Here is a 72089-nt window from a genome sequence, read left to right as displayed (position 1 = left end):
AGGAGCAAAAATCTACATAGAAGTTAGAAAAGTCATGACTTACATAGTAACAAGTAACAATATTGATCTGATGTTTTGATATTGTTTGTTTGGAAGATCTCTTTTGCTGCAATCTTGAAATTTTCATCAATTAGACTCACGCTGATTGAGATTGTCATTGTATGAGTAAATTAGTTATTTCTAAAGTTAGCAGTAATTCCCTGTTTGATTACAGAGATGCCATTCAGATGTACTGAAGAGCATAAAACAATTTATTTGTTCATTTTGCGGGGACAAACTACTATATCAGAGTTTTATTGTATTCAATTGACATCAAGTTTAAGACAAAAAGTACACCTTTGTGACATCACGTTGGGTAACTTTTTCGTCTTTGAATGATTTTTATAACCCTAATTTTTGTAATCATTCGTAATTATCCCGGTTGTGACTTCTCTGTGTGGTTCCATAAAAAAATGTTATTATTGACTTTGTATCTGCTTATTTTAACACTTGAGGTTGCATTATCAAGTCTTTGTATTGGCCAACCTTTTAGGACTAGTACTTATAAAAAGAGTAATTATTGTGTCTGAGAAACACAAATTGGTCGCTTTTCAAAACATACAAAAACACATTACAAAGCCGAGTTTAGAAATCTCTTCAACCTTGATTACAACAAAAAATACATGCATACTAAAAAGTCATGCCATACTGATACAGAATATTAAATAGATAGAGAAGTGAAACTTGTTATTATTGTTACACCAGTCAACTGTTAAACTGTTGCTGAGCTGTAATTTAAATGCCTAGTTCCTCCAGACATAATCAGTAAAAGGAGTGACTGTCTGCTGCCTAATATTGTAAAATATTGGAGAAATAAAGTATTTAAACTCACTTCTTTAGTCACCATGTTGCTTTTAGTGTTTTTATATTATAAACAAAGTTTTAATAGATTAAGCCTGCAAACAACTATTGCCAACATTAATTAAACATTCAAATGACAAGACACAATAGATCTGTTCTAAACTTTCAAAGCTTACACTTTTTTTAAGATATCTGTTTGCTATATGAGCTTTTTGCAAACTATCCATGGTGATCATTATATATAAATCTTTAAAACTATTAAGTTTCTGAGCTGATCATTCCTTACATTCTTTTTCACTACAAATTTTAGTCAATGTTTGGTTTTTCACCTTACCGATGAAAACAAACTAAACTAAAATATAGAATAGAATGGAGAATATAGAATAAAATATAGAATATAGAATATAAACTGGCACTAGAAAAGCAGCCTTAATCTAAAGAAAGTTATAACGTTTTGCATATAAACTGACACTATAAATCATATTGTGTTGCACAAACCTAATAAAACAAATGCTGCCAAAATATTGCGACTTTTACAGGCTCAGTAAAAAGTGTTTCTTCTTAGTAAGTTGTTATATAAATAGCAAGTCGATTTTCTTTTAATCAAAAGTCACAGTCACTTGTTTGTGTTGAGCCATTAAAAAACATGTTTACATATCACGCTGATGTTAGTTTGTAAGTGCTAGATGTGCTAGAAGTGTAAGATGTTAGTAAATGCTCGAGTCGTAGATGATGAATTTAAGTTAGCATAATGTTATTATGTTTGCTTTCATTTAGAGTAGAAGTGTGTTTAAGCGAGATCCCTTAAAGTGATAAACAATTTTGCATTATTGAATCGGCATAAATGCAGGAATATACAGTACACATAGTTTTCTTACTTTTAAATTTTAATGCATTTGATAGGCTGAGATAAACATAATCTAAGCTTTTGAACAAGTCAGAAGCAGTTTTAAAGCCAATGCAATGCTAAAATACAAGTTGTGCTTGGTACTGAGTGTTAAATTTTGTGGACGTGGCTTACCAAGGAACCTATATTAATGATTCCCAATGACTGGTATCTTCATTCTGAGCCAAGCTTCACAAAATGGGCTTCCTTTTGAGTCTTGTACTATCCGTTCTCTTAGTTACTGCTTCAAACGCTCGTCTCGTCGGGCTGAATGAAAAAGGTCAAGAATTGTTCCAATTGCGACAAAGTATCTACGCAGCTCGTAAACTTTTGCAAAATGAGTGTCCAACAATTTTAACACTAAATCATGGAATTTTTGACGACAGTGCATTTCCGTTCCATCTTGAAGTCACTACCATGTTTCATCGCCAACTGCTTGACAGCCTGGCTGAGTGTCTGGCGAGTCGAACGACAGCTGAAAACCTGACAGCCTCGACTCCATCAAACCAAAGTTCAGCAGCAGACGAAGAGTCTTCAACACCACCATCAAGTCAACAGCTGTTGACAGAGCTGCCTACAACTGAACGATCTGTGACTAGTGAGATGCCGCTACCCCAAGGTAAAAATGTGGTATAACCATAATCAAGTGTGTATAGCAATGGTTTCTTTGTACTGAGAGGCTGTTGTACACTTGTACATATCTTAACATCAACTGTAATTCAACTATTTTATATTATTTTGTGGTTGAAAGTTTTTTAAATTTTGAAACTTGTAAAAAACTAAATGAGTTCTTATGCAAGGTTTGTCATAAAAAAGTAGACATTGTAAACCATTTATAATTGATTAAAGAGCAATATTTAAAGTAAATTTAAGAAACTTTGATGATTTTATCTATATAATCCTATTAATCAACCTATTAGTTTTTATTTATTTAATTTAAAAAACTAATACAAAAAAATGAATCATTGACTTTAGACAAATTAAATGGTTTTCTTTTCTGATCTTTAGAAAGCTATTTGTTGGGTTAATTTTAACCATTGCGCTACCATGAGCCCCATAGTTTGGCTGGGCAAAGAGTTTGCATGTGGTCAAGAGCCATCATGTGTGGTTTAGTAAGCATCCTACAACATTTTTCAGGTTGGTTAGTAGCTAACTAACTAGCCTATCATACGTGTACTCGAGAAGAAAAAACAAATAAATGCATGTGGTGAGCCGAGAGAATAAATGTTTGGGCCTACAGGTTATCCAAAGCCGCGTATTGATTTTCAAAACATTTTGTTGTTCATTGCACTTTCTTCTTGGCAATGACCGGTTGTGTCAAGCGCATACAAGTGCAAGGGTTCCATTAGATACAGATCTATAAATTTTGCAATATTTTTACGGAAAAACAGTACGAATGAGAAAGATTTTTGTTGCTATAATAATAATAATTTCGTGAGCTCCAATAATATTGATAAGTCATCTGACTTGTCAGCTCACAGTTGTAGCTAAACAAGTCAAAAAGTGTTTGAGCTATTTTTGAATAAATTTGTTGCTTTTTTGAAAGGTCAGCTGATTTATAATTTTCTCTTGGTTATTTTGACATTAAATCTTTTTTTTACTAAGTAGTTCAAAGGTTATGACAATTTGTACCCGCCCTTGACAAATGTGAGGTTTCACCACATTCGCTTTTATGTGCCGGTAAATATATTAATTTTTTAGCAAAATATTTAAATAAAATATCATAAGCTTTTTATTAATACAGATTGTCAAGAGCTGTATGACCAAGGAAATAGATGTTCCGGTGTTTATCAAGTCAACCCACCACATAGCGATGGTGAACCATTTCCTGTCTGGTTTGACTTTTTTGATGGCCGAGGGTGGACTGTGTTTCAAAGGAGAGGAAATGGATCAGTCAGTTTTAATAAAAATTGGACAGATTACCAAGCAGGATTTGGCGAGATAACTGGAGAATATTGGTTGGGTGAGTTGAAAAATATGTTTTGTGGAAAATATAAATTAGTGTGAAAAATATGTTTTTAAAAACCTTTTAACACATTGCATTTTATTTCACATTCGAAAATCTCTTAGACAAGTTTACTGTGGATGTATCTACATGTTCTAACTTCTATGATACTGTAAGTATGTTAAACTGCTATTTTTTATCTTACCAAAAATACCAACAGAAACCAAAACAACTTTCATACCTATATGCTAGATGTTTATTAGACAAACACAAAAACATATTATCATAATTAATTTTGTGTTGTTGCAGTAATAAATGCCCAAACTGGTCCTATGATATGATCTGGGAATTGTTTAAATCTGCTTTCACAATACAGCAGTTTTGCCTATACGGCATATGAATTACTTGTATCAGAATTACACATAAAAATAATTTATCTCTGAAAAAATTTGTCACGTATGAAGTAGTTTAGAGCTGACAATACAGCATGTTTCAATTTCTGAAGTACTACCTTGCTATATTTACTTGTTTGTTCACATAGACAAGTTGTTAAAAGTATTCTACTATTGCCTTGTAGCTTCAAAAAATTATTATTTATCATCTATTTACCTCCCTTGTTAAGGTTGTGATAGATATACTGTAAAATTTAAATAATCTGAGCTGTCTGCAAGTGGCAACAAAAGCATTATTAGATATTAGAAATACTATTAACTATCTTTTATTTCCTTTTGTATATATCTTATGGAACCTTTTCAGGTTTAGATAAAATCCATGCTTTGACAAGATCAAGCACCAAACTGTCAATTTTTCTCAGAGCAGCCAATGGAACTACTGAGTCTGGAGTCTGGCCGGGTTTTTATATAAATGGTTTGGCAGATGGTTACAAATTAACAGTAAGTATTTACATTGCATTAGATTATATCAATTTTACTTTTTCAGCTAAATATTTAAACAGTTCTGATAGTATAAAATATAAATTATTTTCTGTGTATTTACCTCCCTTGTTAAGGTGGTGATGGCGATATTGTAAAATTTGAATAGATTTAGCTGACTACACCTGGCAACAAAAGCATTAGATATTAGAAAACTACTTAACTCTATTTTATTTCCTTTTTTATATATCTTTTGAAAATTTTTCAGGTTTAAATAAAATCCATGCTTTGACCAGATCAAACACCAAACTGCCCATTTTCCTCAGAGCAGCCACTTGAACTACTGAGTCTGGAGTCTGGTCGGGTTTTTATATAAATGGTTTGGCAGATGGTTACAAATTAATAGTAAGTATTTACATTGCATTAGAAAATATCAACTTTACTGATTCAGCCAAAATTTTAAACTTTCAATTTATGTTAATATTGAAAATATTTTTTAAGAAGCTACAAAAGTTGATCCGAATCACAATTTTACCAAAAAATGTTAATTACTTTATTTATTTGACGAAGTGGTTTTTTTATTAAAATCCTTTTTTCAGTTCATTTTTCCTCAAAGTTCTACAATCTACTAATAATACTAATCATATATGTAAATACTATGATTTTCCCATAAAAAATTGTGTCACATTAAATTTAGTTTTAAAAAGAAATTAAATTTAATGTGATACGTTATATCATTTCATAAAAAACTAGTCAATGAGGAGTTGTCTTCTTGTGACTAATTCGCCTTAACAGTTATTTTTTAAGAAATTTGCCAATCAAGTTTTTAAAAAAAATTCAAAAACATGAAATGGCAAGAGCTCGCTTTAAAAGTTTAGACTTTTGAAGTAAAAAATAAAATGTTTCACAGATTTGTGGCTTCAAGACATTAATACCAAAAACAACAGAAAAACTTTAAAAGAAAACTTTAGGTTTATTGTGAGTGATTCAGATTTCCACAAAATTTACTGGATAATCTGCTGATGTCTTTAGATGTGGCTATTATTGCATAATGGTAAATGACTGAGCAGTTTGTTAAAATTTTACGCAGAAACTTTCACAGTTTTTTTTTATAAATTAGAAGAAATAAAGATCATATGTATTAATTTGTTTTTGTCTCTACAGCATATAGCCCAGACATTTATTAACCACTTTCCCTGTCCTGAATATTGACCCTAGTCGAAACGATGATAGTAGCATGTCTTTAGATTACTACATGAATTAGAGTTTAGCGATACTTGAATGTGGCCATTTTAACAAAAATCATGAAAACAGAAACAGACACAGGTACTTATTATTTAAAAGACAGTTTTTACTTATCTTCACTAACAGATAAGTGATGATGGATATTGTGGGAGTTTAGATAGCTCTAGACTGGTCCACCATAATGGTATGAGATTTAGCACTCCTGACCGAGATCAAGACACCGAATCAAGCAACTGCGCTCAAAGCAATAAAGGTTAGTCAGTTTTCGCAAAAGATAAATATATATATATACTACTATAAATATGCACGTGGAAGCTTTTGGTTTTGCAACATACTAAAATTTTGCACCAAAGTTTTTATGTTTCCCTAGTAAAGTCAGGTTCAGTAATAATAGCCAACTACATGATCAAGTTATTTTAGACTATGTCACATAATGGTTATTCAACCTTTGGAGTTGTCATTTCAATCAGCTTTTCTGAGGTAATTGTTTGGTTGCGCGAATGAGTTCGTTGTCATGTCCAAAGCTAGAAGCATTGCCAGAAATAGGCTACATACAGTGTTAGGATCACTAGATTCTGCATTTGCTATTCAGTGATTCCAACCAGCAACTGATCAGCTCAAACTTAAAGGTTGACTTGCAACAAAATTCACATTACAGTTATTTGGTATCAAAAGATTCACCATGTCTTACTCTGTTGTGTGGTAGGTGCCAAATATGTGGAAATGTGATTAAAAGCTCTTAAAAGCTCAAAAACAAAAAGCCGCCGTAGATTGGAATCTCTTGATTTCGATGACGTATCCGCGCTGTATGGTTATTGTCTTGTCACGTGATGTTCTCGCGTGAATTGAAAGGCCAATAAAAAACTCAATATCAAACTTATCGTAGCAATAGTTTATGATAAACACTTCGGGTTTTACCTAAGACCCCGTATCAAATATAGATGCTCGCTACTTTACAGTTTCGGCTTGGCCATTCCGTTCGACTATTCATGTCCGAGTTGCGATCATAAAAAATGTCAAATTCTGAAAAGTTAAGACCCTGGCGTTTCGAGCCTGACGCTCTATCTGAAGAAGATCCTCAACAGAATCAACTCTCCCAGCAAGTAAGCATCGCCACTAGCCAGCTCTTATGTGCCAAGCTAGCTAGTAGTAAGTTTTAGCTTGAGAGTGATAGAACGAATATTATTATATATGATTTTAAAGATGATAATTATCGCTTCAATATTGCGAAAAAATAATTACAGATTTTTCTCGAATGACAACATTAACAATTTTAATATTTAAATCTAGCGCTGCACTGATATACTGTTGGATAACATCGACCTGATGTATTAGCTATGGTTGCATAGACATATCTGTTCATTTCTTTAGGAGCTAATACCAACGGATACAGAGTGGTGTGCCTGCAAGCGTTGTCAAGACATGCCATCTCTTCCTGAATGTTTGTGCTGCCATTATGCTGAGTTTGCGCATTGTCTCCTTGACCGAGGGGAGCATGAATGCCTGTGTATGCATCGGGGTGTAAACGAATTTGTGGCGTCGGCACCCCTTGAGTTGAGGTGGAATAATTACCTACGATATCATAGTGAGTTGGGTATTCATTTAATGCCAACAACACCAAGGCTATGCTAATGTGTCAAGCATTATCTAAAATTCTTGTGTTACACATTTAATGCATCAGTTGAACACACACATATTCTGAACTCGTGGAACACAAGGAGAACTGGTATATTTGGCTTGTACACTTACTACAGTAGAGAGTGTATTAGTTTCATGATTTTATTATATAAAGATTGAGATTATTTTGATGATCAGCAATTATTGTTTTTCAATAATTGTTTTGGTAGATAATCTATTCCCATTTGGAGAGCCATAGCCAAATGCTCGGAAAAGGTTGTGTGCATACCACAATCTTGTGTTTTGGTTTATGCCGCAAATCTTGTTTGCAAGTCTGCAAACTCTTCTTCATCATCCGTTGGTGGGAAAAGAGCCCGAATCTTAGACACCAAGCAGGCAGGTAGAGGCCGTCGCTCACGGCGACAAATTTGCGGCATAAGCCAAAACACAAGCTTGCGGTATGCACACAACCTTTGTAACAACATCCGTTGTAATGGACCTCTCTCAGGCCGTGGGAAATTAGATCGGACTGGCATCGCTTGAAGCCTTCCAGCTCCATGGTGTTAGAGCTGGTGGTCTCTGTTGACTGCAAAGTAAAGAAAGTTACGACCAACAATTACTTTCACATTATTTGAATGAACTATTTAGCTAGATGAGCAACTTCATGTTTATGTATTGATAACTACTAAAAAATTTGGGTTTTTGTCAGGCTGTGAAGTAAAAACTGTCAAAGTTTTACCTTGACAAGATGGCTGCTGACTATTAAACCGCAGCTCTGATCCATCATAGTGTAGGCTCTGTATAGTGCGCAATGCCCCAGACTATCGCATCTACCATCACCTGCCAAATCAAGCTCCCAATCGATTGCTGCCATCAATCCCTCGTTATGCAGGGTGTACTGCTCAGCAATACACTGTAAAATATTGTAAAACTTCATTATACAAGATTAATTTGTATCATTATCATTAGTCTAAGAATGTAGAATCCTCTTCCCCCTTTTTGTGCTATATTATGATGAGGAATCAGAATTTTGAATTATAATATATTTTGCTTGAAGGATGACATATTTTCATTTCAAGAAAAAAATTGTTTCTAAATGTCGTTATTCAATTAGTGTGCCAAGCTTTTACTCACATTTTCCAAGTTTATGAGTAAATATTAACACTCACACCATGTAAGTATTCTCTTTGTTGGTAGAGGCAAACGCTGTGGCTTGGTATTGCGATGTTCAGGAGCGACAGAAAACGGAGGTTCTGCGTAAGGCATCCGCCAGAAAAGAGTGATGTAGCTGCCAGCAGGGGGTTGATGACGTGAGCTCTGTTCACCCTGGCAGTTGTTTCCCAAGTGTACGATCGGTGACAGGAGGCACATGTAACCTTGAACTCTACCCATCCGCCTTCTCGCACCATCGTGAATGAGCAGGGGAGGGCGCAGGTGTGACAGTGAAATAGTCGCTAGAGTGCTGTCACACTTACTATTATTTTCTCCTCTTTGAAGGAGGATTCGGGTCTGAAATCACAACACAATAGTTGACTTGTAATAAGATTTGTACAACATCATTTCCTGTTATTATATCATATTTGCTTGATCAGAAAAAGAATAAATATATAGCCATGCAATCATGACACAGATTTTACAAAACCCTATCAGAATCCATGATATTGTAAACATAAAATGTGAGTAATAACTCTATGGATATTTTTTATATTTTGTCAAGTTTGGTTTAGTTCAGCTCTATCTTACATGTAATTGGAGAGCGTTTGACGCTGGCCAACATAGCGCTCAAACTCTTCCCAGTCTTCAGTGGTTGGCACAAATTCTTCATCTAATACTAATAATAATCAACTAATAATATTAATATGCTATTAACGATGATACCAGAAAATGACAATAACTATTTTATATAACATATCTATAAGTGAGTGGGGTTAAGAAATTTGGCAAAATTAATCGTGAAACAACATTATTTTATCAATTATATATTAATATATTACGTTTTACAGATAGATATGCAGTATGAATTAGTTTTGTTATTATAATAAGAATAATACACGTAATTAAAAAGATAAAATACTAATAATATAATATTACAATTAAATGACATTAATATTGTTATATTAAATATAGATTAATACAGTACTATTAGGAGAATACTAGAAAATAACCCGAGTTACAACTACTAATACAAGTAGTTCATAAATTAAATTACTCACGTGCTTTGGTGACATGTGGAGTAAGCAAACAGGTTAGAAAACATGTCGTCTTTGAACTGGCGAAAACAAAGGTAAGAGTAAGCAGGCGAATAAATAAAGTTTGTCACATCCAGCTTCACCCAGTTGCTCCACGCCCGGTGGAGGTCTGGTCTTTTCTCAGCTCTTGGCCAAAAAAAAGGTGCTTCTCAGCTTGGCAGCTGCACAAACACTATGTGGCGCGTTAGACATTATGACGAATTGAAATAAACAAGTTGAATATGAGAAGCGTGTTTGCTATTTGCGATAGATCAAACTTGAACTGAAACTAACATTATCTAGTCACGTGACTTACAATTCCCGCTATATGGCGCGAAAAGTTTCTACAGCATTTTTCAACCACCATAGCGGACCAAAAGGCTCATCATTTTTATCAGAGGATGATATGCAATCGTTCACACTAAGCTTAAAAAATTAAACATATTTTTATGCTATGTTTTGAGATATCAGTGCTCAAAGTTGCAGCATTACGATGCCGATAAAATAGACGCGTAAGAACAATAGACATGGTTTTTATCGCAAGCGTGAAGTATATTTGTGAAAATAGTTCGACGAATAAGGATGCATGAAAGTGTAAACATAAACTATCGCGCACACATTTTAGCCGTTTTAGCACACATACGTCACATTTTAGCCGTTTTGGAAAACGAATCCAAACTAGGGCGGTCTCGTGTGGCTGCGATTTTTTGTTCGTTTTTTAGCTTTTACGAGCTTTTAATCACATTCCCACATATTTGGCACCTACAACACAATAGAGTAAAACATGGCGAATCTTTTGATACCAAATAACTGTAATGTGAATTTTGTTGCAAGTCAACCTTTAAGGTTCAGAACAAATGCAATCACTGGCTTGAACACCTCATTCACTGTGATTCTGCACGGCCAATCAAAGTCCAAACTCATTTGTAAGTTTTTTAATTATTTTTTAATGTTTATATGTATATATATATATATATATACATATACATATATACATATTATAATATACCTATATATATATATGTACATATATACATAAATACATATATACATATATATATATATATATACATACATATTAACTAAAAGCAAGTGCAAAAGCATATAAAAAGAGAACTCTACACTAAAAACCTAAAAGATTATTAGTGGAGTATGAAATATTTGAAAAAATTATTGCGAAAAAAGTAAACTTTTAGTATTTGCGTTACAAATTTGTTTCGTGCGAAGCACTCCTCAGACGCAATTGTACTAAAATGAAAAGCTTTACCGAATGTGCCAAAATATCAGAAATGGGCTCGCTGTGTTAATCATGTAATTTAGTGCTAAGTGTAACCGAGAAGATAACTCCTAGCATGTCTGCAATTAGAAGTCAATTCATTTCTTTTATTTAATGTGCCTAAGTGTGGTTTGCATATTATGAAGTATTTTTCAAGTAAACATAATTTGCATCGTTTTGTTTTGTTTGTATATGGTTGTGCTTGAGGTAATATTTTCCATGTTATGCTGTATGTTGAGTTGTTTTCTTTCAACTTCCAAATGTGTTTGCTCAATTCTGTGTGGTGTTGTTTGTTTTTGTGGTTAAATGAGGCTTTATGGTTGCTGTATCTAGTTTTAAATTCGGTTGAGCAAAGTCCTATGTAGGTCGCTACGTGGTTGTTTGTATTGTTGCTTACTGTTGCTTGATATATCACTTTTTTGGCTCTGCATTTTCCTTCCAAAGGGCAGTTGTTCTTTTGTCTGCAATTGCAACTTTTTTCATTGTCTTCTTTTTGTAGTGTACTGGTTTTATTAAGGGTTTTGTTGCTCCCATCAATGATTGTTTTCATGTTTGGCATTACTGAGTAGCTCAGTTTTAAGGTTTGTCTATTAAATATTGCTTGGAGTGGGTGTTTCTTTGGAAAACATGTTGTAACTATGCTGAAGAATTTTTGTCCAATATTGGTTGCAACATTGGCGCTGAATGGTGGGTTGTACCAACAACTCAAACATACAACATAACATGGAAAATATTAGCTCAAGCACAACCATATACAAACAAAACAAAACGATGCAAATTATGTTTACTTGAAAAATACTTCATAATATGCAAACCACACTTAGGCACATTAAATAAAAGAAATGAATTGACTTCTAATTGCAGACATGCTAGGAGTTATCTTCTCGGTTACACTTAGCACTAAATTACATGATTAACACAGCGAGCCCATTTCTGATATTTTGGCACATTCGGTAAAGCTTTTCATTTTAGTACAATTGCGTCTGAGGAGTGCTTCGCACGAAACAAATTTGTAACGCAAATACTAAAAGTTTACTTTTTTCGCAATAATTTTTCAAATATATACATATATATATATATATATATATATTGCGTAATCTTTCAAGGATTCAATGATTCATACGCTATTAGTAACTCAACCGAAAAACCTAGTGTAATATCACTAAACAAAAACAGAAAGCTTGCTATACATGCAATAAAATCGTTCACTCCAGACTCCCTGATAGCCCAGGCAGGCCTAATTGAACGTTACATATATTTATATATAAATATATTTATAGCCTGTAAGTATATTTAAAGCCTGTAAGTAACCAGTTTCAGAACGTTAAGAGCGTACCGGCATTGAGTGGAGCAGGGAGGCTCTTGTCTTGCTGTGCGACCACATGCTTCATTGTGTGTCTCAGCTCATATTCTTCTATGTATGCTTGAAGACTATCTAAAGTACTGAGCGTATGTAGCCTACTGTGTAGCCTACATGGTAATGGAGTAACAACCGTGTTCAAGCTGTAAACAAACAGAATGGGTACTGTAACAGTAGTTTAGGAAATAATACCAGCATTTAGCTCAGACTACTACCAACAAACATCAAAGCTTATTGCATATCTACTGGCAAATGCAACATTAATCTAAAGAGTGATGCTGACAGATAAAAAAGGTACAGATGCAGTCGTTTAAAGTGGGTATTGTTGTGCAAAGTATAATTACTGTTACATTGCACCCACTTTTGCCAGGGCCGGTACTGATTATTGATTGACTGTGATTTATGTTAACCTTTAGTCCTAATAAGTCTACACAGTCACGATCAAAGGTTTGTCACCACAATTAGTCTGTCACACAACAAGTGATAATATTAACAAGAAAAAAGAGGGTGGGTGTTTGGGATGTTGACGTAAATGTTTCGTAATATAAAAATTCTCAAAAACAAATAAGCCTAGTAAACAATAAGACCACTCAGGAGAACCTACCTATCACAGAAGAAGAGCACCAAGCTCAATAACAATTGTTGCTGAACTTTCTGCTTTACTTCTGTGGATGGTTTATTGGTCTAGCCTGTATGCAAGCCAGACTTGGTGTTGGTTTATTATTTTACAACAAATCTCCACTCACTAACTACTTATCTCACCTCGAGCTAGTAGCAAAATAAAGATGATACACTATTCTGGAAAAATTACGGTTATTTATCACTTCCTATATCAATTACACACAGGATTGGAGTGAGAGAGATTAAGCGGGTTGTTGCGGGACATTTAGGGTAATGAATTCTTCTACCGTATATACCGTATTCCGTGCACCGGGATCGCAGGACTTTTTTGATAGGAACCAGATTTTTCCCTATTTAAGCTCGGTTGTAGGATCTTCTAAAAGAACCCTGCTTAAAAGTAGAGCAGCTACACATAAGCCCTGAAGTTTGCTAGAGCAATACTAAAGATTGTTTCGACTCCACTACATTTTTTTGTTTTCAATATTAGGCGTTTCCTGCGTAGCAGATATCATTACCTGAATATTATGGTAGGCGAGACTGTGTACTGCTCACCTTACTGCGTTTTTCATAACGTGATGTTCGGAAAATATCAACGGCTAAACAATACCTCCCTTGATTTTCATACAACGCATCTTCTATTCAAAAAGTACTCGGTTTGAATGACGATATTTTTAAATTTGCAGTTGTCTGCTCTTTTCAAATATCAACTGTTTCCGCTTGACAGATTTTACAACGCTTCATTACTGTTACTAAGCGCGTAATCGAAACATATTTTACCGGATGTTGCGAGTGCGCAGTGAAATGCGCGCGCATAAGGGGGCGGCGCACCGGTAACTTCCTAGTTCGCGAACAGTAGCGTATTCATCGTAATTATATCACTTTGGAGAATTTTATAGTGAGTATCATGTTCCATTGTGTGTTAAGCTGCTAAATTTAATTGTATGCAGTTAATGGAGCTTGTTTACTCAGTAAAACGTGCTTTAAGCTAATTTGGCTACACATGCTCATGTCTAATCTGTGCTAATGCAGGCCAATCACTTACGATAACTTCTGCTCACTGACAATGTTGGCGTACGACCATGCTCGATTCTTCACACTGCACAATCAAGAAGATATGATCTATTGGAGCCTATTTATTTAATATATTAAGAGCATTTAAACTGCTAATTAATTATTATTATTAGGTAGAACTGATTGTATCTGAACCGATGACTAGCTTTGGTGTGCTCTGCTTTAAGTTATCCTGAGTTGCTTGATCGCTTAATGTAATAGGTGATACTCGCGATGAGTTGCGTGAGAGCATAGATATGTGGTTAATATCTGGATAAACTATTGTTGATCTCAAGATGTTAACGATGTGTGATTCGAAGTGTAGTAAGATATTATAGCAGTTCTCTTTGCTATATTGCTCTTTATTACAACATTCTATGTTAGGAGCTGATACCGACTTTTATGCTATTTAAGCAGTAAAAGTGTCAAGTATAAAATATGTTATGATGACATTTCTATCAACATATCCATCTAGCATAGTTCTATAGTAAGGGATACTATAAAACTATGCTAACTAAAGTTATCTTTGGCAGTAAAACTTGGTTTTACCAATAAACCACTTCCTCCGCTCTAGGGGTATATAACAGTATTATGTAGGAGAATATGACCAAGGAAGTTGAAGTTTTAATTCAGCCTCATGCTAGAGACAGTGAGGAGTTGAAATTTTTGAAGACTGCTTTTTAAGCCTATTACTTTGTTTTGTCATGTGGTGAACCAATCATGAATCTCTTAGCTACAGAATGGAAAGTCATCACTTGGATCTTTTTATTTACATGATATAATAATAATGTTGCATGTAACAATCTTATTTTTAAATGTAAACTTTATGACTTCATTTATTTAGGTGCTTTAGAAATGCTTCATCCGATGTATTGTACATAATAAGTGGCAATAAATAATGTTCCTAACAACTAAGCATTAGCTGGTCTACAGCATTCATACCATTATCATCTTTTAATGTATTTGTTACTGTGTAGTTCTGTAGGTTCAATAGAAATTTTCAAATTGTATTATTATATATTTTTGTCATTTAATTTTAGCAATGGCTTCTGCTTCTCATGATATTGAATGTGAATTTTGTGGATTGAGAAATGAAAAAATTGTTGATCCTAAACAACTACCTTGTGGCCACATACACTGTATGCCATGTCTTACATCACACTATGGAAAGAACAAGATTTGCTGGTGCGGGCTTCAAAGCTGCGGGTAGGTCATACTCAAAGGTACTGTGATGCTAACATTGTACATATTTAATACGCTTGGAAACAAGCTATTTAGAATGATTGATTGGGCCCTGCTATTGTTCTAGAAGGCCGTTCTTATTAAAGTTGTCTCTCAGATATTTTAATATTAGGCCTAAGTGACGGGTATATTAATTCCATGCGATCACACACCTTTATAATTGACCATTAAGAAACGATGTTTGTACATTAATTGAAATGATTTGTGTACATTTAATTCACGGAGAGAGTGATCATCGTTGGACAGACTACAATTTCCATTGGAACTCTTGTCTCTAGTTGCTTATTAGCTCAACTCTCAAACCATTCACGTCTTTAAAGGTTGACTTGCAACGAAATTTAAGTCTTTAAAGATGTAGTTGCGTCAAAATTTAAGTTGATCTTAAAAGAAAGCATTTTTTTTTCTCTATCAGTTGATATGTTGTTTGTTGTGTTACGCGATCGCATTGCCAAGATATTTGAAGATTAAAACCGAAAAAATCTGATCGCCGTAAAAACGCTCAGGCCACAAAAACGTGCCCAGCCTCGCCAAAAATGATGTCACGCGTTTGGCAACCTGTCTCTATCCCTCGTATTCACATCGGCTATTTGCGATAAAAGTCTAGTCTTACGCGGCTCTATTGGCATATATCTTATTTTGTATTTGCTCATGTTAGCTAGAATAAAATTTTAAATCCTGCTACAGATGCATTATTATGAATGTTTCAAAGGCCTCAAATAACGAAAATTGAAAATTTGTTCTACTCACTTTCTCCAAATGTTGTTTAAACATTTGGGTACCGACTACCAATTCTACCGGTCTACGGTAATTCTGTCAAGTCACTTTATGTAGGACGCGGTCTTTGTATCAGCAGTTTTGCAGCTACGCTATACAGCCTCCCATAAGCCCCGCCCACATTATGTCGCCTATTACATATTGCCTGCGTACTAGTTTCTTGCTAGTAGCAATGATATACATTGCTGTATATCATTGCTAGTAGTATTCTTACCGAATACTAAATTAATGAAATAAGCAAGCCACCTCTTTGAAAAGAATATAGACAGGGATAGAGTTTTAAGGATGAGAAGTCTGCTGCAAACTGGATTTGAACTCACATTCTTCAGTTCTGCGGACACCCATATACCATATCCGATTCACTACAATATTCTGCAAATCATGTTTTGCATTATCTTTAACAATATTATTTTATTATATAATTTTTACAAGCAAAAATATTTTCATCTCGGCATAAAGCTTTTATTAAAGATATTCATCAAGTCGTGGCCACTCACATAGTATTAGCTGATACAATAAGACAAATTCATCTACTGCAACAAACTCAACAAAACATCATCCAGCACGCATTCAATTCTCGCTTTCTCCTTTATGGCAGTTTCCACACTGACAAAGCTTCTTCGGCTGGTGGGACGACATAAACATTCTGTAATCAGTAAAACAAGTAAATGTAAACAAAGTAGATGCAATAAATATGTCATTCATAGATATGTCATTCTAAAGCGTATCTATTGACAGCTTCCAAATTGGGAGTTGAATAGATTGCGAGTGTAATTTTAAAAACGAATAAACATTTAATAAAGGCGCAAGTACGCCAAGCCAACGATTCGAAGCTTTGGTTCTGGAAATTAAAGATTTGCAATGATCAATCGATTTTACCCACTTCCTACGAGTGAAAATAATTTGTAATCATGACTCTAATTTACCAAAGAAAATTCGAAAAAAATATTATAGCTAGGTAAAACGGCAGATAAGCTATGAAACGATGATTGGAGATAGCAAAGAATTATCATTTTATTAATTAGTACATGTATTTATGACTATAAAAAATATTACATTTACTAAAGTATAGAAGACTCTAAGTTAATTTACCTCCATTCTGTCTTCTTCTGCAGCAAAACGCTGCTGACGCCTGTCAGCTTTGGCCATAGGCTGTCTACTCTAATATTTTACTTAAAGTTGCTCAGAAAACTCTGAGTAGCGGTCGCTCGAACTTGAAGCCATTTTAAAACTATGTATAACTTAGTAATTGTTGAAACGCGTTGAATCAGAAACAACGATGAGAATCTTCGAGACCACAGACAACGCGTTTTACGAGTGATAACCTTTATTACGGCCTATATAAAAATTTCGCACGCATGATTGGCTAACGAATCGACCTCATTTTTATCGCTCGTGGTTTCGTTTCAGATAACAAGCTTGTTACGTCACGAAATTGGCACCCGCTGGAACGTGAGCTTTTTAACAGAGGGCCTCATTCAAACGCATATATCTCTGGACAGGGTTGGTCTACAAAGACAAAAATGGCATCAAATTGTAGCTGATGTTTTAGCCTTTTATGGGTCCTAATTTCATTTTTGACGCAACTACATCTTTAATAATTAACTTTATATAATTGAGAATAGTTCATTATGTAATGATATTATGGTACGTGTAAACCATGATTTTTTAGGAAGGTGTATAAGATGTCACCCGAATCATTGGACGACTATGATGTTGATGATGCAAGGCTCTGTGACACTTGCATCAAGATACAACAACACAAACGCCAAGCCACATCTTACTGCACCGATTGTTCAAGGAAATTCTGCAAAGAGCACCTTGAGGTATGTCAAAAATATATTTGATTTGAATGTTGCTGCTACAATTCATAGCTTCAGAGTTCAGCTTGTCATGTGCATGTTTATTTCACATGGTAGCATAGTTACTGCTGTTTACCTCCGTTATTCATTAAATATAAATAGAATAGTCCAGTCGTTTACTTGTCTCAACCTGCTGCATTGCCTCTCTCTTTAAATATTTACTTAGCGTATATATAGCATTATGGTAATTGAGGGTGGGTAGCGGTTCTAAATGCTTATCATTTAGCACTAGAGCTTCAGAGCTCAGGCTAAGCATTTTACGCTTAGTTATAACTTTGAATGCATTAGGTGACAATCGGATGCATATTGGATCACCAGAGGTTTATTATTAATATAGTCTTTTCTCATTTGTCATTTTTGTGAATTTGTTAATCTTGTTGTCTGAGATTGCCCTGATTTGTGGTCGCTGGAGAGTTGATTTGAAATGCATGCCCATGCATTCCATATTACAGGAAGTATAGTATGCAGCCATTAGCCTTTATGTAGGCAGATCTTGCCCTAATTGCATCAAATAGGTAAAAGTCAGTTTAAAACTGTTGCTCACTAATCAGGCTCATGTGAGGGTGAGGCTCATGGAGTTCTGTCTTCTGTTAAGAACAATCGTATTCTATATGATCATCATTCTCTTTAGCAGTTTAGAAATTGTATTATTTATAACGCTACATTATGCTGAGCCTCGTGCTGCAATGGATTGCTGTACAGTATCATGATGGCTTTCAAGGATGCAGCAACATTCATGCTGTTATGTACTTTACACCAATCATATTTAACTTGTTTATTACCTCATATGATTCCCAACTACTTCCCTTCCAGGTGTAGAAAATCTAAAAGCTTGCATCTTATTCTTAGATGGTAATTGTTGATAAGCAAGGCCTGTTTTCAAATATTGATTCTTTTTTATTTCTAGATCAACTACTTCAGCAGATATATCATTGTGACAGTGACTTCCCTTGTTTAAATAACACTGTAGCTATGTTTTGCTTTGTTTCAGTACCATGATGTTGCACTAGGTGATCATCATACGGTCTCCATGACCCAGTATCTGTCAAAGGAGAGCCAACATAAGCCAGATATCTGTACAAAACATGAGAATCAGCCGCTAGCGTTAGGATGTAAGGTCTGCCATACCATCAGCTGTATGAAATGTGTAACAGATTCAACCAAGTGCGAGAAAGGTAAGTTTTGAGTTACCTTTGTACATACATTAGATAGCAGGATGACATTTAATTACTGAAGTAGACTGGATAAATATGGAAGCAATTAGTAGTAAAATTCACAGGCAGTAATATCACAGCTGATGCTAGTTATAAACACTGACATGTTCCAGCTCGTCAGACTTTAGAGAAGATTATTTAAACCTTTTTTATTGGTGAAGTGGATCTTGCTTATATTCTGCACTTTCCTTCAGGCAATAAATTTGCTAACTTACCTCCAACTTGTCATAGTCTCTTAATAAATATTCATTCGGAGTCTGGGAAATTTCTGTACTAATTGACATATATTGCTTACAATATATCCCGATGATAATATAGCCTGTGGCCTGCTGTGCATTTTGTTGGGGCCTTTAGTTGCTTATTTCATTCTAAATTTGAGGGCATATTACTGTTATATAACCACATTTAACAGTTTTGCATAAAAACCCATTGCATCTGTTGATATGTTTGCTACGGTTAGCAGCAACAACTATCTTTTTATGTGCAATAGAAGAGAAGTTAGGAGTGTTGACCCATTTTACCCTAGTTAGATAACCACAAGGATGCTATCAAATAAAATTGTATATATCTACAAGTTCCTGCGTTGTATAATAATAATAATCTATCAAACACTACAAACATATTCAAAAACAAGCGACATAAGTGAGTCTTACTTCTAATACACTCAGAAACCAAATGAGCTTTTTTTAAATTGTTATTTGCATCGTTTGCTCGGATAGATGCCTTCTGTTTGGTGCTTCCGATGAAATGAACATTTTATTTTGGCTGTCCAACACTTTCCACAATTTTTCTAACCTCAGTTCTTCTGCACTGCTGAAACTGTAAAATGTAAACCGTTTGCATCATGCATTGAAGTCACAAGACCACATTGAACAATCAACTTCTATTAGGTTGATTAATTACTAATTATTTCTATGGTGTATTTGAAATTTTACCGAAAAAGATGTAAAGCTTTTAAGTTGAAAACGGGTCTTTGATATGGACTGAAGCAATGTAAAAATTAACTGTTATTGATTTAATTTATTCATTATTAGTACGATTCTGTGGACACGTTTCTACTGATCACTCGCTATTATTGGTTCATGAATTTCTTCCATAGTAACAATCAAGGTAATCTTGTACAGGCGGACCACATGACTTCCTATTGCTGGATGATTTGGCAACCTCCCTGCTGAACACCATAATAACAGAAGATAGTACGACTAAGGATGAAGAATATGAGAAACTCTTCAAGGAAGTATCTAAAGTACAGGCAGACTTTGATGATGAAACACAAGCCATGCTTCTACTTATTCATAATACAAGAGATAGTCAGGTTTGTAATTATTATTCATGTTGAAATACCTCGACGGCCTTCTTTCCTTTGTTATACCTAACTAGTGGCTGTGACATAATGGTATTTCCTGTGATATGAGAATGAGGCTACAATTTGAGGTAATATAGAAGGAGGCCACATCAACTTACCATAGATATTGTTCTTCCTAATGTTATATTCAAATAGTTGCTCTGATATTGAAGCAGTAGTTTTAGCAAGAGAAAGAGACTACAACTCCTGAATGTTGGCATTTATATTTCTATATTTCTATTTCCTTTACAATTTCCTGTTACAGCTAAATGAGATTAAACTTAAATATGACACCCTAGAGAAACGTTTGCTGGAAAACCGACAACAGTCACGGACTAAAATTGCTGACTTCATTGAAGACGAGCTGCTCAAGCAGTGGAATAGCCTGAGGACCAAAAAGGAATTGTTGGAAACTGGGACTAAGAGCCTTCCTCCGGTAAGATATTGGCTAGGATTGTTCCTCAGGTGTTTGATAATGTTCAGGATTTCTTGTATGTGAGGGTATTATGGGTACATGGGTATACCTGTGTATACTAGTGCTTGCGTTGTATATATTTCTTGGTACCGTGTACTGGTGCTTGTCTAGTGTATATTTTTTGGTATACTTTTGTGCACTAGTGCTTGTGTAGTGTATACATTTGTATATTCTGATATACCTGTGTGTACTAGTGCTTGTGTATACTATATATGTTACAATACCCATGTGTACTAGTGCTTGTGTAGAGTATATATGTTAGAATACCCATGTGTACTAGTGTTTGTGTAGAGTATATATGTTAGAATTCCCACGTGTACTAGTGTTTGTTTAGAGTACATATGTTAGAATACCCCTGTGTACTAGTGCTTGTGTAGAGTATATATGTTAGAATACCCATGTGTACTAGTGCTTGTGTAGAGTATATATGTTAGAATACCCATGTGTACCAGTGCTTGTGTAGATTATATATGTTGGATTACCCATGTGTACTAGTGTTTGTGTAGAGTATATATGTTAGAATTCCCATGTGTACTAGTGTTTGTTTAGAGTACATATGTTAGAATACCCATGTGTACCAGTGCTTGTGTAGAGTATATATGTTAGAATACCCATGTGTACCAGTGCTTGTGTAGAGTATATATGTTAGAATACCCATGTGTACCAGTGCTTGTGTTGAGTATATATGTTAGAATACCCATGTGTACCAGTGCTTGTGTAGATTATATATGTTGGATTACCCATGTGTACTAGTGTTTGTGTAGAGTATATATGTTAGAATTCCCATGTGTACTAATCTTTGTTTAGAGTACATATGTTAGAATACCCATGTGTACCAGTGCTTGTGTAGAGTATATATGTTAGAATACCCATGTGTACCAGTGCTTGTGTAGATTATATATGTTGGATTACCCATGTGTACTAGTGTTTGTGTAGAGTATATATGTTAGAATTCCCATGTGTACTAGTCTTTGTTTAGAGTACATATGTTAGAATACCCATGTGTACCGGTGCTTGTGTAGAGTATATATGTTAGAATACCCATGTGTACTAGTGCTTGTGTAGAGTATATATGTTAGATTACCCATGTGTACTAGTGCTTGTGTAGAGTATATATGTTAGAATACCCGTGCGTACCAGTGCTTGTGTCGAGTATATATGTTTGAATACCACTGTGTACCAGTGCTTGTGTAGAGTAAATATGTTAGAATATCCATGTGTACAATACTGCTTGTGTAGAGTATATATGTTAGAATACCCATGTGTACTAGTGTTTGTGTAGAGGATTTATGTTAGAATACCCATGTGTACTATTGCTTGTGTAGAGTATATATGTTAGAATACCCATGTGTACTATTGCTTGTGTAGAGTATATATGTTAGAATACCCATGTGTACTATGGCTTGTGTAGAGTATATATGTTAGAATACCCATGTGTACTATACTGCTTGTGTAGAGTATATATGTTAGAATACTCATGTGTAGTAGTGTTTGTGTAGAGGATTTATGTTAGAATACCCATGTGTACTATTGCTTGTGTAGAGTATATATGTTAGAATACCCATGTGTACTATTGCTTGTGTAGAGTATATATGTTAGAATACCCATGTGTACTATTGCTTGTGTAGAGTATATATGTTAGAATACACATGTGTACTATTGCTTGTGTAGAGTATATATGGTTGTATACCACTGTGTGTACTAGTGTTTGTGTAGAGTATATATGTTAGAATACCCATGTGTACTATGGCTTGTGTAGAGTATATATGTTAGAATACCCATGTGTACTAGGGCTTGTGTAGAGTAAATGTGTTAGAATACCCATGTTTACCAGTGTTTGTGTAGAGTATATTTGTTAGAATACCCATGTGTACTAGTGCTTGTGTAGAGTATATATGTTAGATTACCCATGTGTACCAGTGATTGTGTAGTGTATATATGTTAGAATACCCATGTGTACCGGTGCTTGTGTAGAGTATATATGTTAGAATACCCATGTGTACTAGTGCTTGTGTAGAGTATATATGTTAGAATACCCATGTGTACTAGTGCTTGTGTAGAGTATATATGTTAGATTACCCATGTGTACTAGTGCTTGTGTAGAGTACATATGTTAGAATACCCATGTGTACCAGTGCTTGTGTAGAGTATATATGTTAGAATACCCATGTGTACCAGTGCTTGTGTAGATTATATATGTTGGATTACCCATGTGTACTAGTGTTTGTGTAGAGTATATATGTTAGAATTCCCATGTGTACTAGTCTTTGTTTAGAGTACATATGTTAGAATACCCATGTGTACCGGTGCTTGTGTAGAGTATATATGTTAGAATACCCATGTGTACTAGTGCTTGTGTAGAGTATATATGTTAGATTACCCATGTGTACTAGTGCTTGTGTAGAGTATATATGTTAGAATACCCGTGCGTACCAGTGCTTGTGTCGAGTATATATGTTTGAATACCACTGTGTACCAGTGCTTGTGTAGAGTAAATATGTTAGAATATCCATGTGTACTATACTGCTTGTGTAGAGTATATATGTTAGAATACCCATGTGTACTAGTGTTTGTGTAGAGGATTTATGTTAGAATACCCATGTGTACTATTGCTTGTGTAGAGTATATATGTTAGAATACCCATGTGTACTATTGCTTGTGTAGAGTATATATGTTAGAATACCCATGTGTACTATGGCTTGTGTAGAGTATATATGTTAGAATACCCATGTGTACTATACTGCTTGTGTAGAGTATATATGTTAGAATACTCATGTGTAGTAGTGTTTGTGTAGAGGATTTATGTTAGAATACCCATGTGTACTATTGCTTGTGTAGAGTATATATGTTAGAATACCCATGTGTACTATTGCTTGTGTAGAGTATATATGTTAGAATACCCATGTGTACTATTGCTTGTGTAGAGTATATATGTTAGAATACACATGTGTACTATTGCTTGTGTAGAGTATATATGGTTGTATACCACTGTGTGTACTAGTGTTTGTGTAGAGTATATATGTTAGAATACCCATGTGTACTATGGCTTGTGTAGAGTATATATGTTAGAATACCCATGTGTACTAGGGCTTGTGTAGAGTAAATGTGTTAGAATACCCATGTTTACCAGTGTTTGTGTAGAGGATATATGTTAGAATACCCATGTGTACTAGTGTTTGTGTAGAGGATTTATGTTAGAATACCCATGTTTACCAGTGTTTGTGTAGAGTATATATGTTAGATTACCCATGTGTATTAGTGCTTGTGCAGAGTATATATCTTAGAATACCCATGTGTACCCAGTGTTTGTGTAGAGTATAAATGTTAGAATACCCATGTGTACCAGTGCTTGTGTAGAGTATATATGTTAGAATACCCATGGGTACTAGTGCTTGTGTAGAGTATATATGTTTGTATACCACTGTGTATACTAGTGTTTGTGTAGTGTATATATTTTAGTTAAACCATTTAGCAAGAGAGAGACTATATAAACAGGATATTATTGGGGAAAACATGTATTTACCTTTTTGTTTTGTTTCTCAGTAACTTAAAGCTTATAATGTGGTTTTTTTTCAATGGTTTGAAATACTTAGTCCGTCAAGTGTTGGAATAACATTAGTAGTTTATTCATAGTTTGGGATCAGACTGATGAGTACAGAATGTGATTTCATTTAGTATTTCATATAGCAGTTTGTTAGCTTTATAGCTAGAAAAAGCACAAGTATCAAAAAGCTTGATAAAAGTAAAGCCTTTGCTTTCCAATAATAAAATGATTGATTTTTTGCTCTCAAGTATCTCAACACTTTTAATAATTCAGTCCATGCAATAAGGAAGTAGTAAATACCTATTTAGTTGGTAAAATCTACAATAAAATGTAACATCACTGTGAACTCTACTGTATGATTCTATATAGTTGCTAACGAAGGTCGGAGAGACTTGGCAGCGATGTGTTCGATACAGAAAACTTTCCCACGCTATGTAACAGAAACTTAATTTAACTTGTATAAATTTAGTTTTTTAAATACACAATTGAAGCTATGTTTCATTATTTTACTACGATTACTCTAATTTTGTCATTTTAACTTTTTATTAGCTCTTTCCTGTTTGGTGATTCCTGCCACGCGTTCGCTATAACTTTTAGCCCATATTTTAAATACTTCAAACTGGTTCGAGGAGAAAGACTGGGTGATGCTGTTCTCAAACACAGTCTCTCATGTACAGCCATACTTTGGCGTACGATCTTAATGCTGTTATTGAGCTTGTATGTTGATTTACTCGCGTGTTGGTGCATTTTATTTATATATAAACAATTAAATATATATTGATTGGTTTCCATACTCTGAAAGACACAAACAAAAACACTTGAAATAAAATATTGTAACAGAAAAAAACATGTTGGGTATTGTCCTAACCCATGACATGCTTTCAAAAAGCAACAAATAAAAAATAATGCAATGAAATGGAATTAATTAAAATGTAAAATTAAATACATACAATAGCAGCTAATGCTGGCATTTTTCAAGAAAGAAGAAAAAAATTATACCTCGCTACAATAGTTGACGTTAATGGTTTTGGAATCTGATCCACAGACGTGGAAGCAAACTTTCATTTTGAACTTAGCGTAGTTAAAACTTCGTCGGCGTTCATAATTTTAAGTTTCTTTCAGCTTAGCTAATTATTCCTTTGTTTCGCTCTCCCGATCAGTCGGTCGTTCGACAAGAAACCTATCGAATTGCAGATTGCCTTTGTCGCCCTTTCAACATGTTGCAATAAGGACGAACACAGGTGTCGTCACAAAGGGCTAATGCACGACCACTAGCCAACTTGTCCGAATGTCTATTTTTCATAGTTTTCCTAGATGGCACCGGCCTTTTCACATAGCATCGTCTCAGTTACACTGTCACCGGCCAATTGTTTGTCTTATATTCAAAGCCTGAGCAGCCTATCCATCAGCTATCATGAAAATTGCTGCCGATCTTGAAGATCGCTGCGATGTTTATAAACGATGGTTACTCTTTTTGCAAACTAAATGTCTTCTGTTTAATATTTGTGAAGGTATTTCTGTCATATTGCTGAGCTAGCTCAATCATAAATTTTGCATGTTTTTCAATAGTTTCATGCTTGATATTAATTGTTATTATTCGCTTCAGTTTGCATTATCCCTCATTGTACAAGTTAACTTTCGGTCTGCCCACAGTACTTTTAATTCACATAGTTCTGCACTGAAAAATGCAGTTGAAAAATACTGACTGATGTTGTTCTCATAAAACACCTTTCGACATACTTGGCCATCGACTCATGTACTCGTATCTCAAACATGGCTTGTATGTTAGTGCTGAAACTCGCCTTAAAGCTGGAATGTATCTCAAGTTTCTCATATGTTGGGCACTCGTCAGTTGAAGTATGACTGTACTTGGTTATAGATTGGCCTTTGAGAAATGGGTCATATGCTTGTATGTGGAAGATTACTCGTATCTACAAGAAGAAACTTTTTTTGAAATGCTGATTACATCTCTATTATCTCATATGCTGGGGCACTCCTATCTAAAGACATGACTGTGTACAATCAAATTACCCTTAGTTATTAACACAACACTCAAATTTTAATAGTCATTTGTCATGAGTTTTTCTGTTAAACTCACTCTATGTTTAGGCTGCAATTGTGAGGGGATTCAAAGAATTGAAGGCAGAGTTGGACAGAATTGCTCAAGAAGATTTACCAAAACTCAAACTCACAGATCAGCTACAGTTAAAGCAGACGGGTATGACTAACTATAAATGAATATGTTTTTCACACTCATAAAGGGTTGGATACACTGTATCTCTCCTAATAAGTTTGACACCACTTTAGTTAGCAGATGACATATGGAGTCAGCATTTTAGGGTTTGTTGGAAGCTAAGTGATTGTAATGCTAGATCTTTGATTGAAGGTAGTTTTATTTCAGAAGGTTGTGATTTCCTATTGCTATTACCACCTTTCTACCTTGATATAAGAAATTCCTCTTATCACCAAAAAGACTTTTGGTCAATAGTAGCCAAATAACTTGCCATTTCATTCAATCGAATATCAAAGCAATACAAGCAATTATTTGCCTTTTTTCCCTTCAAGATGAACTTACATGAATGTTTAATAAGTTTTATAAGAAAGTATCAGTATTTGCCTATAATTTGCCACTAGAACTAATTGAATGTGTATGTTGGGGGTTCACTGTACAGTAGTACAAGTACAGTATGTACAAGTAGCTCAGGTATTATTTACTAATATTGATTCTACATAAGGTGTTGACAAACAGTATTAGAAAAATTTTATTCAGTGTACTGCTGAAGGTGATGCTTTTGTAGCATGGCTACTAGTACATTGAAGGGATAACACGGGGCTATACAGCCGTCCCTTTACCCAAGCTTTTTGTTAAACTTTCTGGTTACTCCAGAGATCAGCTGTTATCAAGTGGCATTCAGTGATGGTATCATGTGAAGACTAGCTACTCATATGCCATCAAAATGAATTGCTTACATTGTTAATGCCAATGCGTTTGCAATGTGTTGGTGATGCCTGGTGGATGCGTCGTTTATAAACAGAAATTTTGGTTAAAATCAGTGGAGGAAGAACTGGTGTGTCTGTATTTGGTTGAAATAATAAATTTTCCGTCTCCATTCTACTTAATTAATTTCCAATGCATGCTGGTTGCATTCATGATTGGCTTTTGATTGATGAAGACAAAAGGGTTTCATTGACACAAACAGCTTTTCCTATACGTACAAACATATTTATTTGAGTAAATATATACAGAAGTCATTAATATAAATTGGAATCTATTAAAAGTCATTCAGAATAATTTATTTGGTAGATTCGTGTGTGAAAGCCCGAACACACTATCACTCAAATCAACATTTAGCTGTTCGATGGACTACAACGATTAGCTGTTTGTATGTCATCACCAACAATAAGGTGTACAAACTTTGAGCGATGAGCTGTAGGTGATAGCTGACCAACAGCCAATTAGAAATTACTAAATTGTATCAGTGATATTGCTGGTCCTTTTGTTATCTTTAATTATCTGATTACGCAATTCATCCTGAGTGTAGTTCTTCACCATGCTTACAACTATTAATTGACACAAATCTTCATAACTGTTGAGATTGGATCTGATGCCAATCGAGATGCTAATAGTTGCTGTCATCGGTGTCAAAGTTCAACGTGTTGAAACTCCATTGCATCGTTACCAGCAACGATTGCGTACGCCGCTCATCGCAAAATGACATCATATCAGTTCATTGCTGCGGTCAATAGCAACCCTGATTGTTGATTTGAGTGATAGTGCGTACGGGCCTTAAATCCTTGAGAAAAATCTATTTTTGGCACCGTAAATCCCGTGCAAATGCTGCCATCATGTATCAGCCTTTACCACACTTTGGAAGTAATTTTTGAGTTACAGGAAAACAGCATATATAAGCCACACCTATCATCTTTGCAGTCATTTAGTTTAACTTAGCCGCAATAGTTGTTTGCCGAATGTACTATGTGTGTCCCTCGTTAGACTCATGCTTTGGCTGACTAAAAGACGATTGGCCAATGAATGTTTTCACCTTGGAGTGGGATGTAGTGTTTTTACAGTACATTAAACAAGTACCAAATCAGCAAGCACATTTTGTAGCACATGTCATTGAGAATGAAAAATATGTTTTATTTTTTGTCTTCAACCCCTTGTTTTAATTTGAAACTTAAATTTTTTTAAAAACTGTCTTAACTTCTATAGTTTCAACCCAAATAATGGCGAGGTACTGTTTTTTCTGTATGATGAAATTTACTGCGGGTTGCTCGACTTTTCTTCACTAGTGTTTTGCCAAATACCATTGTATTATGAGTACATTTAGATATACTTAATAAAAGTTTAATAACTCCGGATAGTTGGAAACATTTCCCATGGTTACTGACATGCATTGACAAGAACAGCCGGGGTTCAAAGGGTTAAAGCTGCAAGTGTAGCATTGGAAATTACTAACTGAAATGCTGCTGCAGTTTATCCATTGAGAAAAAATGACCTGGCGAATGTAGTCAAGCAGTGCGTTACTTTGACAACAAGAAAGTTTATATCGCTGCCTTACCAACATGTAATATAGCAGTGATAAATTTCTATGATTTTGCTATCTTGAAGCTATTTGGTTGAATAATATTAGTTATTGACTTAACGTCATCAATTCTGTACCCAGCCACACTTCACTGTTTAGCTCTCATTGATCTCGAAAGGTTGGTTCACACTGTATCACAGTATGTCTGTGTTAATCCTACACTACATGGTGATTCACACTTTCTCTAGCACTTCAGTATTTACATCAACATGAATATTCCCTGACATAATGTTCATATTACACAATGTAGTGGCTGAAGTGATGAAATACTAGTCCTACAGCAACTATACTGTAGACTACACAATCCGTGACAGTCAATCACTGTTAATGCATAGTGAACAGTGATTGTTGCAGGCTGTCATAGATGTTTAGCAAAACATGGGGCAACTTTGACAGCTGCATCTGTTCCCCACATATCCTTAGTAAATGCATCAGTATATGCATTTTACTATACAAGTGTACTGCATGTACAATGAGGGACGCGTACATGTATTTATATGTATAGTAATTGTGAGAGTTTAGGAAGCAGTTTAAATGTTCTGAAGTGTTGAAATTATAGCTCTAACTTAACAAAACTCTATTTTCAATTTTGATGTAAATTCCTGTTTTATAAGGGTCGGCAACATAATCTCTGGGAAATAGGGTCAATTACTGGGTGTGATGAACCACTCCTTAAAGTCTATTATTTAAAGATTCTTACATCATAAACTGTATTAATAAAAAATAACTGTGTGCTTTGGTTGGAAATTGATTGAAAAGGTAATTGGTTTGGTAAAACTGATCAGTTAGCCTCGGATCCAGTGTTTAAAATATAGCGTACATAGGAGTTAACTAAGCTATGTGATTTTATTGTCAATAATGTGCAGTCTCAGTGTATTTTATACTCTATGTTGCCTAACCAGGTCCTGCTGTATGAGCTGCCATCAACATATTCACATAATAATTATCATTGTTACATGGAATGATAGAGCACGTTTAGCCATATCAATAGTTAACAGTCTGGTGTTTAGGTGAGAAATAACTGGTAAAAATAGCCAGGTTGGCACACTTCCAAGTAATCATTATAACAATGCTTAATATTGTACACTGCTGATAGCAGTTGATATTAGTATTATATAACTAATTATTAGTTTATAGTTGTACATCATTGTATGGCAGCGCTGTCATATTGACTGAGTCTGTGTTTTCTTATTTTGTGAAATAACCTACAGAGGAATGTGAAGATGATGATATAACAGGAATCCTGACTTCTATGAGCTAATATCTTTTTCAACTGCAATATTTCTGTGTAAAATATTTAATAACTGTTGTTATTCACATGTACACTCTATATTCTACAGGTGAGAGAAGAGATATTGAGGTAGAAGTTGTCTCATCTCGTGATATTATCGTTGAAGAACAAGAAGCTCCACCTGTTCAACTCCCCAAGTCCCTCACCAGACTGTCCAGCATACAACTGCCATCCAGTCCCCTCTCCATCTGCCACTATAAGGGTAACACTTATATTGGACTACGGAATAGCACAGTCAGCAGAGTAGACATTGATAATAACATCACCAACAAGTTCATCTCAACCTCCGGTCAAGTAGAGTCTGTCACTTGCTACAAGGACAGGCTCTACATTCTGTCTCATACTAGTCCTCGTACAGTCAGTGTCTACAGCATGCAAGGGGAACTCATCACCAGCTGGAAGCATCCATATCATGGCTACTACTCTGACATGCTGGTGATAGTTAAAGACAAGGTTCTTATCGCTGACCCACCCAACAGCAGGATCACTACCTACTCCCTAGATGGTCAAGTTTTACATCATATTCCCTGTCCTCCTCTCACTAATAGCAGCAATGTCACCATGTGCGCCCCTGATAACTCATCTCTCATCTTAACATCCTTCGGACATTCCAAAGTATTTAAAATAGACACGGCCACCAATGAAGTCCTGTGGACTCTCACTGAAGTGGAGTACCCTCAAGGGCTGGTCAGCTACGGTGAATATGTTCTACTGGCTGCATTCAGCAACAAGACTATATGCATTATTAATTCTACTACAGGTTAGTTATTAGCATGCTGCAGGGTTATTATAATATGTGTTGCTATTATGCAGGAATACATTATAGTTAAATTGTGTACAGGGTTATAAGGAAGCATGCCAAATATTTGTACAGTTGAAATATGACTAGCAAAATTGGTTGATAGACTGAGCTCTCGCAAAAGGTAGTCTGAGTTCATTTTGTAGGCAAATTTGAATGAAACTGTTTTAAAAAATTTTTGGTTGGCTCATATCACATAACTGAAATTTTACAGAATTTGTCATAATTTTTAATGAAAAATAAGTTGAAAACTACTAAAGCAGTGAGTTATATTAACAACAAGAAAGTGTGTATCAGTACCTTACCATTGTGTAAGATAGCAGTGATGAATTTTATTGTCCTGTAGAAATCCTGTACTCTGTTCTTCCTAATCAAGTACTACTGAGTGCACTTGTGAGTGTACTGTGTGTTATAAAATAGCATTCCCAGCTCTTATCACACCTGAGATAAATATAGAGATGCTCGTACCATTCTAGGGGAGGACTTGCTACCCTGCCATTGTGTCATTCCATGGCACAGTGGTTATTATTGGTTTATGAGAGAGCCAAGCATCTACAGCTTAGAAATTTTCCATAAGATTTTGTGCCAGCTTTGGTGGTGCTTCCATGTTTATTTTATGTTTCTATCAAGAAGAGCTGCCTGACAGCAGTGTCCATGTAGAGCTAATATTTATATGTGGAAGTCTGACTGTGTATTTATTATTATATTTTGTAGGGAGTATAGTCTCTCAGATGGCACATGATGATATAGCTGGAGGTAGAGTGCTCTCCTTGGAAGTGTCTGGCTCCACCCTACTCCTTCCTAAATATGAGAGCAAGGAGGTCATCTTCTACAATATGTACTCATAATACCAGATACTACAGTCAATGTCACGAGAATAAAGGTCGTTGTGTAAAGACATGTGGAGAGACATTACTACAAATGACTAGCAGCTGAGTTACTATTTGAGACTGAGTAACACAAGGCATAGTTACTATAAAAAGACAAGCCGTAAGTTCCCGTAACAGAGTTGATATGAAATCAAAGTTCTCATGGTCTTCAGCGTGGTCGTGTCCCTCTGAGCCATCCACTTCTATCGCTCCCTGGCAACGCAGCCAACATTCGTAGAGATCCAGCTTTCTCCATGGAACTGCCATGTACTACCGAGTAATACCGTGCTCGAGAGCTTCTCGAAGAGACGCCAACTGGAAGAAAAGACAAACATTAGAAAAGAAAAACTATGTTCAACCTATAATGTTAGTTTTGATTCTTAGGCTTTCCTTACATTTTGCTTTAGAAATATTTTATATATGAATAATAAATCAATGGATTAGGTTGCCAGGAGTTGACTGTAGCCTTTCTAAGCCATGTTGCTGTTATAATAAAAGCTATGGCGCCTTACAGTGCCTCGCGTTGCGTGTTCGCAACTCGAGTTGTACAACTCGAGTTGCACAACTCGAGTTGTGAACACGCAACGCGACTTTTCAAAAGTAAGGTGCAATATACTGGTATTACGGTAGCATAACCGTAGATCTGGTTATATTAACAATGGTATATTAATAGGCACCCGTTAGCTAATAGAAATTAAACTATGTATGTACTGTAAAACTAAAACTAATAGCGAATTATTAGAATTATACTGTGCCGAGTTTGCAACTCGAGTTGTACAACTCGAGTTGCACAACTCGAGTTGTACAACTCGAGTTTGTAAATATAACTCGAGTTGCACAACTCGAGTTGCACAACTCGAGTTGTGTAACTCGAGTTGTACAACTCGAGTTACACAACTCGAGTTCATCAAAACCCAAGCCGAGTTCCTTCCAACAACAACTCGGCTTGAGAACATGGAACGCGAAGCACTTTTTTGGTACATCATTGACATAATTTCTATGTTTGATCATTTCCGGTGTTAATTCAGTTCTTGTCAGGTTCTAGAAAGGTATCTCTTTTTGTCATTTGAAAAAGAAGTAGCCCGACTACGAAATTGGTTTTCCAAAAAGGTGTACATACGGCAGTAAAATATCGGCTCCTGATTGGTTTTAGTAATTGAGTTTTAGTAACCAAAACTCACATCATTACATTAAAAATCAATATATACATATATATAATTAGAAAGGAACACAAAATTCTTAAAAACGTAGTAAAAACTGTGTTATCATTCAAAAAGTGCTGTTAAAAGGTAAGAGGGCGTTCACTTGAAACTAATTAATTGACGCCTTTTTGAATAAAATTCAGGAATTTTGTGTTCCTTTTTAATTGTAACTAATGATGTACGTTTTGATTACTAAAACTCAATTACTAAAACCAATCGAGCCAAAATTTTACTGCCGTATGTAAACTTATTTGAGAAAAAGAATTTCGCAGACCGGCCCGAACATGGATGGTTTTTAGTTTGCTTTTCACATTCTACAATAGTTTTTGTCTCTTTATATTTATATATAATACTTTTTATTGTGCTGATCAGTATTAATGTGCTAATCAGTATCATTAGTGCGAAATTTTTGATATTGAAAGTAAATAACACACTAGCTACTCGTACTAATACCTCAAAGATTTAATACCTCAAATATTTTAGAACACTTATGAACATGCCATGGGGCACAAATGGCGAGCGCTTCATTTGTTATTTGTATGCTAGTGAGTGATCGACTGGTAATTACAAGCTTCTTTTGAACCCTTCTTGTCAACGGGAGTGATGATGGCAGTTTCCCAGACTGTGGGCGATTTCTCTGGTTTTAATGAGACTTGATATATATGTTTGAGACAACGAGCTATCAAGGATGCACTAATAGTTCACATTTCCTAATATTATCAGGTCTTGAGAACTTGTTGTTTTTCAAGTCGTAGATCATTTTGGTCACACCATTTTCATTAATATCTATGGGTTCAGCAATTATTTTGTTAGCTACGGGTTAATCGGATGCGCCTGCTGGTGCTGACATGAAATGGATAGATATTTCGTATTATTCAGTTACCTCAAAATTAACATTATGCTGGCAATGATATAGAATATTTATGTACATAATAAAACAATTATAACATTACTACTATTAAATAAAACATTTATAACATACATATACTACTGGTAAAAAACAGCAACTGTATTTGTACCAGTTCGTAACCTACAAACTACTTATATTATATAGAGTTTATATAACAAATCAAAAACTAGCCATGAACATTTTAATAATACAACTGATGGTAGTTTTGTTAGATCATTTATTGGTTCATCAGTGCAGAATTGTTTATTAAAATATGTGTTGAGAAGATCTGCGCACTTGTTGTCTTGAGTTGCTACTACGTAGGTATATGTAGAATGGTTTGCTATTACCTTTGAACAGAGGTTTGCCTATTTTATCATTGATGAATGTCTTTTTTAACATGTGGAATGTTTTTGTTGTTTCGTCTTTCTTGCTAATATTTGTTTATTAAAAATAAACCACTGTCTTTTTTGTATTTTGTTAGGGTCTTATGCTGATTATCAATAGGTTTCTTAGTTCTTTGATTGAACCATGGATGTTGGTTTGGTGCTGGTAAGGTAATAGACTTTACTGGTACAGATGCATCAATTGCTTTTCTGAAAGAACTTGCAAATATGAGCCACATCTCTTCAACATCGTTCATATTAGACAGCTGTCGCTCTGTATTTGCCATATGTTTATAAAATTATTTTATGTCTGCTTCTCTGTAGACTTGGTACCACTATTTCAGCTGTAATCACAGAGTGGTCTCTCAAATCTGGCGTTATAAATTTAGTAGCCTTGACCAGTGATGGATCATTAACACAGATCAGATCCAAGGTATTGCCATGAATTTGTGTTGGCTCAAAAATAATTTGCATCAAGTTTTCTGGTAAAATATTGAGAAACTAGGGTGATTGTGTTTATATGTGGCCTGATTCAAAACTTGAAGATTTTTTCAATTGATGCCAGGAACGTTTAGCCAGGACCGGCTTTAGTGGGGGAGAATGAGGCAGGGTCAACAAGACAAATCAGCAGTGAGAAGTGTTACATATTGCGCTGCCGCATATCAGGTCTAATATCTATTACATCAGCAATGTACAAGGTCATTACATTGCATTTTGTAATGAGCACAAATTTCGACATCAAGGAAACCCTTTGGGGGCTTGGTTTGGTTGACATAGCTCATTCTAGGGATCAGCTAATTTTTATTAGCGAACATTTCTTCCATGCCTATATGCTAGCAAAAATTGTTGTTTTCTAGTGTTCATAAATATTCAAATTTATGAAACAGTTAAAATCCTCAATAACTCAACATTTACATTAAAGGGGTATTGCTTTGATAATATAGTTTTATTTGTCTATAGAGTTGAAAAAGAATTGATACCTATTGTTGCAAACAAACAGGAAGTTGGATGACTCCCTGTTGGCACTGTTGATATTAAACGGAAGGGATGCTTTCCTTTTTGTCCATTATCCTATACATAGAAGCCAAAGCACCTCGAGGAATGCATCCTAGCAGTACTAATTTCTCACTCACTTTTGAATTGAAAAACAAAAGATAAAGCAAAAAAAGAAATTACTATTCATCTCACATACACACTCGAACCAATTTTATGTGTGGGGCAATTCCAATGTTTTAAAATGCTGTTCTTTGAGACCTGTTTCTATCAGCAGTTGAAAACTGACTGTATTTTACAATGGAAGTTTTTGCTTAACATAGTTGACTGTGAAGATATGGGAAACCTATACCTGTAATGTCTTGTACAAATGGCTAGCATCTTTTAATGACACAAAATCTTTTTAGTACACGAAATGGTTCTATGACAACTTGTGGAAAAAATAATCTTGACAAATGTTATTGGATTTTTTTTTAATTTCTAGGCTCAACCAAGTTTATTTCAAAAAATTAAGTTAGAATTGGTTCTCTAATGCACTTTTTCTGCGGTAATTGCTAAACACTTTTTATTACATTATACAGAAATAGTTGTTACATACGTGCAGCCAAATGTAATGTAGGTACATTGAAAAGTAGTAATTTGTAATTCTTTGAAAGATTGTTTACATTATTTAAAGAAAGTGTTTGGTATATAATTCTTTTGATGTAATTTTGTATTGCAGATATATAAGAAATGGCTAATTTTCTCAGTGCGAGCTATTTGCAACGTCATGGGACATTATCATTGGAAGAATTGAAACATGTTGTTGTTGCAGAACATGGAGTACATTTGTCGTAAGTTTCACGTCTATGCCAGATTCTATAACATAAGGTTCACACCACAGCTTTTAGTTTTTGGAGAAACCTAGCTTATTGTTAATCTCAGATATAAAAATATGTAAAACTGTTTAAGGTGGGTTATTCTCTAACGTTAAATGCAAAGAGTACATATTGTTAACATATATTCAAAACAAATTTAGAAAAATAAACATTTAGAATATATCCTAGTTTTTTCATCAGCACCAGATACATCTTTGAGTACATCTTTGAGTACATATTGAAACGATTTCTTCTGTATACGCAAAATGTAGTCACATTGCTTGATCAGTGTGCAGCAGATAATTATTAAGACTATTGAAATACCTGGAATTATTTATTTGTTCTCTTTATTTCACTTTTTTTGATAACTGGATCTCGGAGACTGTTGAAGTTATAGCAACAAATTTTTATACAGATAAAGCGGCCCTTGACGAGTTTGCGGTATTTACTGAAAATGTCAGCAGGGTTACATTTGGCAGCGCATTGTGTGTTTCTTAATGTTCTAAAACTGTTAGTTAGGTTGAAATTTTGTAGGCAGATAGATAATATTAAACTAAGTAACTTTCAGTTTGACACCTAAGACGTCAGGTCAACAGGTGCTGCCGTAAATGCTGCCAAACATTTCCGTTTTCAAGCTTATAACATTAACAATTTAGAAGTAGGCCTACTTGACATTCGTTGTAATTAATCAACATAGCTCACATGTAGTGTGTAGGTTTGACAAGTAACAAGTTACTGGCTCTTGTCCTATTTGAAGTCTTTGTTCTTTTGCGGTGGAGTAACCAGTTCTAGTTCATAATGAAATACTAATGACAGGTTCAAGCTTAGCTAGTGACTCGAATTGTATTACATCGTTATCTCGACATTTTAGGACAAGCCAGCTAAGTAAATTGTCATTAAGGAAAGGTATTTGTCGTCGAGGATACAATCTGACAGCTGATATTGAAACTATCTTAGAAAAGCTATTGGTAAGTTTAATTTGCTGGACCTTATTAAGAAATATGTAGCTTTTTTACATTTTACTGGCGTCTTATCTTCTTTCTGCGTAAGTCCACACAAATCTTTAACATAGCACATAGTGCAGTTTACAGTGCTATTGTTGCCTCGTTGTAAATTACAAGGATTTAAAGTGTCTTGAAACTATTTTCGTACAGGAGCGAGCATGTATAGGGAACATTGCGAAATGGTTTTCACTCCTTCAATTAATCAATCGTTCAGTGGACTAACCTCTTTTTTCTAGTAGTGATCCTTTCAATTACAGACAATAATAAAAATGAAAATTTGTGTTTAAATAATGGATGCAAATCTTTCTTTTATGTATAATACAAGTTTTCTTTTAACATTTTAGGAATTGATCAACAGCTCTTCTGGTCTAATTGGTTACAGAACAGTTTGGCAGATCCTCAACAACGAATATGGATTGAATGTGAGGCAGTGAGTTAATGTACTACGCTACGTTTGGCTGATATACCAGTTTTTACCAATGGTTTTAATTGGCAACATAGACAATTATTTGATAGATTAGTTGCTTTAACAATAAATCTTTTAATTTGAAACTAATTTGAATTGTGATTGGTAGTATAGAATATTCAATTGTTCATATGCAGGTATTCTAATTGTGCTGGTGTACTAAATATGTAGTGTGTTTAGTTTTAGAACTGATGTGTCTAGGGCTGGGGTGCTCAACCTTTGTCAGTTTTGGGCCACTTCTACCAGATTACAGGCTGCTTCACCCAAGAGATTTAGTACAAAATAGTACAAAATATCAAGCATGTTTGATATTTAATCCTCTAGAGGTTAAAAGGTGCCTGGGAATCTAATAAACAGCCCGCAATCGCTGTGAATAACATTCGTGCCGAGTAAGCTTCAAGTGTTCCACTCTGTCAGGTCCAAAAGCGCTATTGTTGTTCAACTTGAGGAATTTTGCTATTATTGTGATGTAAAATATCCCAATCTGAGTATATAATCAGAGTATGTTTTACTTAGCTCAGCTCTAGCCCAATTTCACAGGCTTTCCTGATACTTGGGGGAAGAAGAAGAAAGAACGCTTAATACTTTTCGTAATGCTTGAGGAGTTGTCTGATCTGCAATCTTCACATTCAAACATATACAGATATCAATTGATTTTGCATTGATAAGTTTTATCCGGCGTTTTATAACTTACGCGAGTATTACTATTATATTACTATTTAACTGTTTTAGAGAATGTAATTCTTATTTCAATTTAACCTATAATGTTATTTTATTCCTGTGAAATAGCTGAAATCTTCGGCACGGCTTGCATCAAGGAATTAACTCCTTGCTTGCATGCTACTTTATTGGATTATGTGTGGTTTATCTTTAGGCGGGATGTCATGCTGCTAATGAAAATTGTTGACTTTGAAGGTGTTCAGATGAGGAAATGCCGTACACTAAAACGTCGTGTCTATCAGTAAGTGTCTAATTATTTAATTTTAATTACAACCATTATAGCTGCTTCGCTTATCGTCTTTTAATTATTTTTATTAACTAAAAACAAATTTGTTTTCTTTACAAGAAATTTTATGCTAGTTTGGTAACACCCAATTAGGGCGGCCCATTTATCAACTATATCGATATGAACTTTAATATCAGTTCTGAAAGTAAGCCGGAATTCATGGAATGATTTACTTTGAATCTTTCTTACTAAATAACATGCAGTTCTTCCAACATAATTTGCAGACTGAGTACTAACTAATATTTAAACCATGTCAAGGTCACAGTTAATTTACTTTAATTCTAGTGTAAAAAACATGGTTTTGGCATCTCCATTTGAAAGCAATGTACTTATTTGTACTTATGTTTAGAAGAACTGTAAAAAATGTGTGCTAGACTATTGCATTACAATTTTTTGCAAACAGAGTTAAAGTAGTTTGTGTATATTTTTTTAATTATATTTTAATTGTTAGTCACTCCTATTTGTACTTTCGTTGAATCAATAACATAGCATATTCTATATCATTGGTTGAATATTCTGGATTTCCATGTTGTTACAGTGCACCAGGCCCGAATTATGTATGGCATATAGATGGCTGGGACAAACTCAAAAAATTTGGATTTGCTGTACATGGCTGCATTGATGGGTAAGAAAAGCAAACTTATGCCTCATTCACGCTAATTATTTCAACATTTTTTTTGTTTGACTTGCACAGTCAACATGAGCCATTCTTTTTTGGAATCTGTTTTAAGATTTGCTGGTAATTTTTATGACCATTTCTTATAAGTTGTGCAGTTGAATCTAGAACAACATTAATCCTATAGCCCATGAATATTTTCAAAAATAGAGACTTACCTCTACAATTATCCTACAAAATATTATTAAAAGTCCAAAGGTTTGAATAAAAAATGCACCGGGAAGAGCAGACATTTGCCTACAAACTAAACTATTTTTGTATGTACCTAGTGTGAAGATTTTAGCAGCGACAACGTTTTGAAACTCACTATTCCCAGGCCGACTGAGGGTATTTTAAGAGCTATACAGTTAATAAAGCAGACAGAATTTTCCCAAAACCTGGGCATAGTCAATGTAATTTAACTCACAAAATATGATTAGAGCAAATAATTCTCATGTCTCGGTCTAAACATTTGATATTAATGAAGCATTTTAAAATTCACTAAATAATTGGCTTTTCAATGAAACAATTAATGGCTACAACATGAAATTTCATAATCGATATAGATTAATATGTATCATTAGTTGGATAAAAGTTTGTTTTAGAAAGAATATTAATAGTCATTCATTGATAAGTTATGACAATGTCAAAACAAAATTTACCAGCAATGATAATGGGATAAAAAATTACAGCATGAAACTCCGGGATGAAACTCAAGACTAATCAGAAGCGTGAAGTTGAGTAAGCTGACTACCATTTTTCCACAATGACCATCTGCTTTGTAGATAATTAGTATCCAAATAATAAATCTTTTGAATATCTCTTGTAACACTGGCCTAACAGCTCAGTAAACAACAAGCCTCATTAAGTGTTAAAATTTTGTCCGTATATTGTTAAACAGAAAATAACCAATGACTCTCCCACTGCAATGAAGATCTTAGGTCACAAAGATTATACTGCGGAGTTTCGGAAACTCTAAACATGTGCAAAATCTGATAACGGTCGTTAAAATATAGTACAGTTTTTATGCTTTGGTGTTCACCAGTCATCTGTATAAAAATTAAAAAATGTCAAGCTTCAATGTACGATGTACTAGCTATGAACACTTGTCAAGCTTCAATGTACAATGCACTAGCTATGAACACTTGTCAAGCTTCAATGTACGATGTACTAGCTATGAACACTTGTCAAGCTTCAATGTACAATGCACTAGCTATGAACATTTGAAATTCAAAGAATGTTGATCTGGTTTGTTCTGATATCCTAAAGACAAAAGCTTTATTAAATAAAAAAAAACAAAGAAAATAGAATTCTGACAAAAACAATTAATTTCCACATATAATATGGAAGCCTATTTGAGGTTTGTGTGAAATGAACCTCTTTTTAAATTTACTATTGATCATTGGTAAAAAAAACTGACATGAACTATGAAATTAAATGAAAAATATATTTATGGAGTGAAGCGCCTAATATTGAGTTTAAAAACATTACCATTTCAGGTTCTCTCGATATGTTCTGTGGTTGGAAGTGGGTGTAACCAACAATGATCCTGCTGTTATCGCTAAATATTTTTTGGATCAAGTTGAGAAGATTAAAGGTAGGTTAGTGATAGGTTTGCATTGTTTAAATGCTAGTTTTCTATTCAAGTTGGATGTTGGTAAACTTTGTACTTTTGTTGATATTTTGTTTGTAAGCAAATCAGAGGTTATAGGACTTTTACCTGGGCATGTTCGATATAAGGTTAATCTTTTGACCAACTTGTCCCATTCTTCGAAATCATCTAGGAAAGAGTGTGTTCCGGGGTTATTTGACTGCAAATATGTTCATCACATATGACACTTTGAAGAAATCATTTGTTGCAAATCTGCACTAGGCTGTTCAACCTATTCAATTTGCGGGCCGGATGTGACGTTTTGGTTGGATTCAAGATAAAGGTCTTTCCCCCCCCCCCATTGCATCCATTCCAATTATAAATATTGTACTACATGACAGCTGGGGAAAGGTGAAATATTAGGTTGATCTCACCCGCTACATGACTGTATCAAGTAGTTGAAGGCCCCATGAAATAATGGTTGAAGATCGTCTGCTGGACACTACTGAACTAATTAAACAAATATGTTGGCTTCAGTGACTGACAAATGCATTATTCCATTGCCATCAATTATTTTTATTGCACAATTGCCAGGTAGTAAGCTTGTCTCCTTACTTTTTTAATTCTCACTGCGTTTGGCCTATAATTCTGCCAACATTTCTTCTTGTCATCACAAAGTAAATCTATTTTAGCTTTGCCAAAAATTGTACGTGCCGATCGAGGAACAGAGAATGTTAATGTTGAAAGGATTCAAAGTGAACTCAGGACTGTTCATAGTGATAGCATGAGTGGGAAGGCTTTTCTCTATGGAAAGTCTACCAGAAATCAAGTAATTTTATTCTATCATTAACACTGTAGAAGAGTTATTATTACAAGAGGGTTTCTATGTTTTAACGACAAAAGTGTCGGTTTGAAGGAACATAATCTAGCAAAACAAAGCTGCAAAAAAATTTGGCTCTTAGTTGAGCAATTGTTTGCTTCAGCAGCATGTCAAGTGTCATATAATCCGGCCCTATTTGTAAATGAAAGTTCATAACAGCCTGATTCAAAATTGATTGTTTCGTAATAGAATATCACCCCTTTCTTAGTGGTGGAAACGTAAACATACCTGAGGCTATACAAAGATCATAGTGTTTTCTATTTGTAATAATAGCGAATATTTGGCTATCACTATGTAATAGGTGAAATGCAATAAAAATGCTCTTGTACAGTATCTGACATGACTTAAAATCTCACTTATGTTATTGTTGCTAGTAGCCAAGTTCGAATGCTAATAGACTTTATGTGATTAACCTTGGTTTGTCTAGTCTGCTTTGGACAACCTAGCCTGTTTTTACAAGCTTTTTCCGGAGTGGCGGAAAGCGGAAAAAAACTTGTCACATATTGCAGAAAACAGCTCTGTCCTGTGAAGTTGTCCTCTCACATGTTTAGAAACTGTCCAGTCACCTAGTTTATGTACAATACAAGCATTGTAAAACTCTTGTTGACAAAACAGTTATACTACTAGATTATGTATATTATATAATATTATATATATATAGTTATGTAAAACAGTTGCACTTAACTTTCAGCTACTGGCAGTTTTATGACTTCTGTTAATCTTCAGGCTGCTAATAAAATTCAAGATGGTCACTGATATTCACGCCTTTTTCTCTGATGGGCTCATGATCGGCTTGATTGGTTAGTGGTGGTTCTTTTTGATGATTGGTTGACTCTAAAATGAGCGGGGAGATAATTCTTAGATTGAGGGCAAGTTGATGTAATTTCTGATCATTTGTTAAATGTAGAGGTTTCTAGTTTTTTAGCAGAGAAGTTTTGTATTATTGACAAGCCAGAAACCTCTACATTTAACAAATGATCAGAAATCACATCAACTTGCCCTCATTCTAAGAATTCTCTCCCCGCTCATTTTAGAGTCAACCAATCATCAAAAAGAACCACCGCTCACCAACCAAGCGGAACATCAACCAATCAGAGGAAAGGGCGGAAATATCAGTCACCAGCTTGAATTTTAGTAGCAGCCTGAAGATTGACAGAAGAAGTCATGAAACTGCTAGTAGCTGAAAGTTAAGTGCAACTGTTTTACATAACTATATACATATCTATAGAATAATGTCACTCTTCTCTAGTATAGTGCTCTATTACTGGAAGTAAGTGCTAAAATATAAAAGAAGTAAGAGATGACTAAAAATGAGTTTTTATTACTAATAGTTTCATGTACAGAGTACAATCATCAGACAATAACTGTGCTAAAAAATTTTAAGATCATCAGACAATCATCAGACAATAAACTCATGCTAAAAAATTTTAAGCATGAGTTATTGTCTGATGATTGTATTAATGAGTTAATGTCTGATGAAGCTATTAGTAATAAAAACTCATTTTTAATCATCTCTTAGTTTTTTTATATATATATAAAATATATATATATAACCAGGATCATCAAACCACATTTTTCAATAAAATAAATAAATGAAACCAATTCAGAATTTGATGTCATAGGTTTCCGCTGGCTATGAATTAGTTAAAAAGTTTCTAGATTTGCAGTGTGATCCTCTAGAATGCTGCTGAGAGCAAAGCGAGCACCAGAATTCTAGTATACTATAAAAGTGTAGTACATCTCATGATCATTGTGTTTGCAAAACAAAATATTTCCAAAAAGGTGTTCTCTCGTAGGATGATTGCGTGGACATGCTCAACCATATAAAGTGTACAATGAAGAAAAAAATTCTAGCTGTAAATATGAATAAATATAGATACAAAATTTTATCTTATACTTTCGAATATTTATTTTTAAAAAGTTTTATCTGTAACCACATTGCAAAGTATCAATCTAATTTTCCTCATCTTTGTAAAACAAATTTTTTTCATTGTACAAAATAACTGGGCACTGAGTCATGCAGACTGTCATATATATATATATATATAATATATATGAATTTTATAGCCAGGCAGACATACAATGTTAAATTTACAGTATAGATTTACAGATAACACACTAGAAAATCAATTATAGTAAATAAAACGCAAAATTATATCGATGTTTATTTCTATTCACACTTTTCTTCAGCACTGATTGTGGCAAATACACACAAGTTACTACTGTGTAGTAGTCAGAGGACTACCATCAGACTACATACAAACGATGATTGGTCAGTTTTGAATTTTTAGGAGATTACTAGAATAAAGAGAACAACTTTGATTTTTAGATTCAGTTTGTTTAAGCAATATGTGACGAGCTGTTTTTCATCTCCCCTTCCGAAAAAAGCTTGTAAATACAGGCTATAGACAACCATGCTTGTAGCAAAGCTCCGAAAAATCTTTGCTCTTTGCTGGTCATTCATACCTTTTGATTTATACACACTTTAGAATAGACCTACAATTATATGTAGTTGCAGCATAGTATCATCTAGAGCTGGTGCAATTATTAAATACTGGAATAATTGAATCAAAGGGTTGTCCAATTACCAATTATTTGGGCCATTTAATTATTAAGGTTTTTTTTCATTTAATTATTCGGGTTCAATTATTCCAATTATTTTGTTATGTAGCTCCAATTAAATGAAAAGTTTTGTGGTGCTAGACTCAACAAGAGAACCAATAACCTAAACATCAAATAAATGGAATAATTAAAGCTCAACAGTTGAAGGTCAAATTAATTGGAGCAATTATCCATTTAATTGGACTCCCATACCGAAAAACAGAAACCATCAAACCAAAAACTATAATCAAACAATTGAATATTAGTGAAATAATTGTACCAGCGCTTACTGTTATATTGATTTCAGTTTGGTCCCTGTTTCCAATTATTTTTTTTGCAATCTTTATGTCTGTGTTATATAAACAATATTTATTGTGTTATATTATGTGAAATGTAATGTAAAATATTTCAGCGGATAGAAAGGTTTTGGCGAAGTTTGAGGGAAGGTTGCCTTCAGCCATTTATACACTTGTTTGATGACTTGGAATCTAAAGGACAGATATCTACAGCTAACGAAACCCATATGTATGTGTGTAGAAGTAACAGTTGATTTTGGTGTTTGCTTCCTATTGTTAGCCACAGTGGCACAAGTTAGTCAGCAGTGGCACAAGCTATCAACTACCACAGTTGGCAGTTGATAGCTTCTGCCACTACTACCCCTAGCACAATGTTTGTGTTTTAAAGAAGCGTAGTTTCCATACATGTGTTAACAGGTCGCTATGTGTGATCAATTGTCTTGTTGTCACAACTAATTTATTACGAAAGTATGGAGCTTATTAATAGGTCATATTATAGTTCAGAAACTATGTCTTGTGGGCAGGCATTACCTTACATTACATTCAAGATGAACAAATTGTTGTGTAAATTACTATATTAATAGTATTACAAATGATCAACTGTCATTTCTTTTCTAGCGAAGCAATAAGATTTTCCTTCATGGACATAATTCGAGAACAGCTGAAAATCTTTAAAGAGCGATGGAATACACACAGAATAAGACCAAAAAAGGATGGAGATGCTTATGGTGTACCTAAAGTTTTGTATTTAACAGGTGCGATGATCTACTATGTCATTTGCACACTATACAAGTTATTGAGACTTATGGCGGATTAGAGTGTCCCGGGTTTGCAATCCGAGTTGATAAACAGAGTTGTAAGCCCAGTATTACAACCTGAGTTCACAAACTCGAGTTTGTAAAAATATGGTGCAATATACTGGTATTACATGGTATTACGGTAGCATAACCGTGGATCTGGTTATATTAACAATGGTACATCAATAGGCACCGGTTAGCTAATAGAAATTAAACTATGTATGTACTGTAAAACTATGTATGTAACCATGTTGTCAACCCAAGTTCAACAACTCGGGTTGAGAACATGGAACATGAGGCACTAAAAGGCTCCATAGAGACTGGTAATGGTTTTATTTTCTACTGCAAAAACCAGTTTCTATTGTGTTGCATTGAGATATTCACGCTTGCATGATAATGGAAAAAATAACCATCAATTACAAAACCACTACAGAGCGTAGGGCCGTTCCGCCAGGTTTTTATTTCCATTATAGTCTCCGAGAGCCCCAGATTTGTAAGCCCTTCTCTACGTAGATCGGCAATGCTTATAGGAAGAAATCAGCCAGGATAAGACCCAAGCGCACCTAATAACTCCCAATTTAAGAGTATTGCACTATAATAGAATGACGCAACACTAAGCAGCATGATGTTATATATGTGATTGTGATTTTTTCCATTACCGTGCCAGTGTGAATATATCAATGCAAATCAATGCAGTCCGATTATTACAGTGCAAAGTAAAACCATTACCGGTCTCCATTACCTGTGTAGTGTGCAGGTAATGGAGCCCTTTGTGCTTTTGGTTTAGTCTGCGAATTTAACTTTGTAAACCTGTTAGGAAATTCAATTACAACATTTGGAGTTATCGGGTCCGCTTGGGTTTTTGTTCTGGTTGAATTTTTACTTTATGCATCGCCGGTCTATATAGAGAAGCGTTTCCCAATCTGTGGCAAGAGCCTTTATTGGACAGTGTTGCTCGGTTGACACCTTGCTGATAGTTCTTTTTTTAGAAGTTATCTATTTGATGTCATTTATTATCTATTAATCCGTTATGAGTTTGAAAATTATGTCAATATTTGTGAATATACCTTTTAATCTAAAACCAACATATGGAATTTGAATTTGCTTCTAGATCCTCAAATATTAACAATCTTGTTTCAAACGATACCTGTAAATCTATTTTGGGATTTTGTGAATAATTTAATCAATTGTTGTGTTTTCGTTGGACCAGACTATTTGTCAGTCCGGAAAGCAAGGATGGTTCAATGATAATATAAGAGATTTAGTGTTTGTGCTTGTATATGAACTATGTTTTTACACCAAATCATTCTTGACTCATACATAAAATTTTCTATATACAGTCAAACATGAATAACCTGAACTTCGCGGGACCGAGCGAAAGTTTGGTCAAATCAAATTTCACCAAACCTTTAGAAAAGTCGTTGACAAAAATATTTTGCCGATGGTAGTAATAACGATGCCTATGAATTGCGAAAAGTTGAGGTTCACCTCTATGACTTGGAATAAAGTGATTTTCTAAAGCGATGAAAACCGTTTCGGTAGCCGTTGGGCAAAAAACTGTTCGAGTTAACAGAGTTGAGGTTGAGTTATCTATAGCAATTTATCATTGCGTGGGAACGGACCAAAGAAACCGTTCAAGTTAACCATGTGTTTGAGCTATCCGAGGCCGAGTTATCCATGTTTGACTGTACATGTAGTTTATTTGGATTTTAGAAAGTCATCAAATAGGTAGGTATTCTGGTTCACCTATTTCAATTTCTATTTATAGATTGCCATTGATATCTATATTCTGTCTCATCGGTTCAGCTAGAGATGGCAAAAGAATATACTGAGACAGTGCCAGATGTATACTCATCATTTAAAACCTTGGCAACTAAAATACTACAGGACTGCTCCTTTTCCTGTAGCTCTCCCATGGAAAAACAGCGCATGGAGCTAGAAATGCTGCTGTCGGAAATAAACCGAGTATCATATCTGTTATGATTTTTGACACACTCTTTCTCTTATACTATAGTGATTATTTTATAAAACTATGGGCATTAGTCTTTTCAAGAAAAGATAGACTCTGATATAGTGTCTTTTAATGTGTGCATTATTGTGCAGTACTCGAGAATCAACTGCTGACTTTGGTAGAAATAAGACTTATTATGTAAATTTAGTTTCTTGAAAAGTATTGTATTTTTATTAAGTTTTTGGTTACCATAGAAGACAAGAAAAAATGGCATTAGTTCTTGAAAAATGATGAATGCTTTTGTCAATTTGTCCAAGTGATCGTATACTATTCTATTAGGCTAATAAGTTCTGTATTGTAAGGAAATTCATGCTTCGTATGAAAGTGAACTGGTTCATTTATGGCTATTCTGTAATTATAGTATACATGACTGTTTACTTTTACGAGCATGTCATAGAAATCGGTTTTTTCAGTTGAATGTAATATCCTTACCCATAGATATAGTAAACCATAGATTGGTGAATAGCTATCATTACAATGGAGCAAAATTGAGGCACATAATTGGCTGTTGTTCTAATAACGTTACGTCGCAGTGATGTGGGTCAGAGCCTTCCATTGACCAATGAGTTTAGTAGTGAAAGCATGCTTGTCATACTAGTTTTTAAGTCATAAACATAACAATAAGACCAAATTCTTAGTGAAATGTCATCAGGGGTGACTACAACGCCCCAGGTATTTCATGAATTGCCTATAACAATACAGAACTTGCACTCAAAACAAGAAGTTCTCAACGACATCATAAGCTATCTATGCCAATTAAAGACACCGAGCGGAAAGCTGCTTGTGGAAAATAATAGGAAAACTTTCATCATCAGTTTTGAGACAGCAGCCAAATCTTTACATGGTATTGCTCAATATCTTTTCAGCAACTACCCTTACATCAACTACTTCCTAACCTTTAAAGGTTGACATGCAACAAAATTCACATTACAGTTATTTGATATCAAAAGATTCACCATGTCTTACTCTGTTGTGTTGTAGGTGCAAAATATGTAGAAATGTGATTACAAGCTCTTAAAAGCTAAAAACGAGCATCACCGATATCACGGAACTGCGTAGATTAGAATCCCTTTCCAAAACTGATCAAATGAGACGTAGCTGAACAAGATGGCTTCTGTTTACACTTTCATGCAACCTCATTCGTCGAAATATTTTCACAACTATACTTCACGTGAAAATACTATACTATACTACACTTCGCATTCAATGAAACCATGTCTATTCGCCTTTATTGTCTTTACGCGTCTATTTCATCATCATTGTAATGCTGTCATTTTGAGCACTGATATCTCAAAACCAACCGTAAAACTTTGTTTATTTTTTAACCTTAGCTCGAAAGAGTGCATATCATCCTCTGATAAACATGACGAGCCTGTTTGTCACCTGTGATAGTCGAAAAATGCTGCAGAAATTATTCGCGCTGTTTTGCAGGAAGTATGGGTCACATGATCAGATAACGACTAGACCAAGCCGAACTGCAACTGTAAACTAGTGAGCATCTATATTTGGTAAGGGCTCTTCGGTAAAACCAGAAGTGTTTGTCATAAACTAGTGCTACGAGAAGTTTTATATTGAGTCTTTTATTGGCCTTTCAATTCACGTGAGAACATCACATGTCAAAACAATAACGAAATCGTTTGACTACGTCAGATAAATTGATTCCAATCTACGGCGGTTTCGTGATGGCGGCGATTAACTGTTTGTTTTTGAGCTTTCAAGAGCTTGTAATCACATTTCCACATATTTTGCACCTACAACACAGCAGAGTGAGACATGGTGAATCCTCTGATATCAAATAACTGTGTAATATGAATTTTGTTGCAAGTCAACCTTTAAGATCAACCAGGATCACATTGAGATTCTGTTTTCCAAGATACGATCCAAGGGTGGCTATAACAATAACTCGGATGTGCAGTGTTTTAGATCTGCACTTCGAGCACTTCTCATAAAAGCAGATATCACACCAAGTCCTAATGCTAACTGTAATGATTTGGATATAATCGCTATATTAAAATCAGAATACATATGCCGCTTCAAAGCAGGAATCTAGTTCAAGCAACCTTAGACAAAACTATCTGGTCTAGTTATTTTCAGTCATGTCTAATGGGTGTTTAATACAGTGATCCAGCTTAACTGCTCCTAAATCTCATTTGATTCATTAGTTTGTTATTGGTTTAATTTCTATTTGGTCACTCTTTGTATTATCAATGATATAGAAGCTTCTAAATCATTGGTATTATTCATTACCATGTGTGTAAGATTCTTGTCTTTCTCATCCAAAGTCAGTTTTATATATTTTCAATAAAATATGCAGTCTTAGATGCACAAACTGTGGAATAATTGTGCAGTTTTTAGTGCTGAGTCAATTATTATAGGAATTCATAGATCACCTGATTCACTTTACACATCACCGTGATGTTGCGTCGTCCTATTTATAGGCCTCACTTATTTTGATTATTCTCATATTTACGGTTTACTATATCTATGACCTTCCTAAAAAAAAGACAGAGCATGATCAAGTATTATTACCCTGCTATATTGTTTAGAGGTTATTATCTCATTTAAAAATAAAAAATATGAAATAACAACTTCATTCATCTTACTCAAGCAACTTAGATTTTTTGGGTTAGCTTAAAGTAGCAAATATTGCAGAATTGTGACAAAACGAAATGCGAACCAAGTTTGAAGACATAATCAAACTCTAAATTATGTGGGTGAGTCGTCCTCTCTCATAAAGAAGATACAGGCGATGCCGAATATTAATTATTTACTGTACTCTTCACTAACATTTTATTGTCTGTGTTATCAATAATTGGCCATAATCCCAATTACTTGATCATGGTAAATATAGATTTATGTCAAATTCATATGTAATATCGTGGTAATATATTAAATAATACAGTATATCGGAACCAGTGCTGTGCACTTAATTCATTTTGATTGCCCACTTTTTGACTTGATCAAGAAATTTCAGTAGATTATAATATGACTTGACACTTGATCAATTCACTTCTCTAAAGAATTGAAGTGAATAGAGTTATTATTGCAAGAAATGAAAATTATTTGAGACTTGATGAATTCTTTCAAGAAATAGACTTGAAAATGTTTAAGGCCTTTATGAATGTTTATAAATTGCTAAATTAATGACCAAAATTACATGAAAAATGCTATCTATTTCAATAATCAATGTTATTACTACTCATTTATTTCTTTTTAAATTATGTTGTTCACAATTTATTAAAGAAATAATGAAAACTAGCATGACTAAAACTTGATCAATTTAACGACGAGAAAAATTGAATCAAATAAAGTTTATGATGGAAAATCTGAATTCATATCAGGACATGATGAAGACAGAAATTTTCAAGTCTTTTGAAATTAATTTGAAATTTCCTTTATTAATTTTCTAAAGCTTTGAAACACCAAAAAATGAAAATGCTAGTAAACCTAATCAAAAAGTATCGGCTAAGGCACTAACCATCCATTTCCTGAAGGAATTGTGACTTTATAGCCAACAGGAAAGCCTTCTCGTCTCCGCCCCTCTTGGCAAATACCGAGTCACACTCGTCTATAAAGATAATTGATGGTGCTACTCGTCTGGCCTAAAAAACAGAATATTATAGGTGAATAATTCAGTTGTCATTATACATAAATGACAACTGAATTCTAGGAAGTCCTATAATCAGCATAATAAATAAACTCAATATCCATGCAATTTTTAATAGTGTAAGGCTTTCTAATAATATGGTGCAGCAACACAATAGGCTAATATACATGTAGTAATACAATACCTCCAGAGTTGATGTCACGTGGCAAGATTTTACTTACAAGAATACGATTTTAACTTACCGCAGTAAATAGTGCTGCAATCAATGCCTCTGTTTCTCCGACGTACCTCCTGTTTATGGAACTTGGTGTCACAAGAAACAGTTGGGCATTGCACCTTTCAGCTAGTGCTCTTGCAATTAGGGTTTTCCCTGTGCCAGGAGGTCCATACATAAGTATGTTCTATCAAATAAATCAAAGATTGTGTGATTTACTTATCGTGGCACATGAGCTACCAAGTCTCACTACCACTCTTCACACACTGACAGTCATTAATCTAGCGCGAAGCAAAGCTGCAAGGCTGGGAACTGACAACTTTGATCTTTCACGAGCCCAGCCACGTGGCTACTCTTCTATCGCTGAGGGCAGAAGTGAATCTTTAGCCTGCATGCTGATGTTATGCACACAGAGGGCCTCTATTATTTTAAGTCCTGAACCGCAGCTACTGAGCGGTTAGCCTAAGCCTGAAAGGCTTGTCATCAGCAGGAGTCCAACTTGTCAGCCGGGGAGTCAAACCGGCCGGGCAAGTTGTAATAATATATAATAATAATAAAACAATATGTATATCACCATGAAACCAACATTTAAATGGTGCTCTAGACCAGTAAACCTCATACTTCAACGCAATAAATAAAAAATAAGCGTATATCATTAACAGTTAAGAAATACAGTAAACCAAAGATCCCTTGAGGTAAAATAATAACTGTGTTCAGAATTTTTTTCTCCATTTTTTTCAACATCAGGCTAAATAAAAATAAAAAAAATTCAAGGGAACTGGACAGATCAGATGATTAATTTTTAATTGCGATTAATGGCCATCAATACTTTTAATCGAGCTAATATTCATTTTTAATCAATCATACATGTATATAAGCAGTTTGATTAACTGAGGGAGAATAATTTACAGCACTATTTTAATCAAATAACTTCCAGTGCATGATTTTAACATTCTATTATTCATCGTAAAAAGGTTAAAACACATGTTGATAATGAGCATAGACCTCAATATTATACATAAATTATAAAATAAGAATAATATTTACTGATGTTAATTTTGAATAGAAGGGCCCAACATACAACTCCGGATTCTGCAAAGGTGAGATGAAGTTATCAGTAATTCGTCTTTGAACGTCTTCAAGTCCAACAACATCGTCTCTAAAAATGGTACCGAATCAATTCTTAGCCTATCATTTGTCTTTCTTGATATATTTATTATTTGTTTTTACTAAATTAGTGAAACATTTAGCATTTAATTCGCAAAAAAAATTCCTTTCAAATGTGAAATGTTTTAACACAAAGTGAAACAAGCTTACACTATTGAGGTGTAGTTTGTCATATCTCACAAGAACAACTTTAATGAGCAAGAAACTTCAAATTAGAGTCTAATTTTTCTACTGTTGCAATGCGATAACAATTACAAATAGATTAATACACTGTTTAATAAAGAACTTGCAGTGTTATTCCTGAACTGGTTTGAACCATGCTCTTTACAGCCATCCTTGTCTCCATATCAAACTCCTCAAGAACTGTTAAGAGTGTATTTCCTGAATTCGTAACATCCTGCATTCAAGAAAAATAACTTGACTTTTAAAAAAATTTTTTAATACTACTCGAATGAGTGGATCAAATGGTAATCCGAGAACCAAACACAATGTAGTGAGTGTTTGAAAGATACACAGTAATGAGAATATGAGCCCATAACTCAAAAATATACAACACTAATTCCCCTCAAAAGACTTAATTTTTATTGTTTCCCCAGACCCCCTTGTTTGGTTCCTAATTTTCTTACATACTTAACACTAACACATCTACTAAAAAGAACAACAAGAAAAAACATCCTTACGGTTAAAAAAACTTTTGGAACACACCAAACAATGTTGGGTCAAGACAGACATTGAAATGCATTTGAATTGTGTCCAGTTCTGTTGAGGCATCTTTATTGCTTTTCCTGACCTGATGAAAGAAAAGCTAAACTGATAGATATGCATATCTAAATAAGAAGCAGCCCAACTGCAGCCTGTCGGCTGGAAAGTAATTTTTGTAGTATAACCCACTTCAGTACAAATATGATTGTTGACTATTGTTGATCAATTATACACGCTGTCAAATTCAATATCAGCAGCAACCATCCCGTTTGGATGGACTGGGATTCCAACCTAATACCTACCAGCTCTCAAGCAAGCAACTCTACCACTGACCTATCAGTTCTTCATGCACCACAAACTTTCAATTACCTATATAATTCCATATGGCACTGTACAATAAAATATATGTTTCTGTAATATATTTATATGTATCAGGCATATAATTTTGAAATATAGATAATAACGTAACTTGGATCATTAAATTTCCATTGGTACCACTTTCATTCCGATCAACAAATTTGGGACGAAAAACAAGTGTGTGTCACAAACACACACACTACCCAAATTTATATATAGATCTATCTATCTAGCCTAGATAGATACTTGCCATTCTTTTGATTAGGAACATTAAAATAAACTAGCGGTGTGACTCTACAATGTATAGAACGTTCATAGATCAACGCAACCACTTTATTGCACCAAGAATCAACCAATGATGAGTCACACATGCAAATATATATCAGAAAAAAATTATGCAGAGTTGCGTTTAAAGGAGTAATTTTTGGAGTTGTGAATGGGTTTGTCAATATTATCAAACTATTAATTATATTATTAAATAATACAACGACATCTTTGAGATAATGCAGCAATTTCTTTTGGCAAATTTGGCGTAATTATCACCAATTAGAAATGAGCTCTCATTGCGTAGGTGTCCAATAAGTTTCTTTGTGTAATGTTGCAGCAATGAAAAATAAAGGAAAGGAGTTTGTTTCAAACGGTGTGCTCCCATTAGAGTACAGCATGCACCAAATAACAAGTTATTAGTAACTTACACCAACTTTCTTCAGAACAACAGCTATTGCCTTGTTCCTAGCTTGGTCCATCACTTCTGACGTTGTAACCCGCCATTGATGGTCATCTCTTCGACAGAAGTACTGAGTACCATATGTGTATACTTCATAATTGCTGTAACCATTACGAACAACCAGTCCGTATATCTCAGTCCCCGAAAATGCTGGAATATCATATGACTGCCCCTAGAAATCATACATCATGATGCGATTAGAATGTTCTTTGATATCCATAAAAGTAAGAAAATACGGTAAGATGCTGACTGAATGTCCAACTGCAATGTTATAAGCCTTTTCAAAAAATGTCAGGCTTGGGCACAAGAGTAGCTTGACTTTCCTTGACTAAAAATGCTTTTTTCACTGCTCTGACTTGACTCTTAGTTTTGTAATAATATAAGCTGAAGACTGGACTCTGCTCTTACTCTTAATTGTTCTTTACTCTGCTCTTCATTTGCTCTATTTATTTATATTTCAAAAGACTCTTTCAACTTGTCACTTATATGTATGTTATTTATATGTCCACATTTAGTTAAAATACATCCAAAAGTAGTATTAGTAACCAAAAAGTCACTAAATTCAGAAGAGAAAATACTGTTTGTTGAGTTCATGGTAATTTAGGCTATTATTTTTCCCATGAGACATAAGCAGAGAAGTTATTCTAACACGTACATTCTATACTTGGCTACTCTTGGATACCTTCAGACTTGACTCTAACTCTGCTCTTACAAAATTGTCATTCACAATGTCACTTGACTTTACTCTTATTACTGACTTTTGATGATGACTTGTACTTCACTCTTTTACAATAGAATTTTATTTACTCTAACTTGACTCTGGACTCTTTGAAATCTCTACTCTGCACAAGTCTGATAAATATGGTTTAGTGCTACTATGAAACAAACAGTACACTGTTTTGTTCGATGGTCAGAGAATCAAACGTTATAAACTAATATATCTCAGTAATATTGTTAATTACCTGTTCGCGATCAAGGAGGATGAAGAAATAATATCCTGTTTCAATACTTGAAGACTCTATGTAATGTTTGCATTGCTCATTGCTGGTACACAACACAACTAAAACATGATAAAGCAATGATATAGATTACTTCTCTAACCTATATCATTGGACAAAGTGTGACAATGTGTTGAACATTTAATGCAACTCTATGATTGATCAGACAGGACAAGCAAACAGACAAATAAGCAAAGAACAGTCAACTACAAGGAAGGGTGTCACTAGTGACGGCGCGAGACAAGATCCATCTGGAGAGACGAGAATAGGGTTGGCAAGGCAGTGTCTCGTCGGGAATGTGTTTCGATAAAAAAAGAATAATTAAATTGTGAATTATCTCCTTATTAAACAGACAACTCCTTTCTTTTGTTGGTGAGAATGAAATAAAAACATGTTTTTATCTATATTATGTCAGGTAATTTTTCTTTTTGGTGGCTCATTGCTGTTTTGTTCTCGTCTCCAAATTTGAAAAGCATTTTGTCTCGCTTTGTTTTGCTATCACTAGGTGTTGAGTCAATGAATCACTGAATGAGGCTAATATAAAACTAACAGCAACTATAGAGTACCAAGCATAAAAATACAACTTTCTATAGGATCTGCCAAAATATGAATCCAAACGAATGTTGCACTGTATTTTGATGCTCGCACTAATGCTTATTCAGACTAAAACAAAGCAATACAACTCACCCCCATCAGGAATTTGACATTTAAGAGATGACTGTGAAATAATAACAGACCAAATGTTCGTATAACACCAAATTACGACACATTGCTGTACTAGGTAAATACATAATTTATGCACTCATATGAATTACCGAGACAGCCTCTTAGCTAGCCCACGACATCATGCAATAAGCCGGGAGATAGTGAGAGCATCATCTCTCAGGTGGCAGACAGTGAAGTTGGTTCAAAATCTGACGGTGCTAGAGAATAAAGATTTAATGCAATTTGTAACTAATGGAATGCCGCACCAGCAACTTTCCAAATCCAAGGATATTTTCTAAAAAAAAGTGTGAGACAGTCACTTTAGATGCGACATTACTATAATATTTTGCAGGATTTTACTTGCGTAATGTTATGAAAAATTGAAACACACTAACAGTAAAGTTCAGTAAAAATATCTTGCATAACAACATTCGACTTTTTCATTGTGGCAATATATTGTAGAATATACCTGCTGAGAAACTTTGTTTTTGGCATATTGTCTCCATCTTTCTACAGAATCTGCATCACAGATGCCTCTGAACTCCCCCTGAAAATGCATAGAAACACATTTATAATGATGGCATAAAGAATGAGAGACTAAAGCGGAAAGAATCTTTTACCACTATACTCTTAACCAGGCCTACCTGGACTCGGTACCACTATACTCTTAACCAGGCCTACCTGGACTCAGTACCACTATACTCTTAACCAGGCCTACCTGGACTCGGTACATAACTTTTGGATTTTGTTTAGGTAGAAGCCTACTGAACTGCGGATAAAATAACTTTTTTAAACTGAAAGTAATTTCAGACATGTTAACAGCAACTTCAAGCAGTCATTGACCATAATGTAAGTGCTTCAGTGTGCAAATTGGTCATATTTGCTAGCATATTTGGGTATTGACATATTATTATATTGACTGAGATTCTTCAAACTCCATTTCAAATTCAAGAGAACATGGATAATATTGGAACAAATGTCTGGTTTATGGGCTCTTTTTTTCTGACCTGCATTATGCCATTTGAGTGTAAATAAAGCAGCACTAACCATTTGCTGCAACTCAAAACACATTGAATGAAATGGCTGCACATAGTTTAGATAGATGACTTGCAGGATTTAGTCTACACATTTTTATCACTCTTGCGAACGAATGAGACAATGTTAAAAGTAAAGTAGATAATATTGGTTTTCTTGCAAAAAACCAAAAGGCTTCCAGATGTTCAATAATATGTCTGTTTAAAGTAAAAAATGAAGATGCTAGCTTTTCTACGAAAAATCAAATGATTTGAAATAAAGAAAAAATTAACGAACAATAAAAAAATGCTAAATTTTTAACGATATTTCTTTGCAATAACATTGTGAAAATTATTAACATTAATTAACATTATTAAAAGATAAAAAATGGTGTCAAATGCCGAGGATCGACCTTCAGACTTTTAAATTCACTGACAAACACAATACCCATTGCCCCACAGTAGAAATTGTGCTTCATGTGGTATGCCCTGAGTTGCAAAACTAGCTCACTTGTCTTATTAACCTGCACTGTAAGATCTAGACAGAAAAAAATTGTAATAAACTATTATACCAAAAGACATTATTGGCTTGTTTGTTAGAAATCTCGTTTGTCGAAGACACTTCTCACAACACATAAATTAACCCAAAAGAGACAAATTTAATTGTAATTGTTAAAAATGCACTTACCTCCATGATATCTACTGTTGACAGTAAGTTCTTCAGAGCTTGTCCAGCATTCACATCTGGCAACCTTAGCTGACACCTTGCACTCACTGCCTTTTTGTTCTTTCTTAAATCCTTTGACTAAAACAAACAATCAATATATTTGGCTCGAAGAATCTACAACTCTTTCAGTAGACACAGAAGTGAAACTTCCTGTTGTGTATTAGCATTTGACTCAATTGAAGGAAATTTCTTTAAAATCGATTATGAATAAAACAAGAGTTGAATAACGAAATATAATAACCTTATCATTGCTTTCTGAGATGACAGAAAGAGAATCCTCGTCTTGAGTTATACTAGTAGATCGTCCATGTTTTTTTCGCTTAAGTTTCTCTCTGCTTTCAGATCTTTGCTTTCTTTTATGTTTCTTACTCTCCTGACCATCATCTTCAGACATTCTTTCCTGCTCTTCATCTCTGCCCCTGTTATCTGACCTTATCTGCTCGTCATCTCCATATCTGCTCTCTGCCCTTTCACTCTGCCCGTCATCTTCCCACATGCTTTCAGACATTCTTTCCTGCTCTTCATCTCTGCCCCTGCTATCTGATCGTTTCTGCTCATCATCTCCATATCTGCTCTCTGACCTTTCACTCTGCCCGTCATCTTCCCACATGCGCTCAGACATTCTTTCCTGCTCTTCATCTCTGCCCCTGTTATCTGATCTTTTCTGCTCATCATCTCCATATCTGCTCTCTGCCCTTTCACTCTGCCCGTCATCTTCTATCCTGCTCATTGATCTTCCCTCCTGCCTGTCCTTGCCTTCTGATTTTTTCTTTTGCCTACACTCTCTGCCCCTGCTCTCAGATTGATCCGACCCATACCCTCTGCTCCTACTCTCCAATCCCATCTCCTGCTCAAATCGTGGGCTCCTACTCGCAGATCTTTGTCTTCTTTCCGGGTTCATTCTGTTTTTACTACGATCTTCTCCTTTGCTAAAAAGTGCTTATATCTAGTTAAATAGTTTGAAAGATATACAAACAAATCAGAATTAATTCATAAAAGCTGAAAAACTTCAATTATACAGACTATATAACATTAAACAATTGTTGTAGTTTGAACATACTGTGATTTTTAGTTATATCCTATTACAGGAATTCATCTATAGTATTTAGTTATATCCTATTACAGGAATTCATCTATAGTATTTAGTTATATCCTATTACCAGAATTCATCTATAGTATTTCGGAATTTTCAAAATTATAACTTTCCTAATCAACAACAATGAAACGAAAGCTGAAAGCCTATCCTAAGACCCAACCTATAAGCCAAGAAACTGGTCAATTTAATTGCGAAACAGATAAATAATTGCTATAGCCGCCTCTGTGTACTTAACTTTACATTGAACCACATAATTTATAGAAAGTTTCATGTAGATATGGTTTGCATTGCAAATTAAAAAAAAATAATAGGGTATGACATCCGCAACAAAAAGATTTCCAAAATTGGTTTTTTGAAGTAATAAAAAGTTAGAACATGTTACACATTTTTGCAATTTAAAGATCAGATATTTTCATGTTCCTAGTGAGTACAAGAACATAGACCAATATGCTTTAAAAAAAACATTAAACTTTATCATTGTAAAACTTAATCATATTGAAGCTCTTTCCAATCAAACCAGTCTTCATTTTTTTCACATTTAAAAGAAAAACCTAAAAAGGAAGTTTTATGCATTTTATATTTCTGTCTAATTTTCACAAAAATCAATGTTTCCCAAATTTCTTTTCAGTAAAATATTAAGTTTCCATTTCTTAACTATCGAAAACCAGGGCTCCAGGTTTTTAACATCATCTGAAGGAAACCTCTATATTTGTGAAACCTTACTACAGTAATACATTTAATGGATGATAATTTACTCACATATAGGAAAACATATTACTAACGTTTCAATGTAAATATAAAGGCGGATGTGGGTTGATTTCCGCTTTATAGCTTTAATAATCTCTCCCATGGACTCGGATGGTTGGAAATACGGTCCCGTGTTCCTTCCAAGATGTACGGTTGTGCGTGTTGGAGTAACAAAACTTTCCATTTCAAACTCCTTCATTAATTTAGATATTAAGTCTTCCACGCTATCTTCTAAATTAATGGAGTAATTCTCCAGTCTCTTACCAGGTGTTTTACACTGCAAAATAAGACACAATAGATTAGAAAGAAAAACATCATAGAGCAATGCCCTCTATCTGGAATGTCTCAAAAAGCTGAGATAAAAATTACCTCAAACTCACAATTGTAATTGCCAAAGATCAAACTTTCCAAAAAGCACAATTGTACCATGTAAATTCAATACTGGGCCAATAGTTGTTCGCAAAATATATTTGCTAAAGGGTATACAGGAATTTTACTGCTTTTATATGTATTTTTAGATTAGCCAAAACAATTGGGACTTTGAATTGACGTTGTTACACTGATATATAATGATTTTAAATAGAGGTTTTAATATCTGTTTGGAGCCGCCTTTATGATCTGAGTATGGCGCCTTACAGTGCCTCGCGTTGCGTGTTCGCAACTCGAGTTGTACAACTCGAGTTGTATAACTCGAGTTGCCGTGTTGTCCAACTCGAGTTGCCGAATTGTACAACTCGGCCTGGGTTTATGACCTCGAGTTGTGTTACCTATACGCAAAACTAACACAGGTTCGTAAAGAAAGCAAAGTGAGTAATTGGGGTGTCTCATTTACAGAAATTTAATAATAATTTAAATATGTATACATATTTAAATTATATATATTGGCGAGATTTGCGCATATTCATTTCTATAAATATAAAGAGACAAAAACAATTGTAGAATGTAAAAAGCAAACTAAAAAACAATCTATATGAGAGCCGAGCAGCGAAATTTTTTTCCCAAACAGGTTTACATACGGCAGTAAAATTTTGGTTCATGATTGGCTTTAGTAATTGAGTTTTAGTAATCAAAACCTACATCATTACATTGAAAGTCACTAGTTATAATTAGAGAGGAACACAAAATTCTAAATAACGTAGCAAAACTGATGTTATCATTCAAAAAGTGCTGTTAAAACGTAAGAGGCGCTCACTTAAAACTCATTAACTTAAGCCATTTTGAATAATATTTTGGAATTTTGTGTTCCTTTCTAATTATAACTATTGATTTCTAATGTAATGATGTAAGTTTTGGTTACTAAAACTCAATTACTAAAGCCAATCATGAGCCAAAATTTTACTGCCGTATGTAAACCTGTTTGGGAAAAAGAAATTCGCAGCCAGCCGGGCAACTTCTTTTTCAAATAAAAAAAGAGTCATCTCTCTAGAATCTGACAAGAAACTGAATGAACACCAAAATGAACATAGAAATTATTTCAACGGCGTTTAATGATGCACAAAAAATTCCATATAGCTAGAGAAAATGAAACGATGAGATGTTCTCAAGCCGAGTTGTTGAACTCGAGTTGCTGTTTAAAGAACTCGGCTTGGGTTTTGATGAACTCGAGTTGTACAACTCGAGTTATATTTACAAACTCGAGTTGTACAACTCGAGTTGTGCAACTCGAGTTGTACAACTCGAGTTGCAAACTCGGCACAGTATAATTCTAATAATTCGCTATTAGCTCTAGTTTTACAGTACATACATAGTTTAATTTCTATTAGCTAACGGGTGTCTATTGATATACCATTGTTAATATAACCAGATCTACGGTTATTCTACCGTAATACCAATATACTGCGCCTTACTTTTGAAAAGTCGTGTTGCGCGTTCACAACTCGAGTTGTGCAACTCGAGTTGATCAACTCGAGTTGTGAACGCGCAACGCGAGGCACTGCAAGGCGCCATATCTGAGTGATTCCAGTCGGTAATAGATAAAATTTGAAAAAGCATGAGCTACCAGTTTTTAGTACACCAAAAAGCCAAAGAGCCTCTTTGTTTCTGCAACAGTTCTAACCTACTAATGGCACAACTATTAAATGCAACTTGCAATTCCTTAGTCATTCAATACACCATCTACAATATTGATTTAGTTTCATATGCTTTTCTCTAATCAGAACATTCATATTTCAAATAATAAAAAAACAAATTATTAGTTAAAAAATATTACTATTTAAATAATAACACATCAATATTGTTAAATATGTATATAAGTTACTGATACTCACTTGCACAAACTTTCCATTTCTCTGTAGTTTCATACCAATCGTAGCTTTGTATTCCTGCTTTCTAAGACTTTGTCCCTACAAGTTGAAAAATAAACTAGATAATTGATTTTCAAGCAAAAAATCGAAAAGGCTTCCAGATATAAACCTGCTGTTTTAACCCTAAAATATTGATATTGTCTTTCCTATAAAAATCCAATGATTTTAGATGAAAACAAATTAAGTAAAAAGGAAAACTGATAAATTTGAACTGACACTCTTCTGCAATAATATTGTGAGCCATCAAAAAAGGAGATATGTATATATGCAATACAGCTATATTGAGAATTGAACACCAGACACCAGTCATCACAAGTGGCAAGTGCAGTATCCACTGCACCACAGTGGACACTGTATTGGAATATAATATCGGATATGAATCAAAGCTTTAAGTTTCAGGGTGGTCTAACATGTTATTGATATACAAACTTATTTGTTCAAGCTAGGCAAAGCCAAGTTGATCCAGTATACCTATTTGGCTAATGTATAAGTTTTATTTATTCAAAAGTAGCAACTTCCCCGGAAATGCAAGTAATGGAGTGACAACGAAAACTTTGGAACAAAGTCTTGAGAAAATGATTGATGACACAGTTTAGGTCATAAATAATGATCCATAAAATATTACAATGTCTATTCTTTTACAAAATTTGTTGCCCCTAACTTCAAAGGTTCTTTAGATATTCATAATTAAGAGAGAGAACATAGTTTTGGCTGCCAATGTTGCCACAGAGACCCCCTAGGTGTATAAAAGAAATCATTATCAAGGTTTGAGGTACTATCTACCAACGCTCAAATTTTCAAGCTCTTAGCTCTGGCCAGTTCTGAGATCACCAAGTGAGAATATTTAGGAAATAAAAAGACAGAAGATGAAATAACAAAAACAATAGTCTTCCAAATATAATCCGGAACCCTAATAACACACTAGTCTTCCAAATGAAATATGGAAGATTAGTCACTTGGATTCTTAAAAATAACTATATTATCATATTGTAATCAATACATACCCTATCAGATATGTATGTCGAAAGCAGAGTCGCGACCGCAACATCCTTTTTCAAGGCGTCGAACTTTTTCTTATCGGCGGAGCATAGGTGTATATCTTTGGAAGTAAGATTACTTAATTGATTTATTGTGTTTATCTGTAGCAAAAGCGAAACAAGAAGGTAAAACAAACTGATGTGATTAAAATTAATTACAACTCTAAAACAATGACATGAATTGTTAGGGTTTGCTTTTCATCATATCTTACACTTACATACACTTGCGTAAATTTTTATTAACTTTTACCAGTCAAAGTATCAAACTGTAAAAGTTAACTGAAGTTGCCTTTTTCCAAAATAAGCAAAATAACTTTTTTGTGCATGATGCTCAGTACAGTATAAGGTAGTGAAAGAACAAATTTCTATTTTCCACCTTTTCAACTTTAGGCCTACTATGGAATGTTTGTCAAGAGCACTCTCCTAGATAGTGATGCCACCAGACAAGATCTATTCTTGAAAAATGAGAATGGGGTTGACAAGACAGTGTCTCGTCAGGAATGTGTTTTAATAAATATGACGATGAAATTGTGAATTATCTCTTCTTTAAACAGACAACTCATTTTTTGTTAGTCAGAATGAAATAAAAAGCATATTTTTGTCGATGTCAGTTCAGTTTTCTTTTTGGTGTCTCATTTCTCATCTTGAAATTTTAAAGGCATCTTGTCTCGCCTTATCATGCAATGCTTGCCCAGTTTTGCCTTCACTATCACTATGCCTAGACAGTGTAAACATCCTAGATAGATGCCTTAGGATGTCTTACGCAACTATTTTCCACACTGTTCACATAAATCCCAGATGCTCAGCAACTAGTTGTGACCATGATATCATTGATATAATCCATATCAATGCTTACACAGAGGAACTTTTCCTTATAGGACATGTATGTGAATGTGAACCAGGCTTAAAGCGCAAGCTTTACGCAGCTGATAAGTTAGAAATGCTTTAGACAGACCCTTGTTCAATAGCAATATGCTAAAAATTGTTTTTTTTTTTCATTTATGCCTTTATTAGAACAAGCACAGCAGTTAGGGCTAGAATCCTGCTAGAATAGTTTTGTCAGAATGGCACAAAATTGGTTTAAACAGACAACCTTTTAATGAAGAGATCTAAACAATTGTGACTGTGCCATGTTAACAACACCCTACTCTTTAAACATTATCAACGATACAAAGCTTTGACCAATCATCATCGTAATATAAAATTATATTGAAAAGAAACATCGACATTTACAAAATGTTTTTTGTATATATTGTGCGGAGAAAAGAAACTCCAAAAATAAGAAATTAAAGAATTTAAAGTCTAATATTGTTTATTTATGTAAAAACCAAATGATTAGGAAGTTATTAAAAATTGTTGACAGATGATTCTCATTAGTAGGGTCAACCGTAGCATTATTCAATTCTGGCTTATGTATGGTGAAAACTTACGTTTTTGGCGAACAAATCTAGATAGATGTGATCTAGCTGGTGTTTCTGCAATTAGATTAAACATACAAATTGAACAAAATTCTTCACTCCATTCAGTTCAGGTACATACATGTATGTAAATAACGGCTAGTCAAAGGGTTTGCATGTGGCAGTACCTTAAAACCAAAGTCTACAATTATTTCTTCCAAATTAGGTTGGCTTACTCAGTGTCAGTTGGTTTTCTCCACTTCTTATATCTCAGTTACCTCAATGTTTGTGCATGTCAAATAACTGACAACAATTGATATTTGGAACAACAAAAATTCATACCCTGTTTGGTAGTGCCACCAGCAACTCGCCTTTTGTGTATTGCACTTCAAAGTTGTTTTTTCCTAGAAACTACAACTAAATATAATTGGTTTTCCTACGGAAAATCAAAAGGTTTCCAAATGTTCAATAATATGCTTGTTTAAAGTAATATAAATCAAAGATATTAGCTTTTCTACGAAAAATACAATGATTTAATATAAACTACAATTAATCGACAAGAGAAAATTGCTAGATTTGAAACGATTTTCCAATCATATTGTATGCTCTAAAAAGAAAAAAAGGGTGCACAACCCCAAGGATCAACCTCCGGACTTTCAAATTCACTGTCAAATGCAATACCTACTGCATCACAGTAGACACTGTGCTTTACAGTAATATACTATCCAATACAAATATACAATGTAGGCTTTAGATTTCAGGGTGGTCTTTTGTGTGGTCTAACATGCTATTGATATAAGAAAAGTTGTTTGCTCAAGCAACACAATGCATGGTGCTCCAAAATACCTTTTTGGCGAATATCTAAAAAAATAAAGTTAAAGTAGTTAATGGCCCCGAAAAGCGAGTTATGGAGTGACAACTAAATTTATGGCGCAAAGTATTGAGAAAACCTTTTATGATACAGCTTAGGTCCTAAATCAGGATCCGTAGAAAATTGAAATGTCTATTCTTTTACACAATTTGGTGCTTCCAACTTCCACGGTGTTTTAGATATACATAATAAAAAAAACAGTTTTTGCTGTAAATCCTGCTGCAGAGACACCCTAGGTGTATAAAAGAAACCAATTATCAAGGTTGGATGTTCTACCTACCAATGCTCAAAGTTTCAAGCTCTTAAATCTAGTTCTTAGATCACCGAGGCATAGGTTTTATGAAATTAGAAGAAAGAAGATGGAATACTGACAAAAACAGTAGTCTTCCAGATTAACTTGAAATATAAATTAAGTTTTAATGTGCGAATTTATCTAGGCCAGGCCATCTGCCCAAAAAGTGAATTGTATGAAGACAGCGCTGTAGAAACCGATTTGAGTTTGGGGGTGCTGAAATAGACTCACCAGAAATAGGGGAGGAGGGGGGAGGGCGAGACAAACACAATTAACCATGTAAATACAGAAACCATGTAAATAAATAATGAAATATGTCGTTGTATTGTAGTTTGAACTCGCACTGATTCTAGAAATTATTCTGAAAATTGTACCAAACGCGTGGTGGGTTAAAATGGCCCTAGATTACATTATGTATAACCCACACTAAGTCTCTTTCTCACCTTTGGTATAGTGTATATCACTTTACTCACGGACTAATAAAGACAACTCATTGATCAATGAAACTTGTATAATAATTATACGCACAGTACTTAACTAGCCTAATTTCTTTGCCATTTTGAACTTCACTCTATGTGGTAGTAAGACAGAACATACTTATGACCTACACTACACTGACCAATAGCCAACCAAACCATCAACTATTCGGTATCATTAGGTGGGATAGGATGGTAGAGGAGAAGACAGCGGGTAAGCTCATGTAGAATAGAACACAAATTAAAGTCACTATAGAAGCTAGTTACTATTTGCATTTAAAACTATCTACTTTCTTATTGAAGAGAGGACAACTCTATTGAAAAAATCGAAAAATATTGAAAAGTTGATGGATTTTGATGTATCTTTTATATTTTGTTGCAAAAATTATTGGGAGGTGCTGTATCGGCGGCCCAGCATAAAGAGGCATAGCAAAATACCTTTTGCTTGTCTCCCTCATAGCTATACATTATTATTTTCAGACGAACTTTTTACAATTTTACTTACAGTCCTGCTAATTTTTAACTTTGTGAACTTACTAATAATAACTTTTTAATACTTTCATTTTGGGAAAACAAAATTTATTTTCTGGCAAAAAAATTAATCTTAGTTCAGATAATAAACATCTAACAGGTTTACTGGCACATGTTCAGATAATAAACAACTAACAGGTTTACTGGCACATGTTCAGATAATAAACAACTGACAGGTTTACTGGCACATGTTCAGATAATAAACAACTAACAGGTTTACTGGCACATGTGAAAAATCGCACAAACCTGTAACAAATCTTTCAAAGTCATCATCTTTGCTTGAACAATCCTAGCACTAATAAATGACCTAAAACAGGAAAAGTGGTAGATTATTTGTTACATATAATATATATTTATGTAACAAATGCTCAGCACCAGAAATAATTACATACCTATTACTGCTGCGACAGACATACTACCTCCTATGGCGCCTTACAGTGCCTCGCGTTGCGCGTTCACAACTCGAGTTGCAAACTCAGGACACTATAATTCGCCATTAGCTCTAGTTTTCAGTACATACATAGTTTAATTTTTATTAGCTAACGGGTACCTATTGATGTACCATTGTTAATATAACCAGATATACGGTTATGCTACCGTAATACCAATATATTGCAATTTACTTTTACAAAGTTGCGTTGTGCGTTCACAACTCGAGGTGTGCAACTCGATTTGTGAACACGGAACGCGAGGCACTGTAAGGCGCCATAATCTCTTCTAAAATGATGATTAGTGCATCCATAAATAGATAGGTCATCAGCTGGCATTGCACCAACCAGGAGTAAGCTGAGGAGCAAGCGATAGAAAGAAATTGGAAATATTTAAATCAAATCCTCGTTATGATAGATAGAACTTGAAAAGTACAGCAAAAACATAATTCACACAAGTGGTGACTAAAAGAACTGCACAGGAGACGGTGCAGGATTAACAACTCCAAATATGAATACTGGTGTGTTTTGAAGGAAACATTTAAAAATATTATAAGGCCTTCGTGCTTCTTTAGCAATAACTGCAGCTTTAGCATGCTTCCAAATGTATCATAGCTAGAGAAACAGTTATGAGAAGAAATAATTTGAAACACGTTTATTAGTATTTACCTGTATCATAAACGCGTAATACACGTTTACAATATTATAAATAAGACTGTATCAGGGATTTTTTTAAATCGATTTTTGATAAATTAATATTCCCAAGGGGTCTTAAACAGCCCAAAAATTGCATGCGAAACGCTCAATTTGACAGGTCTAATCTTTTCGTGTTGTTTTAAATACTATCATAATTACCTAAATTAAAAATAGAATTTATCTCTACCGAGCAGTGGTTGATGTTTCAAGCCCACCTTCATATTGGACAATTAGGCCTTTAATCTCTAACTGCCAGTAAATTATACCTCCAAATACTCCGATGCCCATAGCCATCTGAAACTTATTCCTTGACAAAAGCTAAAGTTGAGAAACAAATATTAAACTTTCCCTTTTATTACAACACTTCATTGCTTTCCATATCAAATAAAATTAAACGTTTAAACTTTCTTGCTAACATCGAAGAAAATTTCTACTTCATTTTCATTTTCGCCAGGAAGAACTTTATCACAACCGATTATGTGCATAAAAAAACAGCCTGCTCAAAAAATATTGTACCTTGACCGTGCTTCTTATCGGCAACTAGAGGGCGCGCAAATGCGGTTCCGTAAATGAAACGAGACACTCCAATTACGCACTTTGTTTTTTTAAACTCGGGTTAGTTTTGCGTAACACAACTCGAGTTCGTCAAAACCCAGGCCGAGTTGTACAACTCGAGTTGATCAACTCGAGTTGTGCAACTCGAGTTGATCAACTCGAGTTGCGAACACGCAAGGCGAGGCACTGTAAGGCGCCATAAAAAGCTCTTTATAATGACCCTTGAAAGGACCCTATGCTGGCACTCTGCCAGATCAACAATAGGACTAGTTGCATGCATTGTCATAGTTTTAATTTGGCTTGAGATGGAAAAGAGAGCTTCACCCTGAGTTATTGTTATCAATGCCCCTTTAGTTTTACCTATTCTTACAAAGAAACACTGAAACATAGTTTTATTAAATAAACAATGGAACCAGTTAAGTTATTGTCAGGGCCTTACCTGTTCTAATATAATAATTGCAAAACAATTAGGATAATTGTGTCTGGAATATTAGGACTTGTCTCCCTTGACATACAACCTATTTTATTTTTTGTGTGGATCATTTTCCAAGAGAATGTTCTCATTTGTAATAAAGTAAAATGTGTATATGCAAACTTTTAAAAAACTATTTGAGGGTTTTTAAATCAAGGATGTTATATCTTTCCGTTTTGATGAGGTATCACACTTGAAATTTCAACAATTCCAAAAATAAATTACCTGCCATGTTCGCCGGTCTTGGCAAAGGCCTGTAAGAGTGCAACCTCACCACCGCATCTGACTCATGGATGGAACAGGGCATGTTGGCCCTTAGCCTGGTTTCCATATATGCAACAACCACATGTGTCAGTTAATATCCGCTGATCACCGCAAGATTGCAACCTTTGGGAGAAGATGCAAATAAAACTTTCCCAAATAGTGCTCAAGAGTGGATCATGTTAAAAACAGCGTGTTCTACGAACCTTTTTTTAAAAGGAATTCTTAATATTTTAATAGATAAATGGCTGCAATGCTGATAAAACTGCAGTATCAGCAATGCAGTTTTATGTGAAGAGAAGCTTCACAAGTTTAGTGTCACAAGTGTTTGTTGTGTCACAAGTGTCGCAAGCAATGTTGACTGGTCTCGGTGGTGTGAAGGCCGAAACATGATTTTGAGATTTTTTGCTCAGTTTCTACATTATCTCCAGGATAATAATTGAACTACTTTATTCATTTTAAATATAAAGAAACCAACGTTCAAAATACTATTTGATTACTGAAAAGATTATCTGAGTTGCTTAATAAGCCTTTTCAATATGTATTTGGATCTTTCATATATTTAAAATATATAAGATAAGATATTTTCATTAAACACCCTTTTTACTAGTATTCCGCAGCTTTAGTTAGGTTAAATTTCTTTGTTTATTTAAGTTTTTTTTTAAATAATGAATGTATTAACTACTCAGTGAATCTGAGTTTATTGTTAATGTAAATAATTTTGTATAGACCTGTTTCCATATGCATAGCATAAATTATGTGACTAGGACTTTCTTGTGGTGGTTTTATTCACATCAAAAAATATGGAGTGTGGGCAAGGTCTGCATCGTAATTTTAAGTTTTTATTATAAGAGCTGGTTCATTAATTCGCCTGAAACTATGCTAAGATCATTTTGAGAAAAGAAACTTGTACTGCACAGGGATTAAAATCAATACATCCAGATTCCAAAACAGCCATGTTACCCACTACCCCACTCAATCGCATTACTGTCTTATGGAAGAAATATCCATACAATTATGACACATGTTATCCCGCAGTGCTTGGCTATTGTATGTACTAGTTTTTTATTAAAACACTATCCTTGCATTAAGGATAGCCTTTTTTTAAATTTCGTTCAAATACATAAAAACGCGGTCAATCGTCAATTGCATGCCAATCTTAAATTTTGAATTTTACCAGATGTATAAATTCTTCAGATTATTCCTGCTTACATCCCTCAATTGGCAGAGACATGCTGATGAGTGTGGCTAACTTGTTAGTAAATAGAACTGTGATCATCACACTTAAAATAACAACAAACAAGTACCAAAAACTAAATCCAACCATTTTATTGGTTTTGGTTCAGATGGTAATGATTTGAAGTAATCTTCAAATTTACACAAGTTGGTTTTGAGTAATAATTAGCTAAGATATTTCTAATGCGTTGAACTTAAAGTCATAACTCAATTAAACATGCATAAAAAATATTGTAATTGAATGTTTTTTTAACTGTTTTAACTTTCCTCTCATAAAGTCAAGTCTTTCATTATGGTTCAAACATTATGGTTGCTAAAGTTATAATAATAATATTCTCCAATTCCTTACAATCGCTCTCAAGCGCAATTCCTCGTCAAACTGTAGAAATGAAAATCTGAAAAGCTGATAAATGTTCATGAACAAAAGCCTAAATATTGTTAGCAGCTTGCTTAGAGGGCACTCACCCTGTCTCTCCTTTGTGCAGTATATGGTGACCTAGATGTGACCTCCTGCACAGTAGCCTCAATTGTCAAGAGACTTACCTGATAAAAAGGATAGGAACTAATTAGGAGTAACAATGACAGGAGAATGGTTATTCAATCACATTCTTCCATACTTTAATATGCACAACGTATGCTCATGGTAGGTATTAACATTATTTGGTGTTTTTATCTACAGGTTAACTTATATTTAATTTGGAGAATACATTAATCAACTTTTCATGGGAACTGGTCTACTTGTATCTAATTTTTTATTCTCAGTAAGGTTATCAATACTCAGTAAAAATAACAGGTTATTATATTTTCCCATTAAACATGATATGTAGCAATGCAGTACAATAATAAAGGCATTAATCGATGTTAAGTGTTGAAATGTGGTTGAATTTAGCAAAAGTGCTGTCTTTCCATTTCAATTACTTTAAGACTAAAAGGGAAGTAGGATACGACAACCTAAAAATGCACTAAACCATTTTCGATATTTAGTTTTAAAATGGCTTTAAAATTGCATAACCTTATTTCTAGGAAAGTGCAAAAAATTAGAGTATTCCAGCTCCTAATTACTAGTCACAATATCGGCTACACATTTATGTCTACAAGGAAAGGAATAAGCCCATATCTCAATCAGAAGCATAATAGGAAATATTAAGACTTTCAGTTCAGCATCATTATGCTTTATTTCTTTAATATGACTGTTTGCTAACCAGTTATTTATCACAATCGATAGCAGTACATAATATTAAAAATGCAAACTATAATATATCAGAATTATTATCTGATTATCAATTTAACACGTGTATATGTAGCCAAACTGCTAAATTGTTTTGTTATCCTAGGTTAGTACAAACAGTTTTTTGTTCAGCCAACTACTCAAAAAGCACTGACTTTCGCACTGCTGTAATGTGGAAGAAAGAAGAGTGTTGTGGAAACTTTAAGAATGCTATCATAGAGACATTGTAACTATCATGTGTTACTGTCTATTGATGTTGGACTTAAAGGTACAGTATCTATACTATGATAAAAGCCATGTTTATTCATTCGTCCAAAACTATGCTCAGATCTTTATGGGAAAAAAACAACGGTACTGAACCAAAATCAGAAATCGCTTTAACGAAAAAATAACGAAAACGCATTGCTTTTTAAAGAATTAGGCCAAAACAGTTATGACGAGTGCTTTGTAGCGCGTAGGCGCAATGCTCAAATAATACGTCATGGAGCATATGCATGCACTGTTTGTTATGTGATAAGGGTGTGGATTAATAAGGCTTGTATAGCTCAGTTGTCAAGCGCCTGGTTTGAAACTTCTGATTTCAATCTTGAAATGGAATGACAATATTGTAATAGCTATAGCTGGACTTACTGAAAGACATACACAAATACATACAGACATTGAGATTTATA

General features: G+C 34.4%; 3 protein-coding genes across 4 annotated transcripts; 2 read left to right on the top strand and 1 right to left on the bottom strand.

Moving 5' to 3' along the window:
• The first annotated feature begins 2143 nt into the window (after positions 1–2143).
• On the top strand, positions 2144–6046 carry LOC137396644 (microfibril-associated glycoprotein 4-like). Its single transcript, XM_068082959.1, has 4 exons — positions 2144–2345; positions 3471–3689; positions 4428–4564; positions 5915–6046. Exons 1-4 carry the CDS (start codon positions 2144–2146, stop codon positions 6044–6046), a joined length of 690 nt encoding a protein of 229 aa, XP_067939060.1.
• A 26912-nt stretch (positions 6047–32958) lies between these two features.
• LOC137396353 (uncharacterized) lies at positions 32959–47957 on the top strand. 2 transcript variants are annotated; one of them, XM_068082589.1, is made up of 11 exons: positions 32959–32990; positions 36133–36244; positions 37140–37236; positions 37617–37702; positions 38613–38699; positions 39283–39369; positions 40899–40996; positions 41683–41819; positions 44884–44996; positions 45386–45522; positions 47333–47957. In XM_068082589.1, exons 2-11 carry the CDS (start codon positions 36144–36146, stop codon positions 47341–47343), a joined length of 954 nt encoding a protein of 317 aa, XP_067938690.1. In that variant the 5' UTR covers positions 32959–32990; positions 36133–36143; the 3' UTR covers positions 47344–47957. The 2 variants fall into 2 exon arrangements, with proteins under 2 accessions (XP_067938690.1, XP_067938691.1); XM_068082590.1 differs by lacking the exon at positions 32959–32990 and adding an exon at positions 34827–34851.
• A 1443-nt stretch (positions 47958–49400) lies between these two features.
• LOC137396643 (uncharacterized) lies at positions 49401–56785 on the bottom strand. Its single transcript, XM_068082958.1, has 10 exons — positions 56771–56785; positions 56522–56599; positions 56035–56065; positions 55312–55409; positions 54318–54521; positions 52854–52960; positions 52444–52555; positions 51425–51583; positions 51054–51177; positions 49401–49555 (listed from the first exon to the last, which is right to left on the bottom strand). The coding sequence occupies exons 1-10, from the start codon at positions 56783–56785 to the stop codon at positions 49401–49403; spliced, it is 1083 nt and encodes a 360-aa protein (XP_067939059.1).
• Between the last annotated feature and the right edge of the window lie 15304 nt (positions 56786–72089).

The sequence above is a fragment of the Watersipora subatra genome, chromosome 5 (assembly GCF_963576615.1).
Source record: "Watersipora subatra chromosome 5, tzWatSuba1.1, whole genome shotgun sequence".
Lineage (NCBI taxonomy): Eukaryota > Metazoa > Bryozoa > Gymnolaemata > Cheilostomatida > Watersiporidae > Watersipora > Watersipora subatra.
This window is presented reverse-complemented; position numbering and strand designations above follow the sequence as displayed.

Bases quoted from the DNA above. Each gene is read 5' to 3' on its own strand.
- LOC137396644 (XM_068082959.1), top strand. From the start codon at position 2,144: ATGTTTCATCGCCAACTGCTTGACAGCCTGGCTGAGTGTCTGGCGAGT. The intron at 3,690-4,427 runs GTGAGTTGAAAA...GAACCTTTTCAG, and splicing joins AACTGGAGAATATTGGTTGG to GTTTAGATAAAATCCATGCT. The intron at 4,565-5,914 runs GTAAGTATTTAC...CTTCACTAACAG, and splicing joins CAGATGGTTACAAATTAACA to ATAAGTGATGATGGATATTG.
- LOC137396353 (XM_068082589.1), top strand. From the start codon at position 36,144: ATGGCTAATTTTCTCAGTGCGAGCTATTTGCAACGTCATGGGACATTA. The intron at 37,703-38,612 runs GTGAGTTAATGT...GTTTATCTTTAG, and splicing joins TATGGATTGAATGTGAGGCA to GCGGGATGTCATGCTGCTAA. The intron at 41,820-44,883 runs GTAATTTTATTC...AAAATATTTCAG, and splicing joins GAAAGTCTACCAGAAATCAA to CGGATAGAAAGGTTTTGGCG.
- LOC137396643 (XM_068082958.1), bottom strand. The intron at 54,522-55,311 runs GTAATTAACAAT...TATGATTTCTAG, and splicing joins TCCTCCTTGATCGCGAACAG to GGGCAGTCATATGATATTCC. The intron at 52,556-52,853 runs GCAAGTTCTTTA...TACCATTTTTAG, and splicing joins ACCAGTTCAGGAATAACACT to AGACGATGTTGTTGGACTTG.